Source organism: Gossypium hirsutum, chromosome A08 (genome assembly GCF_007990345.1).
Source record: "Gossypium hirsutum isolate 1008001.06 chromosome A08, Gossypium_hirsutum_v2.1, whole genome shotgun sequence".
In the NCBI taxonomy this organism is placed as follows: Eukaryota; Viridiplantae; Streptophyta; class Magnoliopsida; order Malvales; family Malvaceae; genus Gossypium; species Gossypium hirsutum.
The window spans coordinates 71,421,158-71,493,246 of NC_053431.1; the positions used below are offsets into that span (position 1 = coordinate 71,421,158).

General features: G+C 36.8%; 2 long non-coding RNA genes and 2 other non-coding genes across 4 annotated transcripts; 3 read left to right on the forward strand and 1 right to left on the reverse strand.

Moving 5' to 3' along the window:
• The first annotated feature begins 7,426 nt into the window (after positions 1–7,426).
• Positions 7,427–7,533, forward strand: LOC121205224 (small nucleolar RNA R71). Its single transcript, XR_005900309.1, has one exon. It is a non-coding gene; the product is annotated as a small nucleolar RNA R71 (small nucleolar RNA).
• Positions 7,534–33,819: 26,286 nt separating this feature from the next.
• On the forward strand, positions 33,820–34,442 carry LOC121204541 (uncharacterized). Its single transcript, XR_005899588.1, has 3 exons — positions 33,820–34,086; positions 34,216–34,294; positions 34,399–34,442. It is a non-coding gene; the product is annotated as an uncharacterized lncRNA (long non-coding RNA).
• A 4,179-nt stretch (positions 34,443–38,621) lies between these two features.
• Positions 38,622–39,932, forward strand: LOC121204542 (uncharacterized). The gene is made up of 3 exons (XR_005899589.1): positions 38,622–39,468; positions 39,598–39,676; positions 39,781–39,932. It is a non-coding gene; the product is annotated as an uncharacterized lncRNA (long non-coding RNA).
• A 29,252-nt stretch (positions 39,933–69,184) lies between these two features.
• On the reverse strand, positions 69,185–69,291 carry LOC121205530 (small nucleolar RNA R71). The gene has a single exon (XR_005900606.1). It is a non-coding gene; the product is annotated as a small nucleolar RNA R71 (small nucleolar RNA).
• Positions 69,292–72,089: the final 2,798 nt, after the last annotated feature.

Below are 72,089 nucleotides of genomic sequence, written 5' to 3' on the forward strand. Positions count from 1 at the left end.
CGTGATTGCTAGGCCGTGTTCGATCCGTTAATTTGCACACGACCATGTGGGTCAATGGCCAGGCCATGTGAATCGTGAAAGCCTTGGTCGATACCCTCGAAAGACACGGGTGTGTGAGCTGCCCATGTGGCAAGGCTTAGGCCATGTCATCTTCTCGATTTGGTCTGTTTCGTCCTTTTTTTGCTTGTTTTTGTGTCCTTTTGACTCTTGGTGCTCTCCTGAGTAAAAAACATGAAATAAACAGATTAAGAGCATCAAAATCCACAAAACTAGTAATAAACATCCATAAATATGCTAAGTATTTGGGGTGAAAATATGTATAATTTAGTGTTTATCAAATTGCATATGTTGCATTAAGTCCATCAATTTTGATAGCTCATCTCGAAGGTCTGGGCTAGGCGGTTGACGTCTAAACATTGAAGTTTCAGTATCAGGTTTAGCTTCTGGCTCCACTGATTCTACTTTATCAGGGACTTCAAATGATTGCATCGTGGTATCTTCTTCTTCATTAGGGTCCTCCGGATCCTCACTTACTTCAAGTCGTTTCTGTAAAACCGAGTCTCCAGCTACTCGGTAAAGGTTCCAATCCATGATTGTGCCTTGGCTATACCCTATCTTCCTTACATTCCCAAGAATTTCAACTTTCAAGCTTAAAATTGTTATTGTAAAGGGGAAGTGAGCAAGGCCAGAGCATTTAATGACAAAATTTCGTATTTCTCTCAAGATGATCTTCCCCACATCAATGGTCTTTCTAGTTAGGATCGAGTACAATAAGACCATTCGCTCTAATGAGATTGCAGTCCCATGTGAGCTAGGCATAAGGCTGAATAGGATGAAGTAAAACCATACCTTCGCGAGTGGCGTCAAATATTCTCTTCGACAAGTGTGGATTCCTTGTTTTGACCTAGTCCATGCAGAACCCTGAACTGTCAGTTCCTTGAGAATTTCTTGAAAATTTTAAGGCTTGATATTGCTCATCAATGTGGAATATTCGTCGTTTTTGAAATCTGGTAATTCAAAGAACTCATTAATAGCATTTGAATTTATAGGTACCTTAATTCTGTGAACTGAGACTTCTATCATCTCGCTTGAAGTTAAATTTGCATAGAACTCATGAACTAGCTCCTCATCCACACTAGGTCTCTTTTCACAAAATATCTCCCAATTAAGGGTTTTAGCAACTTGACGAATACTTGCCATAAAGTCTCTATAGCTGCTTTCCTTTAATGTAAAGCCTTTTTCTGGATGCATCTGTTGATTTTTGAAGATACTTTCATATCTTACTCTGGCTTCTTCACAGTGGAATTTGTTTTGTGTTTCATCAATTTCAGTGGAAGCACGAGTTCTCTTGCGAGGCATGTTTAACCTGATCATAAGATGGGAAAATTTATTTTCTCAAAAATTTAATTTATAAGAATTAATAATTCAACAAACTGAGAAATTAAATAACTGAATAAAATTAAAAGTTTGAGAGAAAAATTGGTCTCACCACATTTTTTTGTAAAAATATAAGAACTCTAAGAAATAATAATAAAAATGAAGGAAAAGATGGGAATTTATAAGGAGGGTTGGAGGGTTTGTTGGCTTAGGGTGGATGAATGAAGAATGTCGTACAAGCAGCTAGGGCGTACGGGTGTGGTGTGCGTAGGAGCAGTGATGTGTAGCAGGGCAAGAAGCAAGCAGTGACACGGACGTTTGGCAGCAGGTAGTACTTGGTCGCACGCAGGGCGCGCGGGATAAAGGCCTGGCACGAGCTGAGGCTGAAGCAGCACAAGGCAATGCACGCGTGGTGTGCGCGAGATGGGCGTGTGCTGGCCGACTGCTGGGTGCTGTTGTGGCTAGGGGCTTCGGCACTTTGGTGTTTTAGTGCTTTGGGTATTGAGTGTTAGATGAATGAGAAGATGGGTGGTATTTATAGAGGGAAAAACATGAATTAGAGTAGAATTCTTAAAACAATTTAATTAATAAAAATTCTAAGTTCTAATCCTATACAAAGATAACAACAATTAATAATTAGATATATGCATATTAAATTATTAATTGCTATTTAATTTATTTAAACAAAGATAAAATATGATTAAAACTAATCCTAATTTATGCTAAATTGATAAAGATTGATATATAAATTATAATAGATATATTTATATATTAAAGATTATCATCTTATTATTATTAAAAACTTATCAAAAATCCTAAAATTGATAATAATTAATATATATTATAATGGGTATAATTATATATTAATAATTATCATTTTTTTTACACTAAAAACATTTATTCTAGAAGCCTTTTGAAATATTTACAAAAAGAGGAATCTAGTTTTTATTATTTACGAAAAGAGCCACCAAATTTTAGAAATGATTCAATTAAGTCCTAGACTTAATGAAAATTTGAAATTGAGTTGCAATTTAAGACTTGGATCAAAATTGACCCTTTTATTTGAAAAATCAAAAATTGAAATTTCTATTTAGAGAATAATTTTTAGGAAAATTATGTTAAAATCAATTCCCAGGAAAGATTGGATGGGTCACAAGCAGTCCGCTTAAGTTCTAATCTCCTAGACAGAATTTATTTAAACATGCTAATCCCGAAAATATGCCCTAAATCATTTATTAAAAAAGAAGACAAGAAAATTTTAAACATCCGATAAAATGAACGAAATTTCATTCCGTTCAATCTTATCTCCCCAATAGTGTTTCAGGCGCTGAGCGTCAACTTGAAAATTACCTCCCTTACCTTGGAGCTCGACAACTCCGTATGGATAGACGCGATGAACCATAAATGGACTAGACCAATGTGATTTTAGCTTACCTGGAAAGAACTTTAGTCTGGAATTAAATAACAAAACTCTCTGACCTACTTCAAATTCTCGAACTCGAATGTGCTTGTCATGCCATTTCTTAAGTCTCTCCTTGAGTAATTTGGCATTTTCGTTGGAGAATAGTCGGAGTTCCTCTAGCTCATTGAGTTGGAGCATCCATTTCTCTTTAGCAAGCTTAAGATCCAAGTTGAGTTGTCGAAGATCCCAGTAAGCCTTGAACTCTAACTCTAAGGGTAGATGACATCCTTTCCCAAAGACCAACCTGTAAAGTGACATCCCTAAAGGCGTCTTGTATGCTGTTCTGTAAGCCCAAAAAGCATCGTCTAGCCTTTTGAACCAATCTCGTCTATTTGGGTAAACTACCTTCTCAAGTATGCCTTTAATTTCCTTATTTGCCAACTCAGCTTGCCCATTCGTCTGTGGATGGTAAGCTGTTGCAACCTTGTATTTCACTCATTGCTTGTCTAATAACCATTTTAACCACTTGTTCACAAAGTGGGACCCTTCATCACTAATGATGGCTCTTGGGGTTCCAAAACTTGTGAACACGTGTTTCTACAAGAACTTAATTACAACCCTAGCATCGTTTGTCAGATAAGCTTCAGGCTCGACCCACTTGGACACATAGTCTACTGCTGCCAATATATACTTGTGACCAAAAGACAAAGGGAAAGGACCAAGAAAGTCAATACCCCATGCATCGAACAATTCTATCTCAATGATGTTTGTTCGAGGCATCTCATTTCTTTTGGTGACATTTTCGACCCTTTGACATCAGTCACAGCTCTTTACATACGCTTATGCATCCTTGAATAGTGTTGGCCAAAAGAATTTGACTTGCAATACTTTGGCTGCCGTACGAGTACCTCCAAAGTGTCCCCTACTCGGAGTTGAGTGACAATGGTATAAAATCTTTTGTACTTCATCTTCTGCCACGCATCTCCTAATCATCTGATCTGCACACCTTTTAAATAAATATGGCTCTTCCCAGAAATAGTACTTTACATCGTGAAGAAACTTTCTCCTTTGTTGATAAGTCTTATAAATTGGCATCAAACCACAAGCTAAATAGTTAGCAATATCAGCAAACCAAGGGGTACTATGGACATGACTTACCTTCAGTATGTGTTCATCTGGAAACATTTCCTGAATTGGTATAATAGGAGAATTCCCTTCTTGTGGCTCCAATCTGGACAAGTATCTACTACTTGGTTTTTTACTCCCTTCTGATCTTGAATTTCTAGATCTAACTCTTGAAGTAGAAGCACCCATCGGATCAGTCTCGGCTTAGCATCTTTCTTGGCAAGTAAGTACTTAATTGCCGAGTGGTCCGTATAAACAGTTACTTTGGTACCTACAAGATAAGATCAAAATTTGTCAAAAGCAAATACAATAGCAAGTAACTCTTTTTCTGTTACCGTATAGTTCAGCTCACCTGTAAGAGTCCGGCTTGCATAGTAGATGGGATGGAAAACCTTGTTCCTTCGTTGGCCCATGACAGCTCCTATCGTGAAGTCGCTTGCATCAAACATTAATTCAAATGGAAAATCCCAGTCTGGTGTGATGATTATGGGTGCCGTAACTAATCAACTCTTCAAATTCTTGAAAGCTTTTAACATTCATCATCGAACTTGAACATCGTGTCCTTCTCCAATAGTTTGCATAAGGGTTTAGCAATTTTGGAGAAGTCCTTGATAAATCTTCGATAGGAACCGGCGTGGCCGAAAAAGCTCCTAACACCCTTTACAGATGTTGGAGGTGGGAGCTTCTCAATAACATCTACCTTTGCTTTGTCTACCTCGATTCCATGTCTCGTTATCCGATGCCCTAGAACAATTCCTTCTCGTACAATGAAATGACACTTTTCCCAATTAAGTACTAGGTTCATTTTTTCGCATTGCCTTAGTACTTTAGGTAGATTGGTTAAGCAATCATTGTAAGTATCTCCGAATACTGAAAAGTCATCCATAAAAGCTTCCAAGTACTTCTCAACCATGTCAGTAAAAATAGACATCATACATCTTTGAAATGTAACTGGTGCATTACATAAACCAAATTGCATGCGTCTAAAAGCAAATGTATCATACGGGCAGGTGAACGTTATCTTGTGTTGACCTTCTGGTGCTATTGTAATCTGATTATACCCCGAGTATCCATCGCAAAAATAGTAATAGTCTCTCCCCGCGAGTCTATCCAACATCTGATCTAAGAACGACTAAGGAAAGTGATCTTTCCTAGTCGCCTTGTTCAGCTTCCGGTAATCGATGCAAATCCTCCATCCCGTAACTATTCTAGTTGGTATTAACTCATTATTCTTGTTCTCTACGACTGTGATACCTCCCTTCTTTCGCATGTACTGGACCGGACTTACCCACGAACTGTCTGAGATGGGATAAATGATACCCGCATCTAACCACTTGATAATATCCTTTTTCACCACGTATTTCATGATGGAGTTTAGTCTTCGTTGTCCATCAATCGTCCCTTTTTTCGCCATCTTCTAGGACAATCTTGTGTATGCGTACAGATGGAATAATACCGCGGATGTCGGCTATGGTCCATCCGATAGCCTTCTTGAATTGTTTCAACACCGAGATGAGTTTCTCTTCTTGCTCAGTAGTTAATTCTGCTAAAACAATCACAAGCAGAGTAGAAGTGTTACCTAAATAAACGTATTTTAAATGTGAAGGAAATACCTTGAATTCTAATTTAAGTGGTTCCTCGATTGACGCTTTTGGTTGGGCATACTCTCTCTTCTCTAACTTCAAAGACTCAAAACGAGATTACGAATTAAATCCCCTTTGATTAGCTTCTAACAAAGCTAAGTATTCATCCTGCTCTTCATCATTTGGAGGATCTGATGTCAAAATTTGTTCCAACAGATCCTCAACATAGTTGAGCTCCTTTTCTACTATTAAATCCTCTAAATCAGATACTGCAGAACAATCATCAATTGTGTCAGGAAATCTCATAGACTTAAAAACATTAAATGTTACCTGATCATCCTAAACATGCATCATAAGCTCGCCCTTCTGTACATCAATAAGGGTCCTTCCGGTTGCTAAGAACGGTCTTCCTAGGATAGTTGACACTTCTCTTTGTCTGCTTCAAAGTCTAGGATAACAAAATCAGCAAGGAAGATAAATTTATCCACACGTACTAATACATCATCGATTTTTCCTTCTGGATGTGCTAAGGATCGATCTGCTAGTTGAAGTCTAACCGTAGTAGGTCTAACTTCCCCTATCCCCAACTTTCTAAATATTGACATAGGCATCAAGTTTATACTGGCACCTAAGTCACATAATGCGTTACCACAATATGTTGCTCCAATGTTGCAAGGTATGGTAAAACATCCAGGATCCTTCAGGTTTGGGGGTAGTTTGTCTTAAAGATATGCGTTGCATTCCTTCGTCAGAGCTACTGTCTCAAATTCTCCAAGTCTTCAATTTTTGGACAGGATATCCTTCATGAACTTGACGTAGTTCGGCATTTGTTCAAGTGCTTCAACCAACGGGATGTTGATGTGAAGTTGCTTGAGTATGTCTCGGAATTTCTTGAATTGAATTTCCTACTTCTTCTTCTGAAGTTTTTGAAGGTAGGGTGGTGGAGGTTTCTTTACTGAAACTAGTTGATTCGTTTTCTGCGGCAATTCTACATCTAACAATTTGTTAGTTGATCAAAATTAGCTAGTTCTAGAATTACCTTGTCTGGTTTTGCAGATTCTGGTTCTTATGAAAGTGGAATTTCAACACTCGGTTGAACTTCCTCTGAGTCTTGAGCATCAGCTAGCTCCGTTTCAGCTTTGATAGTGTTGGGCTTTATTGTCTTTCCACTCCTCAATGTTAACGCTTTGTAATGCTCTTTCCCCGGCTTTCTTGGATTCTCCGTATCACTAGGTAAAGCACCTTGTGGTCAATTTCTGAGTTCAGTAGCAAGCTGGCCCACTTGATTCTCCAAATTCCTTAGAGTGGCATTGTTTTTCACCATGTATGCCTTTAATAAATTCTAAAGCTATTGGATGATTCAGCCTAAGCTGGTTTCTGAGCTTGTTGGGAAAATCTAAGCGGCTGAGTCAGTCTAGGTTGAGCGTAGTTGTTACTGGTTCCAGCCCCTTGGTTACTCTAGGAAAAATTAGGGTGGTTTTGCCACGATGGGTTACAGAATTTGGATTGCAGTCATTGCCTTCCTCGATTTCGGTTTTGGTTACCCATGTAATATACAGATTCGAGGTTCGATGGACATTCTTCGAACAAATGTTTTTCCTCACAATAAACACAGGCTATACTCTCAAATTAGTGAGGTGGTTGGGCTGCAAAACTATTAGACCCATTAGTTGTAAGATTCTTAAGCATTGAAGAGATTGAAGACACCTGAGATGCAAGTGAAGTGAGAGCATCCACTTCATGTATTCCAGTGACTCGTCTTCCTGAAGCGGTTCGATTGGTTGGTCATTGATAATTGTTACTAGTGATCCTCTTGATGATCTCGTCAGCCTCATTATAAGACTTAGAAAGGAGAGCACCGTTGGCAGAAGCATCCACTACCATCCTCGTGTGAGCATTGAGACCATTATAAAATATCTCAAGTTGGATGCAATGTGGGATTGCATGGTAAGGGTATTTTCGTAATAGTTCTTTGTATCGTTCCCATGCCTCATACAAGGACTCATAATCCATTTGTTGGAAGGTAGTGATCACGTTCCTCAACTTAGCATTCTTGCTTAGCCGGAAATACTTCATGAGGAATCTTTCCGCTAACTCTTACTGTGTAGAAATTGAGTTTGGTGGCAATGAATTCAACCAGGCTCGAGCTCTATCCCTTAGTGAGTACAGGAACAGCTTCAATCATAATGCATATTCGGGAACTCCAGCTAATTTGAAAGAGTCGCTCACCTTCATAAATAGTCTTAGGTGAAGATGAGGATCTTCAGTAGGCATTCCACTGAATTGGCCCACTATCTGAAGCATTTGGAACATGACTGCCTTCAGCTCAAATTGTTGTGCCTCGATTTCAGGTCTCCTAATGCCTAAATTAAGATCGTTAAATACTGGCACAACATATTGTCTTAAGGCTCTATCCTTATCGTCAGCAATAAGGATAGGATTTTGAGCAAGGTTTGCTCCGTTTCCTTGATTCATATTCTCGAAATTCATTCCTTCAGTCCATTTCTGGTTCGCTTGTCTTCTTCACTGTCTATCTCAGGGTCTACAAGAAGTAAGTCAATAATCTGGTCAATACTCATAGACACTTGAAATTATCAAAGAAAAATTAATTAAGTTAAAAATTAAACAGAAAAATAAACCAAAATGTAAAACTAACAAATTCACAAATAATGACTTTTTTTTAAAATAATCCTTGGCAACAGCGCCAAAAATTTGGAACGACGAAAAAATGTGCAAGTGTACACAATCGCAACAAGTAATAAAGTGACAAGTAAATGTCGTGTAATCGTACCCACAGGGACTGTAAAAAGAATTAATTGTGAAATTAATTGTAAAACACTTTGGCGGGGTAAAAAAATTGATTTTAAAATGTGGTCAAAAACTATTTTAAAAAAATTAAGTAAATAATTAAAATAAAACAAAGGAGTTATAATGCACGATGTCAAATAAGATTTAATCAATGTAATATACTTGTGTTGGATTAATTATATTTCTTTAACTTAGAATTATTCAACTCATGTTTATATGGTTACGAATAAATTCATAGCAACCCGGTAATTTGCTAACTTATGAACAAACTTACAAACAAAAATCCATTCATCTCTTGACATATCCCTATGTCAATTCAACCGACTAAACAGATTCTAGTAAGCAAACATGTTATTGCACATACGTACTCATTAAACTAAACTAATCTCTTGCGTATTCCTATGTCAATTCAAACGATTAATTAAATCTAATAAGCATATAAAAGACTATGTGAAGTAACAAGGCATCCCTACCTTGAAACAGTTTAATCACAATAATCTTGCAAGTTATGCAAGGCAATAATATCACCAGATACATTGCTAATTTAACCTTCAGCTACCTTAGAAGAATAAACATGCATTGATCAAGTACTGTGTCAATTAATTACAATTGCAATACGTTTAAATAATTAATTCATTAGCTACCTCACAGTCGTAATGTAAGAATAACTTAGGTATGATTTTACTTAATCAAGCATATTACCAGGGCCTATAACAACATAAACACAATTTTAACAATTCAAGCAGGCAGAATATAATCAACCCAACACAAACTTAAGTTTAAGCTAAATTGATTAAAATAACCATTTCAATAGCATAAATATTCATAAACATGTTCGTGAAAACAACAACAAAATTTAAAGAGATAGGGAAAAGAAGCAAATCCAGTATTTCTCCGTGGCTTGACTAGTTGCTCCGTTCTTCGTTCTTCGTTGCCCTCGGCTATCAAGGTGGCTTATGAACATTTAATTGCTGCTCCAAAATTCCTGATGGGAGCCTCTTTCCCAAGAGAAGAAATTGGCACTTGAACAATAAGGGAAAGGGGATGGAAAATATGAGAGAAAGAATGAGAGAGGAGAAGAGAGAATGAGAGAATGTTGTGGAATGAGCGATGGATGAGGGATGCTTTGAATAATCAGCAAGGGGTGGATTTTATAGCTGAATATGGTAGATAAAAATAGCAAAAAGAATCAGCCTAAGAGACTTCCCCTAGCCAGCCGCACACATGGCAAAGTTGAGAGTTTCAACTTTGCTATTTTAAGCTTGGGGCAGTTTCATAAAGCCACAATTAAAGGAGGGGTTTGAATGCATTTTGATAGCTATTCAAGGGCCTTTTTGAAAGCATATTTAATCAGCTAAAATTTTGATTTGGGTGCCCAATTAGTGGCTGGTTCGATTCACTCAATATGGTTCAACCAGTGCGGTTCAACTGGACCTTTCTCCATAATTAATTAAAAATAATTAATTTAACCCAAATTAAATGGGGAATAAATTAAAATTAATTAAATTATGAATTAAAACACATTTCTGGACCACCTTAGGCTGGAAATTAATGTGCCTTGAAAAGTCAAATTGCTTCTTGATTTTGTGCTTTCAGCAGTGTCAACCGAGCCAATTTTCGCCCCTTGCGCAAATCTATTGAAAATAGTCAAAATTAATCAAAATTATGTATAAAATTAACTAAATTCACCATGTTTATATTTTTAACACAATTTAATTATTTTATAATATTTAATTATTTTTCGACAAGAATTTAACCAGATTTGCATGAATTTAAGTAAAAATGGGTATGACAAAGTGTATAAATTTTTGTGTTTCCAATGGCCACAATTAAAAGTTTCAGTCTCACCATTAATTTTCATAGTTAACTCATTATTTTCTAAATAAATGGTGGATCTAGAAGTGGCTAAAAATGGTTTTCCTAATAAGATCGATATCTCAAGATCTTCTTCAAAATCAAGTACCACAAAATCTGTGGGGATAATAAAACTTCATACTTTAATTAAAAAATCTTCCAATACTCCTTTTGGACATACCAAGGACCTATCAATGAACTGTAATGTTATTTGAGTAGTTTTTAGATCCCCTAACCTGAGTTTTTCAGAAATCGATAGAGGCATTAAATTAATACTAGCTCCTAGATCGCATAATGCTCTATTAAGATGAATGCTTCCTATCTCTATGGGAATAGTAAAGCTTCCCGAGTCTTTTAATTTTTGAGGTACCTATCTCGAAATAATCACACTACAGGAAGCATTTAAAGTAACTTGCTCACCTACCTTAATTTTCTTACATCTAGCCATCATCTCTTTTAAAAACTTAGCATACTTGAGAACCTTTTCAATTAACTCAATTAAAGGTAGGTTGACATTTAATGTCTTAAATAGGTTTAGGAAACTTACAAATTCATCCTCATCAAGATTTTGTTTTTCTTCTAGTCTTGAAGGGAATTGGATTTTTGTACCGGAAGACTCTTTAGTTAGTTCCTTCTCCATTTTCGCTGCCAGTGTGGTTACCTCTAATCTTAGCTCACCTTCTGCTTCTAGGGGTACTTTTTGAAAATTGTCTCCAGAGAAGTGGTTTTTAGGCTACTCAGTGCTTTGCCCTATCGAAGTGCATTTGCTTTCACATGCTTCTTACCTTCTCACTGTGGATTATTTTCCGTGTTGCTGGGAATACTTGTGCCAATTTTTCTTTTGATATAACCCATCACGCTCATCAATTGGCTCATTTGATCCTCGAGTTTAGTCAATTTTCTTGTTGAATTGGTGCACTCAGACTGCACGTGTTTGACATCAGTTCTCATTGACTACATTTCTCCTTCAATTCTGTCCAGTTGTTAACAATATGTAGCATGGTCACTAGGGTTGGCCCTATCCTGAGGTTTCAGCAAATAAAGAGGTTGGTAATCAGTATTTTTTACTTGATTTGAATTGTTACCTCCTCATTGGTTTCCTCTCCATGTCAGGTTTAGGTGATCCCTCTAGCCGGGATTGTATGTATCCGAAGATGGGTTTCCACCCCCATTCGCAATGTAGTTTATATATTTTGCAAGATTATTGATATAATGGAAGAATGACTTATCTCCTCCATGCATAGACAGTGTAGAAAAAGATTCAATATAGTTAAGTCTATGCACTATTTGTTAATACTTATCATCATCCTGGATAACTTTGACAATAGTAGGTTTCAAGCCATATGTGAAGCATTCAATTGACCATTGACAAGAGTTCAGTGCCATGTTCTTAATGATTTCATACGCATCCTTGTACGTTCTATTCATAAAGGCTCCTCTTGCTGCTCCATCTAATCTAGACCTGTAACACCCCTTACCCATACCCGAGGCTGGGATAGGATACGAGGAATTACCGAACACATACACAGTCATTCATGCAAAAATCATGCTATAAAATTTTTCTTTAAAACCTGTTCATTCATACATACACAATTTGTCTCTGATATGGGCCTACGAGGCCAAAAACAACCATTGGAAGGGATTCGGGACTAAATTGAAGACTTTAGAAAAGTTTGAGAAATTTTCACTAATACAGAGCCACATAGCTGTGTGAGAGAGCGGACACGCTCGTGTGCTCTCGACATGCCCATGTCCTCCAGCCGTGTAACTCTCTGACTATGATGTCAACATCAATTTAGGGACGCATGGCCATTCAACACGCCTGTGGGGCATACTGTGTGTCACACACGGTCTAGACACATACCCGTGTGTCTACCAGTGTGGACCATTTAAAGGCTATATTCCAAGCCAACTGTCACCCTCAATCATTCATACATTCAAACGTATTTCATAGCATGCAACATGACATATTTATACACTCAAATATTCAACACCATGGTACTCTCACATCTTCATAATGTCATCCTATTGCACATTCATTTTGTTACACCATTTAGAAGCATTCCACACCAATTTCATGCATTATTAAACTTGTTACCATAACTTCAAATTATGCATTCACGACTATAGTCATTTTAAGCCATTAAGTCATCCCTTATTGTTTAGCATCTAATCCATACCTTATCATACATTCACCAAGCAATAACAATCACATCATCAAGGCACTAACACATGCATGCATGGGTAATTAGATTACAACCCAATGATCAAATATAAGGCATATCACATGGACATTACAAAATGAATCATCAACATCATAGGCCTTCACAATTTGGCCAAATAGCATGACACATATCACAAAATAACCAAGTCCCCTACACATGCCATACTCAAAATAACAATTTCACTATACCCAATAATCTTTTCATGGTGTGATCGAATACTCCAACAGTTTTTAATCCCCGAGCTAGCTTGGCAGAACTACAAAGGATGGAAAGGAAAAGGGGTAAACATTAAAGCTTAGTAAGTCCACATGCAAATAATATGCAATGGTAGTAAGCAATCAACATGCATAGACATAGTAACATATACATAAAGATTTTTCGTCACTTAAACCTTTTGACTTACGTATCATATGTACACATATACTTTCTCATCACAAATCATTCTTTACCAAGGCATTATTCATAGGTTTAGCGTACATACTTATACTTATCATAGTATATCATATAACATACCTCTTTCACATGCCCTCCTCGGGACATTCATCACATCATTTGCTTTACCCATTGACCACTCGAAAAACTATTGGATACGCGAAAAACTTTTACATAAGTGCCACATATACATATGTGGCCAAAACTACCTCATAATATGTGATGCTTGCAATGGAGCTACTCACAGGCTTGCCTATAGAAGCTATCTGTCAAGGTGTAGCTACAAGGGCTGCTCACACAAGCTGTCAGGTATCCGACCTACTCAAGGATTACCTAGCCACCGGTAGGACACACAAGACCATTTCCCAGAACCCAATTACATGTATCGTATCCGTAATGAACATAGAAAAACTCAACGAGCTCGAATGCTCGCATCCATAATGAACTCGGACCAACTCAACGAGCTCAGATGCCTCATACATTTCACGAACCTAGACCAACTCAACGAGTTTGAATTTCTAAATTCTTAGTGACATTTCACTTGTATCCTAGACTATTCCTAAGGTTCAAATGGGATTTTCCTCACTTGCACAAGGCATACTTTGTCGTACTTATTCGTGATGTCGTATGTAATGACCAATTATCATTTATGCTTTCATAACAACCAATAAGTATATAGCTCATAATAACAAGAAAACATTTATCGCATAATATCAAAACATTAAAAACAAGCTACAACACCACATTATTTGCATATGCATTTACCTCGGTACAAAATGATGGGAATCAAGCCTATTCGTCGTATACTTTATTCTTTCCTCGATCAAGACCCGGTTCACGTTTTTCTTTATCTATAATGCCAAATTTAGCTTATTTATTAATTACATTATTCAAATCAATCCATAATTCATTATTTGGTAAAATTACCTTTTTACCCCTAACTTTTCACTTATTTACGATTTAGTCCCTAGGCTCGTAAAATGAAATATATGCATTTTCTTTGTTACCCAAGCCTAGCCGAACCAATACCATGCTTATATCAGCCCACATTTTCCTTTATTTCACATTATTACTACCCACTTTTATATTTTTACGAACAAGTCCCCTTTTTAGGTTTTTACACTAAAATCACCTAGTAAAAGAGTTTATCATGCATCAAACATTCATATTCCTTCATTAATCATCAAAATACATGCATATTACACATGGTTCAAATTTCATACATGAACCATAGCTCAAAATATAGCTAGAAATGGGCAGATCATGCTTCAAAGACTTCAAAAATACAAAGAACATTAAAAACGAGGTTAGGGAGCACTTACAATCAAGCTTGGAAATGTTGAACAAAACCCTAGCTATGGCTATTGAGAAATTCGGGTAGCACATGGAGAAGATGGACACATTTTTGCTTTGATTTTTCCTTTTTATTCTTTTAATTCCCAAATGACCACAATGCCTTTAGGGTCTTTCTTTCAAATTTTTCCTATGCATGTCCATTTTTGTCCAAAATTATAAAAATTGGTCAAATTCCTAATTAGGACCCTCTAATTCATAATCTAAAGAAACTTCATGCTTAAAGCTTCTAGAATGCAAGTTTTGCATTTTATTCAATTTGGTCCCTAAAATTCAATTAGACATTTTATGCATAGAATTTCTTCACGAAAATTTCACATAAGGATGCGTTCATATCATAGACCTCATAAAAATCATAAAATAATTATTTCTATCTTAGATTTTTGTCTCAAAACCACTATTCTAACTAGGCCCTAATTCGAGATGTCACAACTCTCCCCCTTTAAGGATTTTCGTCCCGAAAATCTTATCGGTGAAAAGGTTTGGGTATTGTTTCCTCATAACGTCCTCGGGCTCCCATGTAGTCTCTTTAACCCCATGTCTTTTCCATAAAACTTTCACAAGAGCACACTTTTTTTTCTCAATTACTTGACTTCCCGAGCCAAGATCTTCACCGATTCCTCACCATAAGTCATTTCCGGTCTGATTTCAACCTCTGTCGGTACAATCACATGAGAAGCATCAGATCTATATCGGTACAACATGGATAAATGAAACACATCATGAGTCTTTTCTAACTCAATCGGCAAGGCCAATCGATAAGCAACAGGCCCTATCCTTTCAGTTATCTCATGCGGTCTTATAAAATGAGGACTTAACTTGCCTTTTCTTCTGAATCTCAAAACCTTTTTCCATAGAGACACTTTCAAGAATACCTTATCTGTAACACCCCTAACCCGTATCCAACACTGGGACAGGGCTCGAGGCATTACCGAAACTTTACACTTTCAGTATACAAACTCGAGTTACAAAATTTCATTTAAATTTAAAACTTTTCAATCATGAACACCTTGTCCCTTGTATAGGCCTTCGAGACCTATAACATATCGAAAGGCAATACGGGATGAATACGGGCACGTTCGATTAACCTTGGGCTCCTCAGAAAATTTTCCTTAACATAAAGGGACACGCGCCCGTGTAGGCGGGCCGTGTGGACTCATACGCCCGTGTATCTTGGGGCACGCCCATGCCCTTCAACCGTGGGCAATACTAACTTATCAACACGGCAATGGAACACACTCGTGCTGCCTGCCTATTGACAAAACTATCATTTTAACACGGCCATGGCGAATGCCTGTGTGGCCTACCCGTGTACAACTTTGAGCTAAAATTTTAAGTGCAGGGGACACACAGCCATAACACTCGCCCATGGGAGGGAACCGTGTGTCACACACGGCCTTGACACACGCCCGTGTGTCCAACCATGTAGACTTTATTAGGCTATTTTCCAAGCCTTTAGTCACCCCTTTCTACTACTAGTGCCTAGTGGTTACCAAGTTTTAAAAAAAACAAAATTTTATGCTTGTAAATAATCTTAATGAAAATAGATGTATGGAAACCTCATATCATTGGTTTCATACATAAATGGTTATTCCCTATTTAGTGTCATGGGTTCCCATATTACATTAATCCATCTGAAATTGACTCATTCATGTGATTCATTGCCAATTGATAGCAACCTATCATTTGAAATTAAAACCATGCATAAAATCGTAGGTCATAGCCTACTTAAATTAAGCTAATTTTCATAGCCATATACAAAGAGATAAACATATTTTTACATGCCTTTACCAGGAAAATCAAATGACACTTATAACAAAATACTTAAAAATACTATACATGCCATTGAACAAAATAATCAGAGCCTTTATACCAAAGCTTGTTTAGTTGATAGTGTGTTGACTCTCCAATTATCCTCCAATCCTTATGAGTCCTCGAGCTCTGTAAAATAGGAAAAGAGAGAGGGGTAAGCATTTTCATGCTTAGTAAGCTTGAATAACCAAAGAGTAAACTTACCGAGTAATTAGCATACATCGATACTTAAATCATGAAATCATCCAATATGAAATGATTTCCTATCACATGCACTCAATGAGTTAGTCACATAATCATGTATCATGTAATTTAACTAGATGAGCTCATCATTCAACATTTCATTCATACATGTATCCTACGTTAATCTCGTTGAATTTCTAGGAAATCTCGACGGAGTACCCATTATCCATCAATTCATTCAAATAATCTTTCTATATATGTACTCCCACGAACCTCACATCATATGGCGGGGTGACCAGTCCAGGCTAAATCCCCCATTATATGAACTCATAAGGTGATGTCGGGATTGCCAGTCCAGGCTAAATCCCTTATAACGATAAGCACCCTTAATGAGCTCGGATCTGAGTTACCAGTCCAGGCTAAATTCAGAACCTAATCGGATTACCCGTCAGGGCTAAATCCACAACGCACTCATATTCTTTGGGACACTTGATCATCAAGGAACACCCGTCCGGGTTAGATTCCTTTCCATACTCGAGATCATGAATTATCCGTCTGGGCTAAATCCTTACTGCAACACATGCAGGATCTCCTTTCACATGTAAAACATGGTTTATCCATTGAGTTCCCTTTTAACCTCAACCGAGACGATTATCAACAAATCATTATCAAATACGCATTCATGCATTTTCATGCCATTAATAATGCAATCATCATGCATTCATAAATCATACAATCATGCATATTAGGGGTTTACTTTAAGTTATCCGAACTTACTTGGTAACAGTTTCAGAGTTATGTTTCAATTATTCCGAAACCTTGCGTTTACCTCGATCGGCCTCCGAAATTTGTTTCTTGGGGTCTATAAAAAAATTAGCTCATTAATACCCCAAATTATACATTTCAAGTTTAATATCTACCCCAGTCCAAATGACCATTTTGCCCCTAACCTTTGACATTTTTACGGTTTAGACCCTAGGCTCGTATAATGAAACACATGCAATTTCTATCTTACCCAAGCTTAACCAAACATTTTTTTCTCTTATGGCAACCCACATTTTTCATTATTTTCCTCATTTCTACCACACATTTACATTTTTTGCAAAATAGTCCCTATAAGGGTCTCTCATGAAAACCAACTTGGAAAAGATGTTTAACACACATTTATCTTTCATATTCCTCCATAATCCATCAAAATACTAATAAGTCATGCATGGGTAAATTTTTGAACATGAACCCTAGCATGAAATATGGGTAGAATTGGGGAGAGCAAGCTACCGGGATTTCAAAAATGCAAAGAACATGAAAAACGGGGCTTGGGAGCACTTACTATTGAGCTTGAAAATTGAAGAAACCCTAGCTATGGTGTCCTCCATATTTCGGCAACTATGGGAAGAAGATGAACATATTTTTGCCCTTATGCCCTTTCTTTAAAATTTCATCCATGCAAGCCCATTTTTGTCCAAAAATTTAGAATTTGGGCATATTGATCTCCAAGACCTTCTAATTCATAATATAAAGCAATTTCATACAAATTGCTTCTAGAATCCAAGTTTTGCAATTTATTCAATTTAGTCCCTAATTTCCAATTGGACATCTTATACTTAGAATTTCTTCATAAAATTTTAACACATGCATATACTCATATTCTAGGCCTCATAATAATCATAAAATAAATATTTTTGATGTCAAATTTGTGGTCCCGAAACCACTATTCCGACTAGGCCCTATTTCGGGATGTTACATTTCTCCCCCCTTAGGGACTTTCGTCCTTGAAAGTCTTACCAGAAAACAGATTTTGATATTGGCTTCTCATGGTTTCTTCTGGCTCCCATGTGGCTTCTTCTACACCATGTTGATGACATAAAACTTTTACAAGAGCCACATCTTTATTTCTCAACTGTTTAACTTCACGAGCCAATATCTTAACCGGTTCTTCTCCATAGGTCATGTCCGGTCGAATTTCAATCTCAGTCTGTGAAATTACATGAGAGGGATCTGACCAGTATCTCCTTAACATGGATACATGGAACACATCATGAATCTTTTCCAGTTCGGGTGGCTGCACCAAACGATAGGCTAATAGTCCAACTCTTTTGGTGATCTCGTACGGTCCGATAAATCGTGGACTCAATTTACCTTTCCGACCAAATCTCAATACCTTTTTCCATGGAGATACTTTCAAGAATGCTCTTTCTCCAACTTGAAACTCAATTTCTTTTCTTTCCAGATCAGCATAAGACTTTTGTCTATCTGATGCCACTTTTAAATAATCCCATATCACTTTAACTTTTTTTTCAGTTTCTTTAATCAGATCAACTTCATGAATCTGATTTTCCTTGAGTTCTGTCCAGTACAATGGAGTTCGACATTTCCTACCATACAAGGCCTCATAAGGCACCATCTTCAAACTTGTTTGGTAACTATTGTTGTACGCAAATTCTACCAATGGTAGATATTTTTCCCAACTACCCTAAAATTCAAGGATGCAACAATGCAACATGTCCTCGAGAATCTGAATCATCCGCTCAGACAGACCATTGGTCTGAGGGTGAAAAGCTGTGCTAAAGCTCAACTTTGTACCCAAGGCTTCTTGTAACCTCTTCCAGAATCTTGAAGTGAACCTCGAGTCCATGTCCGAAATAATCGACAGTAGTACTTCGTGTAATCTTACTATCTCAGAAATGTACAAATCGGCCAATCTATCAAGGGAATAATCCATCCTTACCGGTATAAAAATCCATGGTAACTTTGTCCCACTTCCATTTGGGGACCATTGCAGGCTATAATAGACCTGAAGGCCCTTGATATTCAACTTTAACTTGCTGACATACCAGGCATTTCGATACAAATTCAGAAACATCGCTTTTCATGCCGTTCCACCAGTACATTTTCTTTAAATCAATGTACATCTTGGTACTTCCCGGGTGAACTGACAAACGACTGTTATGTGCTTCTTGTAAAATCTTCCGAATAAGTTCATTGTCTTTGGGTACACAAACCCTATCTTTGAACATCAAACATCCATCAGGACAAATTTAGAAATCCGTCTCAATACCAGACTCACATCGAGCCCTTTTTGCTTGCAAGTCATCATCATTAAACTGAGCATCATAAATTTCCTGCAGAAATGTCGGCCTAGCCTCCAGCTCGGCCAGAACTGAACCATCATCAAGCAATGTCAAACGAGTATCCATGGCTCTCAAGGCATATAGGGATTTTCTACTCAATGCATCGGTGACCACATGGGGCTATTTCTAGATCATGCGTACGATAGTTTTTCTCATGGGGCTTCAGTTGCCTCGAAGCATAACCTACTACCTTTCCTTGTTGCATAAGCACACAACCTAGTCCACTCAAATTCTTTCCCTCATTCTAGTTGTACTAACACTGGTGCCTCAGTCAATAACATTTTCAACTTCTCGAAGCTCTACTCACATTTTTCTCACCATTCAAACTTGAAATCTTTATGAATTAGTCTCGTCATAGAAGTGGCTATCATAGAGAACCCTTTCACAAGCCGTCTGTAATAACTAGCTAAACCCAAAAAGCTCCTAACTTCAGTTACATTCCTTGGTGGCTTCCATTCGACAATAGCAGAAATCTTACTGGGGTTAACTTGTATAACATCTCCTGAAAAAATATGGCCAAGAACCCGATCTCTTGAAGCCAAAACTCGCTTTTACTAAACTTACCATACAACTGATTGTCTCTCAAAGTCTGCAAAATAGTTCTCAAGTGTTCGGCATACTCTGCCTCATCTCTAGAATAAATCAGAATATCACTGATAAACACCACCAAAAACTTATCCAAATATGGCCGAAAAATTCATTTCATTAAATCCATAAACACAACAGGAGATTCGTTAATTCAAATGGCATAACAAGAAACTCGTAGTGGCCATAACTCGTTCTAAAGGCAGTCTTAGGCACATCAGACTATTTAAGTCGTAACTGGTAATATCTAGACCTCAAGTTTATCTTAAAGAAGCATGTCGCTCCTTTCAGCTAGTCAAACAAGTTATCAATCCTTGGAAGAGGATACTTATTTTTTATTGTCACCTTATTGAGTTGTCGCTAGTCAATGCATAATCTCATAGAATCGTCCTTCTTTTTCACGAATAGTATGGGAGCACCCCATGGCAAAAAGCTTGGTCTCTCAAAACCTTTGTCAGTCAACTCTTGCAATTGTAACTTCAATTTTTTCAGCTCAGTCGGAGCCATCCTGTACAGAGCAATAGAAATAGGTGTTGTCCCCGGCATTAACTCAATACTGAATTCAACTTCTCTAATTGGAGGCAAACCTGGCAATTTCTATGGGAATACATCCGCATACTCACATACAATTGGCACTGATTCGATTTTCAATTTGGATTCCTTTGTATTCAATATGTATGCCAAATAAGCTTCATACCCTTTTCTCATACATTTTTGACCAGTCATCGAAGAAATTACATTTGGCAACTTATCCGCGTCATCTGATTCAACCTGAAGAACCTCACTTGTTTCACATTTTAGTTCAATAACTTTCTGTCTACAATTCACTATAGCATCATGTAGTGTCAACCAATCCATACCCAGTATGACATCAAAATCATCAAACGGTAACAACATTAAGTTGGCCGGAAAACAATGACCTCTAATCATCAAAGGGCATCTCTTACATACTTTATCAACTATCACATGATTTTCTAATGGATTTGACACTTTAATCATAAACTCGGTAGACGCAACAAGTATATTCACAGTAGATGCCAATTTCATACACCTATATGAATGAGTAGAGCCAAGGTCTATCAAAGCAATAACATTAGTATCATAGAGAGAAAAATTACCAGTGATCACATCAGGAAAAGTTGCATCTTCACGTGAGCGTATGGCATAGGCTCTAGTTGGAGCCCTAGCTTCAGATCTCACTACTGTATCTCCTGTCACATTCTTACTATCAGACCCATTCCTGACATTTCTCGAGGGTCTTCCCCCAGAAGCTGTGCCACTTGGCCTCGAGTTCTGAAATCTTTCTTTCTCTACCATCTCAGGGCAATCCTTAATATAGTGGTCTTGGGAACCACACTTGAAACAAGATCCCTCACTAACCCTACAGGTGCCAAAATGACATCTACCACATTGTTGGTACTCAAGCTCGGAAGGTTTAGCGTTACCTACACTTGCCATGGCTGTAGCCTGAGATCTAAAACCTGAATTCTCCTTTCTACGGTTCCCGTATAAATGTTTAGCTGGCACATGTGAACGAGAGTACACCTCTCTAGATTTCTTAGACTGAGATGGAAATGACTTAATGATATATCTCTTTCTTGTATTTCTTGCCTCAGACTCGGCTTTCCTCTTTTCTTTGATCAACTCCTCTGCTTTACAAGCCCGTTCAATGAGTACCACAAATTCTTTCAACTCAAGAATACCCACTAATGTCTTAATATCCTCATTAAGTCCATCTTCAAATCTTCTACACATCTTAGCTTTGAAGGATATACAATCCCGGGCGTATTTACTGAGCTTGACAAATTCTCTCTCATATTCATTAACTATCATACGACCCTACTTCAAATCTAGAAATTCCTTATGCTTCTGACCAATGAACCATTCGCTAATGTATTTCTTTTGGAATTCCTATTGAAAGAATTCCCAAGTAACCCTCTCCGGTGGTACCATAGATACCAGCGTTCTCCACCAGTGATACATCGCATCTCTCAACAAATATATGGCACATTTTAGGCACTCCTTGGGTGTACAAGATAATTCATCAAATACCCATATCGAGATCTCTAATCAGAACTCTACTTTCTCAGGGTCATCATTGGCATTTGCCCTAAATTCCTCAGCACCTTGTTTTAAAATTTTATCAATAGGTGTTCTAGCAAATCTCTTGAAATCCATGCATTGAGGCATCACAGGTGTGGGTTGAGGATTTAGGGGAGGTTGAGCATTCGGGTTCGTTTGAACGAACTCCGTATACCATGCATTCATCATATGGAGAAAGGACTCTTTACCTCCTTCTCCTCTACTAACAGTTTCGGGAAAGGACTCTCTACCTCCTTCTCCTCTACTAACAGTTTCGGGTCTACTCTCAGCTAGCACCGCCCCTTAGCGAGAGCAGGCGAGCTGCTTTCTACATCATCCGCCACTGCTCTGTCGGGATCCATTTGCTATATGAAAACACATTTTAAAATTTGTCAGGAGTCGTCGCACTATCATAACATATGTATGGCATGTATAGCTAGACTTAAACACATGCTACATAGTCCGAGAATTGACTAAACTATAGCTCTGATACCACTAAATTTAACACCCCTTACCCTTACCCGAGGTTGGGATAGGATACGAGGCATTACTGAACCCATACACAATCATTCATGCAAAAACTGGACTATACAATTTTTCTTTAAAACAACTTCATTCATACATCACAATTTGTCCCTGATATGGGCCTACGAGACCCAAAACAACCATCGAAAGGGATTCAGGACTAAACCAAAGACTTTAGAAAAGTTTGAGAAATTTTCCCTAATACAGAGCCATACGCCCGTGTGCTCTCGACACCCCATGTTCGCCAGCCGTGTAACTCTCTGACTATGACGTCAGCATCAATTTAGGGTCACACGGCCGCATCACATGCCCATGTGGTCAATTAAAAGTAAATGAATTTTTCATTAAAAGGTGCAGACTTCGCTCTGCAGAGTACATGCCCACGTGGGTAGGCCGTGTCTTTCACACGGCCAAGACACATGCCCATGTCTTAGCCCGTGTGTTTACTACTGGGCATACTGACTTGCAAAAATTAAAGTGCAAGGGACACAAATCCATTCAACACGCCCGTGGGGCAGATTGTGTGTCACACACGGTCTAGACACATGCCAGTGTGTCTACCCGTGTGGACCATTTAAAGGTTATTTTCCAAGCCAATTGTCACCGTCAATCATTTATACATTCAAACATATTTCATAGCATGCAACATGACATATTTATACACTCAAATATTCAACATCATGGCACCCTCACATCTTCATAATGTCATTCTATTGCACATTCATTTTGTTACACCATTTAGAAGCATTCCACACCAATTTCATGCATTATTAAACTTGTTACCATAACTTCAAATTATGCATTCATAACCATAGTTATTTTAAGCCATTAAGTCATCCCTAATCTTTTAGCATCTAATCCATACTTTATCATACATTCACCAAGCAATAACATATCACATCATCAAGGCACTAAGACATGCATGCATGGGTAATTAGATTACAACCCAGTGACAAAAAATAAGCCTTATCACATGAAAATTGCAAAATAAATCATCAACATCAAGGGCTTCACAATTTGGCCAAATAGCATGACATAAATCACAAAATAACCAAGTCCCCTATACATGTCATACTCAAAATAACAATTTCACTATACCCAATAATCTTTTGATAGTGTGACAGAATACTCCGACAGGTTTCGATCCCCGAGCTACTTTGGCAGAACTACAAAGGATGGAAAGGAAAGGGGGTAAGCATTAAAGCTTAGTAAGTCCACATGCAAATAATATGCAATGGTAGTAACCAATCAACATGCAAAGACATAGTAACATATACATAAAGATTATTCATCACTTAAACCTTTTGACTTACTTATCATATGTACACATATACTTTCTCATCACAAATCATTCTTTACCAAGGCATTATTCATAGGTTTAGCGTACATACCTATACTCATTGTAGTATATAATATAACCATACCTCTTTTTAACATGCCCTCCTCGGGACCTTCATCACATCATTTGCATTACCCGTTTAACACTCGAAATACTATTGGATATACGAAAAACTTGCACATAAGTGCCACATATACATATGTAGCCAAAGCTACCTCGTAACATGTAATTCTCACAATGGACCTACTCACGAGCTTGCTCATAAAAGCTATCAGTCAAAGTGTAGCTACACGGGCTGCTCACACAAGCTCTCAAGTATCTAACCAACTCAAGGATTACCTAGCCACTGTTAGGACACACAAGACCATTGCTCGGAACCCAATTACATGTATCATATCCATAATGAACACGGACCAACTCAACAAGCTCAAATGCTTGCATCCATAATGAACTCAAACCAACTCAACGAGCTCAGATGCCTTATACATATCACGAACCCAGACCAACTCAACGAGTTTAGATTTCTAAATTCCTAGTGACATGTCACTTGTATCCTAGACTATTCCTAAGGTTCAAACGGGATTTTCCTCACTTGCACAAGGCATACTTTGTCGTACTTGTTCGTGATGTCGTATGTAACGACCAATTATCATTTATGCTTTCATAACAACCAATAAGTATATAACTCATAATAACAAGAAAACATTTATCATAATATCAAAACATTAAAAGCATGCTACAACACCACATTATTTGCATATGCACTTATCTCGGTGTAAAATGATGGTAATCAAGCCTATTCGTTGTCCTCGATCAAGACCCAGTTCACTTTTTTCTTGATCTATAATGCCAAATTTAACTTGTTTATTAATCACATTATTCAAATCAATCCATAATTCATGCTTTGGTAAAATTAACTTTTTACCCCTAACTTTTCACTTATTTACGATTTAGTCCCTAGGCTCGTAAAATGAAATGTATGCATTTTCTTTGTCACCCAAGCCTAGCTGAACCAATACCATGCTCATATCAGCCCACATTTTCCTTTATTTCACATTATTACTTCCCACTTTTACACTTTTAAAAACAAGTCCCCTTTTTAGGTGTTTTCACTAAAATCACCTAATAAAAGAGTTTATCATGCATCAAACATTCATATTCCTCCATTAATCATCAAAATACATGCATGTTACACATGGTTCAAATTTCATACATGAACCTTAGCTCAAAATATAGCTAGAAATGGGTAGATCATGCTTCAAAGACTTCAAAAATACAAAAAAACATTAAAAATGGGGCTAGGGAGCACTTACAATCAAGCTTGGAATTGTTGAACAAAACCCTAGCTATGGCTATTGAGAAATTAGGGTAGCACATGGAGAATATGGACACATTTTTTCTTTGATTTTCCCTTTTTTATTCTTTTAATTATCAAATGACCAAAATGCCCTTAGGGTCTTTCTTTCAAATCTTTCCTATGCATGTCCATTTTTGTCCAAAATTATAAAAATTTATCAAATTGCTAATTAGGACCCCCTAATCCATAATCTAAAGCAATTTCATGCTTAAAGATTCTAGAATTCAAGTTTTTCATTTTATTCAATTTGGTCCCTAAAATTCAATTAGACATTTTATGCATAAAATTTCTTCACGAAACTTTCACATAATGAGGCATGCATATCATAGACCTCATAAAAATCATAAAATAATTATTTCTATCTTGAATATGTGGTCTCAAAACCACTATTACAGCTAGGCCCTAATTCGGGATGTCAAAAGATCGTGCATTTGCATCCAACCAATTACAATATACCTATATTCGTATCCATTCAGGAAATCTATGGCACGGGTATTTTTGAATCAGCTTTTTGAAACATCCCAATGCCTCATATAAACTTTCTCCCTCTATTTGTTACATCAATCTCTCTTCTTAGTTGAACTACTTTGCTGATTGGGAAAAACTTTTGTAAGAACTTTTCGATGAGTTTATCCCATGTTCTAATAGACCCTAGTGCCTGCGAGTCTAATAAAAAAGCATTATCAAACAAGTATAAGAGGAATAGTTGAAGACAAATAGCGTCATCAGTGACCCCATTATATTTAAAAGTATCATAGAGTTAGATTAATCGTTTTAAATGTTAATTAGGGTCATCTGTCATTGTGGCCCTAAACTGTATATTGTTCTGGTTCATCTGAATTTTAGCCAGTTTTATCCCAAAATTATTAGTTGTAATTGTTGGCTTTACTATACTTTCTTGAACCATATCCAGGCTTGTTAAGGCATAATCCCTTAGGGTTCTCTCATTTTGAGCCATATGTACATTTGTTAGTAACTGTGGTGCTGGTGGATTTCCTTGGATGTTCTTGTCAACGTCGTCAAACAGTGAATTTTCATGTGGTATGTTACCTGTAGCAGGCGGTGGATCTTGCATTTGTTGTTATTACTGAAGGCGATTTCTTCAGGTCATTCTTTCTAGATCGGTGGCTGCTACAATAGGTGTGCCCCTATTGCGAGTCATACACTAACTCAGAGAGAAAAGATTAGTAACAATTAATAAAATTGTATATATAAATTAAAAATTTCCTAATTATTCTAATTATGTGCGAAAATGAAGATTAACCAAGTGATGTTGCCTCCCTGGCAACGATGCTAACAACTTGATTGCTTTCGAACGTACTAATGTCTAGAGTATGGATACTACAATAAAAATATAGAAAGACAAGGCGGTATCCGCAAGCATACAAGTTGAGTTGTAATATATTTTTACAATGAAGTAGGTGAGTACTCCGAGGATCATACCCAAATGAGGGAAGTGCTAGATCAATTTTAACCTAAACACTAAAAGATCTAATTAGTACTTTTAATTTAGTTGTAGTACGAAGAATATAAAATAAATTATTTTCGGGGTTTTTATAATAATAGTAATAAAGAAAAAATAACATAAAAATATAAAATTCAACAATTAAAAAGGAAGAATAAATCAAATTTGATTATGGGTGATTAGCTCACTTTAGTAATCTCCATCAACTGTCGTTTTCGGTTTCCTTGTCAGTCAACTATTTGCTACCCTAGCAATGTCTTCTGATCCTTCACTAACATAACGAGTCACTAAGAGCTATTTATCTTTCGACCTCACAATCCAGACTGGTTTGGGGTTAAGGTGCTCACGGATGGGCAATACCAATTATGGGTTAATTCCTACCTTGATGACTTCCTATGGTTGTCAGGCCTAAGGTTTGTTTCACGTTCTCCTTTTCCCAAACAACTATGTCATTGAGTAACCCTACAAAATAGTTAATAGATTTGACCTCAACTCACTAATCCCTCATAGAAGGATTAGTTCCTCATGGCGTTCATAAACAATAAATAATCGATGTAAAGAGAAAGCATGCTAGTTAAATCAACAAGATACAATAAATGAAAGAGCATGATTGTATTAAGATTAAGTGCTAACCAACAGAGTTGAATGATTCCATAGTTCAGATCTCTTGAAATCGACAAGAATAACTAAATAAAACTAAAACCTAAAAATGACAAAATAAAATAAGCTAAACTTTGCACAGAGAATCTTAGCTAAAGGAATAATGTCTCTAATAGGTGAAAAATGTGCCTATTTATATCCTTCAAATGACTATCGTCCTTAACCCTAGGTTAGCTGACATTCCTGAACTTGAAAGTTTGATTTTGCATACCAAAACACTTGTGCTTCGTGTTTAGTTTCTGTTACAGAGTTGATGCCACGACACACCATGACCTATGTCGCGATATAGCAACCAGCATGCTCCTCTACAGCCATCTTTAGGGGTATGTCATGACACCCTCAGTCTATGTCACGACATTGAAGGAAGGCTTGAGTTTTCTTAATTCTTCTCCCTATGTTGCGACATCGAGTCATCTGTGTTACGACATAACAACCAATATTAATTTAGTGTGCCTTCTAATGGTCTCCTGCACACTCACAAAGTACGTGAGCTTTAGTCCTCATTCAACCTTAAAGATCAATAAAAGACTCAATTCACACGTTTTATTAGATATAAGTAAAATTAAAGAATCTTAATTAAAATATAACATAAATGCTTGTATTCAGGCTCCTTAAGTGTGAAAACTAGTTTAATCTAATACACCAAATGACAATAAATTAGTTATGTACTTATGCATGATGAAAACGTGATAGCTTATGCCTCTTGTTAGTTGACTCATGCAAAAGAAATTATCCGACACATGACCTTGAGTTAGCTTCTATCATTTTTGCTTCGAAGATTTGGTGACATTACCTATAAGTGAAAAATGTCATATTTTCACTAATCATAAAAGCATGAAATACTTAATAACTTAGGAGGAACTAAATCTGAGACATCAGAGGTGGCTCGAATTACTGAAAGACCATGACTTAATCATTAATCATCATCATGGTAAAGGAAACATTGTTGTTGGTGCTTTAAGCTAGAAATCTTTATTTGCCCTAAAAGCATTGAATACCTAATTGACTCTGGAACATGATGCTTTTATTTTGGTTGAGTTGAGAGTTAGACCAATAATTTTGCAGTAAGTAAGAGAATTAAAGAAAAATGATTCGGTATTGCAATTGAAATGAGAATTGATTGAAAATGGTCAAACTACTAGACTACTGAGTTCAATGTTGGTGAAGATAACAATTTGTATTTTAGAAATCATTTATGTGTGCTAGATAATTCATCTTTGAAACGAGACATTTTGTATGAAAATTATAGTAATACTTATTCAATTCACCATGGTAGTATGAAAATGTATAATAATTTGAAGATGTACTAGATGTATAATTATTTGAGACGGGATAATTTTTAACCATTAGTTCAGTTTGCTTATAACATCAACTATCAAACGAGTATTAAAATGGCACCATATAAGGCTTTATACAAATGTAAATGTAAAGCTCCATTATATTGGTCTGAATTAAGTGAGAGAAAAATCCCCAGTACTAATCTGATTTGTGAAACAGAAGATAAAGTTAAGGTTATTCATGATTGTTTAAAAGCTTCCTCTAATCAGAAGAAATTATATGCCTATTTGAAACGAAAATATATTGAATTTTAGATTGAGGATAATGTTTTTCTGAAAGTCTCACCATAAAAGAAGGTGTTGCGATTCAAAAGAAAAGGGAAACTCAACTCGAGATTTATAGGACCATATGAAATTCTGAAGAGAATCGGACCTATAGCATACAATTTGGCTTTGCCACCAAAGTTGGAAAAGGTACATAATGTTTACCATGTATCTATGTTGTGCCGTTACTATTCAGATCCTTCACATGTGATAACTTCTGAAAAGGTTGAGTTACAACCGAATTTATCATATAGTGAAGAACCGGTGAGAATTTTAGCTTGAGAAGTAAAAGAACTTCATAATAAAAGAGTATTGTTAGTGAAAGTTTTGTGGCATCGACATGGTATCGAGGAGGCTATGCAGGAAACAGAAGAATCTATAAGATTCCAATACCCTAATCTATTTACTAGTAAGAATTTCGTGGATGAAATTCTTTAGAGGGAGAGTTGTAATAGCCCATTTTTAGTGGTACCAAAAACAACAATTTTGGAACCCCGTATTTTGATAATCAAGTCAATAAGTATTAAATATTAATATTTTTGAGTATATTATAGTAGTATATTGAGTGTTGGCCCAAAAATGTTAGTGAATGATTATTAATTGAAGAAAAAAGACTACATTGTAAAAATTGTAAAAAAAACTTGATTTTTATGGAGTTTTAGTTGATCAAGGGGTTAATTAAGTTCGATAAAGACTTTTAAGTGATAATTAACCACTTTTTAAGAAAATGAGAAAGTTGGTATTGGTTTAAGATGATATATGTGTTCAATTAATTAAATAAAAAGTTATAATATTATATTTTAAACATTAAAACATTTTGTCATCTTCCCCACCCCCTTGCTTTCACTATTCAAAGTAAGAAAGAATAGAAGAAGCCATAGCCGAATTACTTCAAGCTTTCAAGCTATGCATGTAAGCTAATTCTAAATCAGTTTTTGACAATATTTATGCTTTTGAGATCGCTGTAGCTTAATCTAACTAGACCAGGGACTATTTCATAAATTATTAAAGGTTTTAAAAATTAACATTGAAAGATTATTGAAGTTTTTGGTGTTAATGGCTAGCATGTTAAGCTTAATTGTTAGTAGGACCTAAAATGCAAGTGAAACATAAATAGTTTTGTCATTAAGGACTAAAATGTAAAATTTACAAATAGTGCGGGTGAAATTTATATGTTATATGCTTCTGGTATGTTAATTAAGGATTTTTTTGAGATTGGTTTCGAAATCAAAGCTCAATTTGAAAGAATTTTTGTATAGATGAAATTAAGCTGCTATTTAACTTCAATATACTATTAGATGATATTCAAAATAGATGATTAAGTTGAATTATGGTTTAGATAAAGAATTATAACAACTTGAGGATTTACGTGAAAAAGGGAAAATTGTCGAATAGTCCCTGTTATCAAAGCGTCACCATTTTTTCAAGTAAGTTCATACAATATAACTAAGTCAAAATTGTTGTTGTTTTATGTACAAATGTGTAATTATGTTTTATTGATAGTTTGAATTGTTTATGAATTGTTACATAAATTGAGGGTTGAATTTAATTGAAATGGATTGATATGGAATAAAAATGTCGAGGTTAAATCCTAATGAACTTAGTAAAAGTCTCGTATAGGAGGTTATGAGTTGATGCCGGATGGTATCGAGCTCCAAAATTTTTTGCAGACTCAAAAATACACGTGATGTAGTTTTAGCCTAGACTAGTAACATTACATGTATATTAAGCCTTGGCCAGACTATTTGTCGTGTAGGTTTAACTCGAACGGGGTAACCAGACACTATTGTTTATGAATAGCTTAGATGAGAAATTTTCATTTGTTGTGTAGGTTTAACCCAAATAGGTAACCATACACTATTATTTATGATTATCTTGGACGAGCAGTTGATATTATTTTCACCTAGGTACAGAGTTATATTACGATGTTTCATCAGGTATAAATAAGATATGGAAATGTGAATATATGAACTTGGTGTTGGAAAATGAATAAACTTGATATAGATATGGGATGGAAATTGAATTGTGGTGGAGATATGAACATTTCAGGTTATACGATTGGTTTTAAATTTAAAACCTTACTTATTTGATGATGTTGTATTATCCCTTGATAAGGTTAATTATTTTGCTTAATGAATGGTATATAATAATCAATTGAGGGAAGTAGACATTTATATTGTATGAATTTACTAAGTATTTATAATACTTACCCGTGTTACTATGTTTTCTTTAAATATTGGATGTTCAGAATAAGTCGATTGGATTATTGAGAAGCACACACCTTTCATCTCTAGATTTGGTAGAATTTTGATGTTTCGAGCTTGGTTATTTTTGGCATGTACATAGGATGATTAAGCTTTTGCAAGTTAATAAGTGTGTTTTGTTATAGCTTTTCTTGTATATAAGTATATATGGTAACTTGCTAAATGATGGATGATTTGTGGCAAAGTTTGAATGATGTTTTAAGTATGAACTAGTATGTGCTTTTGTTTTAGCATTGTTGAGCTTGGATATATATATAAACATGTGTATGTGGTGTATCCGGGTTAAATCCCGCAGGTTCCGTGCTGGTATTATATCCAGGTTAAATCGCGTAGGCTTCGTGCTGGTATTATATCCGGGTTAAATCCCGCAAGCTTCATGCTGGTATTATATCCGGGTTAAATCCTGCAGGCTTCGTGCTGGTATTATATCCGGGTTAAATCTCACAGGCTTAGTGCTGGTATTATATTCGAGCTTAAAGTCCCGCAGGTTTTGTGCTGGTGACTAGATTCGGGTTCTAAACCTAGCAGGCTTAACACTGGTGATTCAAGTAAGCTTATGAATTCGAAAGTTCGAGGTAAACTACTATTGATTATGTATGATACATTATGATATTCAGGTACGTATTATGTTCTCGCATGTGAATTATTAGTATCAAAGAGCGATATATGTGATTTTCGTGTAAGACCACGTCTAGGACGTTAGCAGCGATATACGTGATTTCGTGTAAGACCGCATCTGGGATATTGGCATCAATTAGTGATTTTCGTGTAAGACCACGTTTGGGACGTTGGCAACGATATACGTGATTTCGTGTAAGACCGAGTCTGGGATATTGGCATCGATTAGTGATTTACGCGTAAGACCATGTTTGGGACAGTGGCATCGATATTTGATTACACGTAAGACCATGTCTGGGACGTTGGCATTGTACGAGCTTCCAGAGATATCCGAGTATCCTTTTTGTTTCCGAATGGTTCAACTGGTAATCTAAGAAGTAAATGAATATATAAATGTGCATCTGATTCAGGTATGTTGCAATGTTTATGAAATTGTGTAATGAAAGTGAATATGATTATGATCTATGGATATATAATTCAGGTACGTGTGTTTCGATTATGAAATTCAGAAATGAAAAGTGATTATGTTTCAAGTGATAATATGTGAAATATATGACATCAAATGATGTGAATGTATAAATAAATGGTGTGATACATATATGTTTGTTATACGAATTGTGGTCCTATGTTTTGAGCATGGGAATTATGAAATGAGAAACATGGTTTTTGTAACGCCCCAAAAATTGGGCCTAGAAGAGTTGGGCTTTGAGTCTGGGATTCGGATAGAAGAAAACCTGAATATTGAAAAGTTTTGAATATTACTAGTGTTTAAAAATATATATATTGATAAAATATTTATGTTAGTACTAATATTTTAATTTTTATGAAAATTATTATCATTATTATTAGATACAAATATATTTATAAAATTATTGTTTTTAATTTAGTGTTTAAATTAACATATTATTAGAAAATTTTACAGTATCTATTTTTATTGATTTATGGAAAATATAATTATTATTATTAGGAAAAATATATATATTATCGTATTTGAAATTTTCATTATTATGGTTATTATTATTATTATTTTAGTTTTTAAATAAAATATGAATGGCTTATAGTATGGGAAAAAGTCCAGGCTCGGCCCATAGCTTTAGCGAAATTTTCAAATTTTGCCTCTTAAGAGAATCTAGGCAGTAGGCCTTATTAATAATTTGGGCTGAGTTTTAGCATAAAGGAGCACCTGGCCTAGTGGCTAAGCATGCTAGGTAGTAGGAAGGAGAGTTGGGGTTCGACTCCCAACATGTGCAAAAGAGTTTTATTTTTTCTTTATATCAGGGAACGACGTAGGGAAGTGTTATATAAATTTGGGGTTAAAAGGTAACACAAAAGGGAAGCTCGGCCCGGTAGCAGAGGCGCTAGGAGTGTGGTATAGTGCCTAGGTTCGAGGGTTGGCACACGCAAAGGCTTGTTTTTATTTTAATAAGCCAGATCGCACTAAAGTAAGGTTTAAGAAAAATTGCGACCGAGCTATGTCACAAGAAGCCCCTGTGGCTCAGTGGCTGTAGCGTGCTGGGCATATAGAGAGGGCGCAGGTTCGAGTCTGTATGCAGGAGAATTCTGTTTAATTTTTAAAGTGGGTCAGAACTGAAACAGGTAAGGTTTATAATTAATTGTGACCATATAATAGCAAGGGAGAAAGCATGGTGCAGTGGCCAGTAGCACGGGTGTGGGTGCAAGGCGGACGGAGGCCTGGGGTTTGAGCTGCAGTTCGGGCACGCAAGGTTTGTATATTTTGCTGCATGCGTGGGGAGGAATTGGGGTTTGACCAGGACTCTTGGCAGCATGCAGAAGCGGTGCAAGCAGGTGGATAAGGCTGCTGATCGGTTGGGGAGTTTGAATGAAATTCAAACTTCAAATTTGGCCAAAAATCAAGGAGCAAATTAGGGAATTGAAATTTAAAAAGAATTCCTATGCCGAAATGCACTCATTCGGCCATAGCTAAAGAGTGACGAATATTTTAGGCCTTTAGGATTTATTTTTTTCCTTCTTCTATTTTCTATTCTTTTCTATCCTTCTCTCATCTCTTCCCCTTTTCTCTCTTCTTTCTCCTCTTGCCGATTCTCATCCTATCTTTTTGCCGAACCTAAATCATTCATATTCTTCTTCTTCTTTTCTCTCATAAATCCTCAAAAAAACTGGTTAGCCGAATTTCCATTGAAGCCAAACCTCGTATCTTTTCTTCCAAAATCGAAATCTTACTACTTTGAGGTACTGCAAAAGCCGAACCCTTGGTTGAGTATTTTCCCTTCTTGTGCGGTAGTTGGATCTACAATCGATTAGGAGTAGTGTCATAACGATATAGGTAAACGCTCGAATCTTTCTTTTGTTATTCATGAATTAAGGTAAAAGCCGAAAAACCCCTATATGCAAAGGGTGCCTGTTGGTTGTACTCAAAGGGTTTAGTGGTGACATCTGATTTGTTTTCCTATAGTGTGGATTAAAGGCTACTAATCGAGGGCTTGGATATTTGGAACGACCAGAGTTAGATCTAGTCCATTTTTTCGGCAAAGGTAAGAACACTAGTGCCTAAAGTGTTAATGGTCGATTTTTAGTAAGGAGTTTTGCAGATAAGTTGCTATAGATTCATAGTTAACGTATTAGTAATTGATTGTAGGCAGTTCGTGTGTGGAACTCGTCAGCGTTTCGTCACAAACAGGTGTGTAAACGACACCCACTCATAGACTAGATCGGTAAAAGCCGAAAAGCCGAAAAGTCGGCATTTATGAACTTGCGAGCGTGCAAGCGCTTGTGAGGTGGTTTGGTTGTTAATTTTGATAATCACAAGCAGTATGATTGCAGAGTGCGTAATTTCGTGCACTTCGGTATATTTGGGCTTAATGGGCCGAAAACGGGTTAGTGGGCCAACGGGCCCAATTCGGTAAAAACGCTCGGTAAGTGCTTCTGTTAATGTGTTAATGGTTATAATATGTATGTAAACTCTAGAATAGTAAATTTTACTAAAACACCCCTAAGTATTAAAATTACCATTTTACCCCTAGGGTTAATTTTGACTGAAATACATGATATTCTGATTCTGTTTGTTATATGCCATGACATGTATATCTGTTGCATGGGGTTGGTTTTTGTTATGGAGGAAGAACCCGTTCTGGTGGCTGTGCCACATATTCCGATATAAGCAGCTTTGCTGCAGATTATAGTTAGTGCCGCAACCGGTGCTAACACTGTAAGTGTAGGGATGGTGTGGGTGATTTATTCCCCACAGGAAGTGTAGGGATGGACGGAGGGAAGTGCAGGGTTGGATGGGGTTATCATGCATTAATCATATGAGACTGTTTTGTTATGGGCCAACTGTATTGAAGTGGGCCCAACTATGTTACTATGGGCAAGGCCCAATATATCTTGACTTGTAATAGGGCTACGGCCCAGATTGATACTGATATGGGCTAGGCCCAATATACTCTGATACTGTAAGGGGCTATGGCCCAGATTAATATTGATATGGGCTAAGGCCCAGTTAACACTGATTTCTGAATAGGGCTTAGGCCCAGTAAGGCTTGAACTGATTTGGGCTCTGGTTGGGATACTTTACACATTGAGTTTTTCAAACTCACCCCCTTTCTCTTCCATCCTTGCAGGTGAGCCCTAGTTGGTGGACTTGGAGCTGGGCGGGATTCAGAGTGGCCACGAAGATTAAGTTTCTGTTTTCTTTAAAATAAGTTTCGCATTTATTATTTTGATTATTTTCTGGTTTAAGTTGTAATAAGGCCGCTCTTTTTATTATTTTTAATATTTTGGGTTATTAAATTGGTTAGCTCTAGGGCGCGTTTTATAAAAGTTACTTATTTTCAAAATATCACAATTACCGAGAAAAGCTTCCGCAACGTAAATGTTTTCAAAGGAAATAAATATTTTAAATAGACTTAAACTTAATTTGTTGTTCGTGGACAAGCAATATGCTTTAAGTGTGGAAATGGATGTGTGCATGTCTAGGATTGGATCCATGAAGAGCTTGGTACTTAAGTAGTCCAATAGACTCACCACCTCTTTTCTGGCTTCCTACCTGGTGCACAGCTTCCATTCACTTTAAGCCATAACAAAGAAGGTTTGATTTCTCGATACTTAACTGTTTTTAAAATAACATGTTTCTGCCACTACAAAGGTTTATAAGTTTTCAAAGTTTCCCATAAGATTTTACAAGGTTGTTAACAATGTTTTGATTATTACAATGAATCACGTTTTGGAAAAAAATAAGGCTAAAGTTTTATACAAGTTTAAACGGTAAAAGTTTCTAAACATCAAGAAGGGTTTTCAATGAAAACATGGTTTTCGAAAAACACTTCAATGTGACACGCCGGATTCGGTCGTAACTTCTGGGCCGGGTTTGGGGTGTTACATTTAGTGGTATCAGAGCCCGGTTGTAACAACTCGGCTGTGGATATGGTCCAAAAGTTTTTATAAAATTTTGAAATCTAGTTCTATGGAAAAACACTAAAATCGATTTTGTGAAAATGTTAGAAAATTCTTTTAAATTTTATTTTCAAAATGTACAAAGAATAAATTTGAATTGCTGATTTTTGAAGAAGTGGCCTACTGAATCCCCGGCACCAAGTCTGTAAGTACCTTTTCTAAACTTTACTAAGTATCTGTTATATTACTGAGACTCTGCTATGACATTGTAGTTAAAGCTATATTGAGACTATAAGATTGAGACTGTAGCTAGGCTGAGAATTGTGAAAGCGAACTCTGAAACTCTATCTGTGCATAAAACTCTTAATACAGACAATTCGATAGATACAATGAGCACACGTGGTACTCGTGGACGGGGTACTAGGGGCCGTGGTAGAGGCCGTAGAGGGGCTCGAGCTGAGTCCCTTGCCTCTGATACTATACGTATGGTGGACGCTAGTGAGACTCCAGCATCGCCTACGACAGATAGTGGGACAAGACCGTATGATCGTACGGCTAGGGATGACGCACTGTCCCAAGCCATGCTTCGTATTCTGGAGAGGGTCGCTAGACCCAACACTGGTACCGGAAGCCGTGGGTCAGTTTCGGAACGTCTCCGATCGAATGGAGCAGAAGTTTTTAAGGGCATTTCTGGAGTAGCCCCGAATGTGGCTGAGTACTGGCTGGAAGCCACGGAGAGAATAATGGATGACCTAGATTGCACGGCTGAACAAAAGCTGAAAGGGGCGATATCACTACTTAGGGAGGAAGCTTACCAGTGGTGGTTGACTGTGAAAGAGGGTACCCAACTCGAGCGGATTACCTGGGAATTCTTTAAATTCGCATTTCAAGGGAAGTATGTTGGGGCAAGCTATGTAGATGCCCGGAGGAGGAATTCTTAAACTTAACTCAAGGGGATCGGTCTGTGGCTGAGTATGAGGCAGAGTTTTTGCGACTTAGCCGATATGCCCGTGGAATAATAGCAACAGAGTACGAACGTTGTGTTCGGTTCGAGGATGGCCTCCGGGATAGTCTACGGGTATTAATAGCTCCACAGAGGGAGCGAGATTTTGCGGCATTAGTAGAGAAAGCTAAAATAGCTGAGGATGTGAAGCGCGCTGAGCGCCAGAGCTGGGAAAAGAAAAGGAGTATAAACAAAATGGATTTAAAGCCTTCCAATTCTGATCAAAGGCACAGGAAAGGTGCCAAGGTAGATGGGCCGGTCCGAGCTGAAGCCCCTGTTGCTGCTGTTAGATTACAACCTTGTGTTGATTGCGGGAAAAGCCATTATGGTGAATGCTGGAAAAGGATTGGAGCCTGTTTAAGATGCGGATCGATGGAGCATCGTTTCAAAGAGTGTCCTCGGAGACCAGATTATGGACAAACTACTAGTACGGGTAATATACAGCCCCCGAGGGGTGGTCAGCAGCCAGCAAGAGGCCGTAGCAATGGAATGGGCCGTGGTCGTGGAGCACCAGATAGGGGTATGGGACATGCTGAGGCGAGACAGCTAGCTTTGGTCTATGCAGCATGTCGCCGTGAGAATGGAGACGCTCCGGAAGCGGATGCTGGTACGTACTTCTCTCATGGTGTATTAATTACTAAATTTACAATTAGAGCTAGAGTGCGCAGCAGAAGCATAGTGGTTTGACTTGAGTAATACAGTTAGTTGATAGTTGGAAATTTCGAGGACGAAATTTTTTTTAGGGGGAAAGAGTTGTAACGCACCAAAAATTGGGACTAGAAGAGTTGGGCTTTGAGTCTGGGATTCGGATAGAAGAAAACCTGAATATTGAGAAGTTTTGAATATTACTAGTGTTTAAAAATATATATATTGATAAAATATTTATGTTAGTACTAATATTTTAATTTTTATGAAAATTATTATCATTATTATTATTAGATAAAAATATATTTATAAAATTATTGTTGTTAATTTAGTGTTTAAATTAACATATTATTAGAAAATTTTACAGTATCTATTTTTATTGATTTATGGAAAATATAATTATTATTATTAGGAAAAATATATATATTATCGTATTTGAAATTTTCATTATTATGGTTATTATTATTATTATTTTAGTTTTTAAATAAAATATGAATAGCTTATAGTATGGGAAAAAGTCCAGGCTCGGCCCATAGCTTTAGCGAAATTTTCAAATTTTGCCTCTTAAGAGAATCTGGGCAGTAGGCCTTACTAATAACTTGGGCTTGGTTTTAGCATAAAGGAGCACCTGGCCTAGTGGCTAAGCATGCTAGGTAGTGGGAAGGAGAGTTGGGGTTCGACTCCCAACATGTACAAAAGAGTTTTATTTTTTCTTTATATCAGGGAACGACGCAGGAAAGTGTTATATAAAGTTGGGGTTAAAAGGTAACACAAAAGGGAAGCTCGGCCCAGTGGCAGAGGCTTTAGGATTGTGGTATAGTGCCTAGGTTCGAGGGTTGGCACACGCAAAGGCTTGTTTTTATTTTAATAAGCCAGATCGCACTAAAGTAAGGTTTAAGAAAAATTGCGACCGAGCTATGTCACAAGAAGCCCCTGTGGCTCAGTGGCTGTAGCGTGCTGGGCATATAGAGAGGGCGCAGGTTCGAGTCTGTATGCAGGAGAATTCTGTTTAATTTTTAAAGTGGGTCAGAACTGAAACAGGTAAGGTTTATAATTAATTGTGACCATATAATAGCAAGGGAGAAAGCATGGTGCAGTGGCCAGTAGCACGGGTGTGGGTGCAAGGCGGACGGAGGCCTGGGGTTCGAGCTGCAGTTCGGGCACGCAAGGTTTGGATTTTTTGCTGCATGCGTGGGGAGGAATTGGGGTTTGACCAGGACTCTTGGGCAGAAGCGGTGCAAGCAGGTGGATAAGGCTGCTGATCGGTTGGGGAGTTTGAATGAAATGCACTCATTCGGCCATAGCTAAAGAGTGCCGAATATTTTAGGCCTTTAGGATTTATTTTTTTTCTTCTTCTATTTTCTATTCTTTTCTATCCTTCTCTCATCTCTTCCCCTCTTCTCTCTTCTTTCTCCTCTTGCCGATTCTCATCCTATCTTTTTGCCGAACCTAAATCATTCATATTCTTCTTCTTCTTTTCTCTTATAAATCCTCAAAAAAACTGGTTAGCCGAATTTCCATTGAAGCCAAACCTCGTATCTTTTCTTCCAAAATCGAAATCTTACTACTTTGAGGTACTGCAAAAGCCGAACCCTTGGTTGAGTATTTTCCCTTCTTGTGCGGTAGTTGGATCGACAATCGATTAGGAGTAGTGTCATAACGATATAGGTAAACGCTCGAATCTTTCTTTTGTTATTCATGAATTAAGGTAAAAGCCGAAAAACCCCTATATGCAAAGGGTGCCTGTTGGTTGTACTCAAAGGGCTTAGTGGTGACATCTGATTTGTTTTCCTATAGTGTGGATTAAAGGCTACTAATCGAGGGCTTGGATATTTGGAACGACCAGAGTTAGATCTAGTCCATTTTTTCGGCAAAGGTAAGAACACTAGTGCCTAAAGTGTTAATGGTCGATTTTTAGTAAGGAGTTTTGCAGATAAGTTGCTATAGATTCATAGTTAACGTATTAGTAATTGATTGTAGGCAGTTTGTGTGTGGAACTCGTCAGCGTTTCGTCACAAACAGGTGTGTAAACGACACCCACTCATAGACTAGATCGGTAAAAGCCGAAAAGCCGAAAAGTCGGCATTTATGAACTTGCGAGCGTGCAAGCGCTTGTGAGGTGGTTTGGTTGTTAATTTTGATAATCACAAGCAGTATGATTGCAGAGTGCGTAATTTCGTGCACTTCGGTATATTTGGGCTTAATGGGCCGAAAACGGGTTAGTGGGCCAACGGGCCCAATTCGGTAAAAACGCTCGGTAAGTGCTTCTGTTAATGTGTTAATGGTTATAATATGTATGTAAACTCTAGAATAGTAAATTTTACTAAAACACCCCTAAGTATAAAAATTACCATTTTACCCCTAGGGTTAATTTTGACTGAAATACATGATATTCTGATTCTGTTTGTTATATGCCATGACATGTATATCTGTTGCATGGGGTTGGGTTTTGTTATGGAGGAAGAACCCGTTCTGGTGGCTGTGCCACATATTCCGATATAAGCAGCTTTGCTGCGAATTGTAGTTAGTGCCGCAACCGATGCTAACACTGTAAGTGTAGGGATGGCGTGGGTGATTTATTCCCCACAGGAAGTGTAGGGATGGACGGAGGGAAGTGCAGGGTTGGATGGGGTTATCATGCATTAATCATATGAGACTGTTTTGTTATGGCCAACTGTATTGAAGTGGGCCCAACTATGTTACTATGGGCAAGGCCCAATATATCTTGACTTGTAATAGGGCTACGGCCCAGATTGATACTAATATGGGCTAGGCCCAAGATACTCTGATACTGTAAGGGGCTATGGCCCAGATTAATATTGATATGGGCTAAGGCCCAGTTAACACTGATTTCTGAATAGGGCTTAGGCCCAGTAAGGCTTGAACTGATTTGGGCTCTGGTTGGGATACTTTACACATTGAGTTTTTCAAACTCACCCCCTTTCTCTTCCATCCTTGCAGGTGAGCCCTAGTTGGTGGACTTGGAGCTGGGCGGGATTCAGAGTGGCCACGAAGATTAAGTTTTTGTTTTCTTTAAAATAAGTTTCGCATTTATTATTTTGATTATTTTCTGGTTTAAGTTGTAATAAGGCCGATCTTTTTATTATTTTTAATATTTTGGGTTATTAAATTGGTTAGCTCTAGGGCGCGTTTTATAAAAGTTACTTATTTTCAAAATATCACGATTACCGAGCAAAGCTTCCACAACGTAAATGTTTTCAAAGGAAATAAATATTTTAAATAGACTTAAACTTAATTTGTTGTTCGTGGACAAGCAATATGCTTTAAGTGTGGCAATGGATGTGGGCATGTCTAGGATTGGATCCATGAAGAGCTTGGTACTTAAGTAGTCCAATAGACTCACCACCTCTTTTCTGGCTTCCTACCTGGTGCACAGCTTCCATTCACTTTAAGCCATAACAAAGAAGGTTTAATTTCTCGATACTTAACTGTTTTTAAAATAACATGTTTCTGCCACTACAAAGGTTTATAAGTTTTCAAAGTTTCCGATAAGATTTTACAAGGTTGTTAACAATGTTTTGATTATTACAATGAATCACGTTTTGGAAAAAAATAAGGCTAAAGTTTTATACAAGTTTAAACGATAAAAGTTTCTAAACATCAAGAAGGGTTTTCAATGAAAACATGGTTTTCGAAAAACACTTCAATGTGACACGCCGGATTCGGTCGTAACTTCTGGGCCGGGTTTAGGGTGTTACAGTTTTGGGAAATGGAAAGTAATATATATGTGTAAGATAATATGTGATTTATAAGAAAATGAAATGTGAATAAGTGCTCTATATATAGATGAAATGAAATGTAGCCAAATGAATAAGTTATATATAAAATGGTTAGTGAACCATTAGATATTTTGATTATTCATGTAATGATTATGTGCAAACTTGATTTATATGATTGAGTTAACGGTTGTCTTTCGAATGTGAAAACGTGATATATATATTCATTGATAAATAAGATAAGAGAAGCTACTTAATGTGGTTATAAGAATTTACGAGTACAAGATTGTATAAGTGATTGATGTTTGTTAAATTTGGTTTAATGATAATGATTTGTAAATATCATTGAAAGGATTTATTTTCTTATGACTTACTAAGCTTTTTAAGCTTACTCTGTATGTTTTTCCTATATTCATAGAGTTTCGGAGACTTGCTCGGGTTGGAAGTCGTTGTAGACCACATCACACTATCTAGTTATCACTTCGGTAATTAAAAGCTTTAAGTTTTTGGTTATGTGGCATGTATAGGCTAAATTCAATGTGGTTCATTTTGATTTGTATATGTAGCCATGCGAGAATGGCTTGTTAATGATGTTAATGTTTATGTATATTCAGGCATGGTATAAGCTTATTTTTGAGAAATATGTCTTCATGGTATGAATGAATGTGTGAAAATTTTAAATTTGTATGCAAGATTTATCTTTTGAATGTGAATGAATATTAAAATATAAGTCCGGTAATGTCTCGTACCTTATTTCTGCTTCGGATACGGGTAAGGGGTGTTACATTACAAATAGAAACTCTTTATTTTATTCGGTTGTAACTCCCAACCCTTATCTGTCGCCAGAACAGGGTTAAAGAGCATTGCTAGACTTTTCAGATCAAATACGAACATGTACATAATCATTTAACATACACATCATAATTTAATCATATTGTCCCTCAAAATATATGTTAGAAACAAATCGGGACTAAATCGGGTACTTTCGGAATTTTTCGTGAAATTTCAAAATTTTTCCTCGGTGCAGGGGTTACACACCCGTGTGGTCAAGGGACACGCCCCTGTGGCCATTAAACATGCCCGTGCCTTAGTCCATGTCCGACCCTGTGTAACTCTCTGACTTAGGTCACACGACCAGCCACACGCCCATGTGCTAGGCTGTGTGCCTCACACGGCTGAGGCACATGCCCTTGTCTCTGCCCGTGTGAAATTACCTGGGCATTCTATTTTGAAATTTTAAAGTTGCAGGAGACACACAGCTAAACCACTTGCCCATGTGTTAGCCATGTGTCCCACACGGTCTAGTCACACGCCAGTGTGTCTGGCTGTGTGGACTCAAAATGAACCTTAAACATCAACATTTCCATACCCTGCAATCTTGAACATCAAGTAACTCAAAAACCATTTATTCAACCAATCCAAAATACATTCAAATTCATCTAGAACATGTCAAAACAATCAACCCAATGACCTAATCAATTTGCCCTCATAAGTACTTCATTATAATATGCAAATCAATCTAAATAAACACCATTCAAATGAACTCTAAATTCATGTCAATTTCAACCTAAATTTGCCTATAACATACTCACTTATGCATCAAATCAAACATTTCATATTAAACCTCAACATAACTCATATATTCTTGTATATAAGCAACCATTATCATCTTATAATATCATTTACATTCATTTTCCAAAATGACAAACATAAGACATCTTAGGTATATGCCGACACAAAAAGAAACGTACGTCACCACGTTTTGATTTCGAAATTGTTGTGGATGCCGAATTGATGATCAACTTTAACACCTAACCTGTAACACCCCGAACCCGAGACCGACACCGGAGTCGGACACGAGATGTTAACAAACTTTGAAAAATTTTTCCAGACACTGCCCAGTCTGAGTACTAGTCGCTTCAAAAATCATATCTTGAGTTTCACAACTCGAAAATCATTTTTGTGATTTTTCCCTGAAACTAGACTCATGTCCCCACCTATGTATTTTTTTCTAGAATTTTTGGTCGGGCCAATTAGTACAGTTTATTAGTCAAAGTCTCCCATGTTACAGGGGTCGACTACACTGACCTTTTCTCATTACGACTTGGATATCTCTCTGCACAGAGCTTCAATACTGATGACGTTTGTTTCTATGGAAACTAGACTCAGAGAGGAATCCATAAATATATGGTATGACTCCTAATTATCTCTGGTCAATTTATAGTGAATTTCCAAAGTCGGAACAGGGAATCCAGAAACTGTTCTGGCCCTGTTCCACAAGAACCTGAATATCTCTTACTGTACTGTTCATATGATTGTTTTGTTACTTTCATATGAAAGTAGATTCATCAAGGTTCGATTACATAATTTATTCACTATTTAATTCCACTCCTACGAATTCTTGTGATTTTTCCAATCCACACCACTGCTGCTGTCAGCCTCTGTTTTCAAAGTAAACCTTACCTATTTTCGGGGTTTCATGGACCAACTAGGGCCTTGTCATACATATGCCCACATATGATCATACTTAGCCATTCCTGTGACAGCCCAAAATTGACCCTAGTCGGGAAGTGGTTTCGGGACCACAAAACCGAGTCTTATAAATAATTAAAGATTATATTCTGTGTTTATGATGTGCGTAAATGCTTGTGTGATAGTTCCATACTTTAATTTGGTCAGTGTATGTGGAATTTATTAGTAGGGACTTATGTGAGACAATTTAGAAATATGCTAGGCAAGTGTTCAAGTGGCCCATTAACATATGTGGGAAAGTGTTTGTCCTTGCATGTCAAATTAGCCAAATTAAAGCATAGTGGCTGGCCATGCTATGGGTGGAAACATGTCACCAACATGTTATGCTAGTGATGTATGCTAAGAAAAATAAAATAAAGAGCATGGTAATTAAACAATGAAAAGGAAGGGTGATGAAAAAAATGGTCTCATCCATACCCCCCCTTGTTGCCGTGAGTTGAGGAAAGAAAACAAAAAAAAAATGTGTTCATTCTTGAACACCTTTGGCCGAATAGAGGAAAGAAAGGAAGGGGTAGAGCTTGAGAAAATTGGCTATGGTGGTTTGCTAGACTAAGGTATGTTTGATGTTGTTCTTGAGATGCATGCATGTTTTAGTAGTTGACTTGAGTTCTAAAAACCCATGGTTCAATTTTGTGGATTGATGATGATTTTGTGTTTTGCCATTGATGAGTGCTTGAGCTTTTTGATAGTTGTTGATGAAAAGTGAAAGATATGTTAAAGATTAATATGTTAAATTAAGGCTTGGTAAGCTAGCTATTAAGGTGAAATGCTAATGTTAGTATTTGATTTGGTAATAATCTGTTTGGGGACAGCAGCAGTAAGGTGATTTTGGAAAATCGCCATAATTTGTAGGAGTTGAATTAGAAGCTGAGTGAATTATGCCATTAAAGCTTGAAGAGTCTATTTTCTTACAAAAGAAACTATAAAAACAAAAGAGTTACCGATCTTGAGATATTTGAAGTATTGTGGGGCTGAGTCAAAATGACTACTAGATTCCCTATTCTGTTTTTAGGAAATCATTATAAATTGTACAAAAATGATTATAAGATAAAATTTATATGCTTAGACTCCTTAATGAGTCTAGTTTCAAATAAGATCAAATACAACACATTTTGAATTCTGTAAAATGAGAAATTTGATTCATAGTGAAGAGTGGTCAGAATAGTCAAACAGTGAAACAGGGGAAACTTTAAGAAAAATCTGGTATTGATTGGCCAAGCCAAAAATTCTGAAAATTTTATGGATGGAAGATATACGAGTCTATATTCAGGGAAAATTAACGGGTAGTGATTTGGAGTTTTGTAGCTCCAGTTATAAACAATTTAGCGACTACTGCTCAGGAAAACAGCTCGTAGTGAATATGTGATTTTGTTGTAAACATTAATGAAAATTTGCCAATGAGTTATTTATTGACTATTATAAAGCTTACTATAATCTATGTGTGTGAAGGTCAAATCAATATATATTATTCTGAAAGTAATACTTGAATAGTCGATTAATGACTATTTTAAATTTTGTTGAACTTAAGCTCAAGAGCAAAAGGGAACTAGATCCGATAAAGGCAAAGAAAAGATCACTGAGTAGTCGAGTTGGAACCGTCTTACCCAACACAAGGTAAGTCATTAAGCATGTAGTTGGTATTATTTCAAATGGTCATAATGTTTATGTATTGATGCTGAATGGAATGAATAAATATACATATATATATATATGCATGTACGTATGTGATGATGAAATTGTTGAATGAAAGGAAAAGAGGTAAGATGTACTGAGTTGTTGATCTCGGCACTAAACGTGCGGGTATAACCATTTATGACCATGAGATTGGCGCTAAGTGCGCGGGATTAAATTGTACAGCACTAAGTGTGCGATTTGACTATGTTGCACTAAGTGTGCGAAATGAATATGATGCACTAAGTGTGCGAATTGACCATGCGGCACTAAGTGTGCGAGTTTGACTATGTAGCACTAAGTGTGCGATTTGATTACGTAGCACTAAGTGTGCGAGTTGATTATATAGCACTGAGTGTGCGGACTCGATATGCATTCGTGAATCATTATGGACACTATGTGTGCGACACTATTGAGTCGATCGCGGACAGCGGATCGGGTAAGTGTCTTGAGTACATGGCTAATAGGTGCTATGCTTATACTTGGTGTTGAGCTCGGTAAGTTTGAACCTATGTGACAACTATACTTGAAGTCACGTACATAAAATTTATCGTAGGATGGGTGAAAGGCCGTTTAGTCGTTTGATTGTAACGAAAATAAATTGATTTATGAAAATGCTTCAATGTCCTATTGATGAGTATATGGAATGTGAATGCATGAATTGATATGAAATTGAATCGATAGGTTGGAGGAACTATGGTATGGTTCGGAATGGATGGAGTAATTAGCCTCGTTCCATTTTGTTTTCTCTTGTGATAATGTTATTGATGGATGGTAGTGCATAGCTTATGACTTACTGAGTTATAAACTCACTCGGTGTTTCCTTGTCACCTATTCTAGGTTTCTTGGACACATCTCTTTTTGCGTGATCGGGCCGTCATCGAAGTCATCACACCGGATAGCAAGTTTTGGTACTTTCTTCTTAGTTGGCTTAGAAGAACATTTTGGCATGTATAAGCTATTACGTTGTGTTTGAACTTTGGCATGTAAACTTTAAGCCATGCGAAAATGGCACGAATGTTCGATTGAGTTGGATCAAGGGTAGGCATGAAATGGACCTAGTTACTTTCGTAACAGATGCTGGCAGCAGCAGTGTCATGAGATTGAAAAATCACTAAAAATAGTAGGAGTGGAATTAATTGATGAATAAATTATGTAATCGAAGCTCGATGAGTCTGTTTTCATGAGGAAGTAATGAAAAGATCATATGGGCAGTATATTAAGAGATAATCAGATTTTTGTGGGACAGGGCCAGAACGGTTTCTGGATTCCCTGCTCCGACTTTGGAAATTCATTATAAATTAACCAGAGATAATTAGGGGTCGTACCATATATGTATAGATTCCTCTCTGAGTCTAGTTTTCATAGAAACAAACGGCATCAGTATTGAAGCCCCGTGCAGGGAGATATCCAAGTCGTAATAGGCAAAGGTCAGTGTAGTCGACCCCTGCAACATGGGAGACTTTGACTAATAAACTGTACTAATTGGCCCGGCCAAAAATTCTAGAAAAAAATACATAGATGGGCACATGAGTCTAGTTTCTGGGAAAAATTACGAAACTGATTTTCGAGTTACGAAACTCAAGATATGATTTTTAAAACGACTAGTACACAGATTGGGCAGTGTCTGGAAAATAAATTTTATAAGGGGTTAAAGTCAGTTAACACCTCGTGTTCGACTCCGGTGTCGGTTTCGGGTTCGGGGTGTTACAATTCCAATGGCTGATCATTTGCTCAACACTTCCATTCCAACTATAGTTACATCATGAAACCATCTATACATTCATAAACACGAATGGTCTAATGCCATACTCCACTTCTACAAGCCATTTTCGCATGGCTGTACACTTATACATTTCATAAAGTACTCGAAAAACCACAATGGATAGTCCTATACATGCCATATCAAAATTCAACCAAAATAGTACCCAAAAGAGCCTTTGATAGTGTGGGCGACTTCGACTTCAAGATCCCGAGTCCGATAGCTGGAGAACCAAAAAAATCTATAAAACAGAGGAGCAGTGTAACGAGTAAGCAATTTATGCTTAGTAAGTTTTGAGCAAGGAATTCCAGCATAAACAAAGAATAACACACATTTAGCTAAACGGAATATTTCACAATACGCAATTTACCGATATCAAACTTGCTTCACAACATTAACAACCCTTATGTACATACACAATAGACTAACTTAGCCGAAGGCCGGTAGCTCGTTTATCAACTGAGCGAACATTTATTTGTAAGGGCTCGATTAAATTCAACACATACGTAACATATCCCCATATTGGGATGTTTTTCGAGTATTCGCTGGAATTTTACAGCAAGCTCATTCATTACCAAATCACGTACCTTCGGGATTTAACCGGATATAGCTCCTCGTTCAAATGCCTTCGGGACATAGCCCGGTTTTAGTAACTCACACAATGCCTTCGGGACATAACCCGGATTTAATAACTCGCACGAATGCCTTCGGGACTTAACCCGGATTTAGTATCTCGCACAAAGGCCTTCGGGGCTTAACCCGGAATTTGTATCTCGCACAAATGCCTTCGGATCTTAGTCCGGATATATTCACTTAGCACAAAGCCTTCGGGACTTAGCCCGGACAGCATTCAATTAATCATGCACATCTAACAATAATTCATGGCACATTCATATTTCATTTTCATTTGCGAAACTCAAACACAAGGCACATATCGTCCTTGCACATTCGGCTCAATAGCCACACATAGAGCATGATTTAATCACATCGTAATTTAAGCTCTCTTACTCAAGAACTTACCTCGGGTGTTGTCGAACGATTCCGCTAACTATTCGACCACTTTTTCCTTCCCTTTATCGGATTTATTTCCCCTTTGCTCTTGAGCTTAATTAAACAAATAAATTGATTTCATCATTTAGGCATCAAAAAGATGAACACAAGGCACTTAGCCCATATTTATACATTAGACATTAAAGTCTCATACATGCAAAAATCATGCACCAACACAACATATTAGCTAATTTCTTTCCCCTTGGCCGAATATGCATGTCTATTTTTGGGGTCGATTTCAACACTTAATACACACATATACACACTAGTAAAGCATCCTCCCCCTTTTCATCAATTTAACACATGCATTGCTCATTAACATGCAAAGTTACATTCGGCCTTAGCACACATCTTGCTAGCCGATTCTTCTCCATTTAGCAACCAATGCACATATGTGCTCACACAAAAATGCTAAAAAGGAGGTTCAAGAATCATCAAGCCATCATCACATGCATCATTAACAAGCTTCATATTTTGCATGCAATGGCATTAACATGACCTCCACCTAGGCCGAATCTTAACTCATCCTCATGCCTCATCACCACAACATCAAACATCAACCAAGAATGATGCATCCATGGTCAAGTGCCATTTCCATCACATAGCAAGATTTAGACCATGGGCTAGGTAGAACTCAAGCTAACAACTAAAACATGCATGCATCTCATGGAACATCATCAAACATACCTTAGCCTAGCTACATGCATGGCCGAATCTCTTCACCTTTCTTCTTCTTTCCTCCATAAAATTTTTGGCCAAGGATGAACCAAAGGATGAGAAAATTTTTCTTTGTTTTTCTTTCTAATTTAGGCTAAATGAAGGTGAGAAAAGGATGAACAAAGATCTTCTCCTCTCTTTTCTTTAGCTCACGGCAATTGGGGGGGGAAAAGAATCAACTATTCACTTTTTTTTTTTTTGTGTAATCATCATACTCCTTTTCATTATTTAATTTCCATGCCTAATATTTTATTTTTTTTTCCACCCATGATGCACCAACAAAACATGTCTATGACATGTCTTGGCCATCAAACTTGGTCTACCATGCTTGTCATGGCCGGCCACTACTAGTAGGGGGGGAATTTGACATGCAAGTCCCCCCTTTGTCCACATGCACTAATAGGTCCTCACACATTGACCTATCACATTTTAGAATTTTCTCACATAAGTCCTATTGACTAAATTCACATGAAATCAACCAAATTGAAGCTTGAAATTTTCACACATTCATAATTACATATTCTAGACAATAAGTATCACATTCAAACATTTCGGTGACTCGGTTTAGCGGTCCCGAAACTACTTCCCGACTAGGGTCAACTTTGGGCTGTCACAACTCTCCCCCACTTAAGAAATTTTCGTCCCCAAAAATCTTACCGGTAAATAGGTTTGGGTATCGTTCTTTCATCGAGCTCTCGGTCTCCCAAGTAGCTTCCTCGATCCCGTGTTTGAGCCATAACACCTTTACTAGCAGAACTCTTTTGTTTCGCAACTCCTTCACTTCACGAGCTAGGATACGCATCGGTTCTTCTTCATAGCTCATGTCGACTTGAATTTCAACCTCTGATGGGCTAATTATATGCGATGGATCAGATCGATAGCGTCGAAGCATCGAAACATGAAAGACGTCATGAATCTTTTCAAGCTCCGGGGGCAAAATCAATCTATACGCAACCGGACCAAGTCGTTCGGAGATTTCGTACGGCCCAATGAATCTTGGGCTCAACTTGCCCTTACGGCCGAACCTGAGTATCTTTTTCCAAGGTGAAACCTTATGGAACACTTTGTCTCCCACCTGATACTCGATGTCTTTTCGTTTCAAATCTGCGTACGACTTCTGACGATCCGTGGCTACCTTCAGACTTTCACGGATTACCTTTACTTTCTGTTCAGCATCTTTAATCAAATCAACTCCGAAAATTTTACCTTCACCGAGCTCGGTCCAAAACAATGGTGTACGGCATTTACGACCGTACAAAGCCTCGTAAGGTGCCATCTTAATACTTGATTGAAAACTATTGTTGTAAGCGAATTCAATCAAAGGTAAATACCGTTCCCATGAACTACTGAACTCGAGGATGCAACATCTCAACATATCCTCAAGTATCTGAATTATCCGCTCGGATTGACCATCGGTTTGGGGGTGAAAAGCAGTGCTAAAATGCAGCTTGGTACCCAGAGCTTCTTGCAATTTCTTCCAAAATCGTGAGGTGAATCTCGGATCTCTATCCGACACGATAGAAACAGGTACCCCGTGTAATCTCACAATTTGATAAACGTACAATTCAGCTAGTTTATCCAATGAAAAATCCGTACGTACAGGGATGAAATGAGCCGACTTAGTCAGTCTATCAACAACAACCCATATTGCATCCTTCTTACTTGCTGACAAGGGCAGTCCGGACACAAAGTCCATTGTGACTCGATCCCATTTCCACTCGGGTATCATGATCGGCTGGAGTAATCCTGAAGGCACTTGATGTTCCGCTTTCACTTGTTGACATATTAAACATCTCGAAACAAAGTCGGAGATGTCCCGTTTCATACCATGCCACCAAAATTGACGTTTCAAATCGTTGTACATTTTCGTACTCCCCGGGTGAATTGACATTCGGCTACAATGGGCTTCGTTCAGAATCATCGAAATGAGTTCCGAATTCCTTGGAACACACAAACGATTTCTAAACCTCAAACAGTCATCATCATCAATTTGAAACTCCGATTCCTCGTTCGGAAAACACTTAGCCCGTTTTGCAACCAATTCATCATCGACTTTCTGAGCTTCACGAATTTGGTGAGTCAATAATGGTTTAGCTTTTAATTCAGCTACTAACACATTGTCTGGTAGAACAGACAAATGCACGTTCATCGCTCGTAAAGCAAACAATGACTTCCGGCTTAAGGCGTCCGCAACCACGTTAGCCTTTCCCGGGTGGTAATCAATGACAAGCTCGTAATCTTTCAACAACTCAAGCCAACGTCTTTGTCGCAGATTCAAGTCTCGTTGAGTCATCAAATATTTGAGACTTTTGTGATCTGAAAATACATGGCACTTCTCACCAAACAGATAATGTCGCCATATTTTTAAAGCAAACACGATGGCAGCTAGTTCGAGATCATGGGTCGGATAATTCCTCTCGTGTGGCTTCAATTGTCTCGACGCATAGGCCACGACTCGACCTTCTTGCATCAATACGCAACCCAACTCAAGTAGGGATGCGTCACTATAAATGACAAACTCTTTACCTGATTCGGGTTGCACCAAAATTGGAGTTTTAGTCAAATGAGTTTTCAGTTGGTCGAAACTTTTCTGACATTTCTCCGTCCACTCGAACTTAACATCCTTTTGAAGTAGCTTCGTCATTGGCGTGGCTATCATCGAGAAACCTTTCATAAATCGTCGGTAATAACCGGCGAGCCCCAAAAAGCTCCGATCTCAAATCTATTTTTAAGAACACTGAGGCTCCCTTCAGTTGGTCGAACAAATCATCGATGCGCGGCAACGGATATTTGTTCTTTATCGTCACTTTATTCAGCTGACGATAGTCAATGCACAACCTCATGGTTCCGTCCTTCTTTTTCACGAACAATACTGGTGCACCCCAAGGTGAGAAACTTGGTCGAGCGAAACCTCTATCCGTCAGTTCTTGCAACTGAGCTTTCAACTCCTTTAACTCGGTTGGTGCCATACGATACGGAGCTATCGAAATCGGCGTAGTCCCAGGTACAAGCTCAATACCAAACTCTACCTCCCGAACAGGTGGTAAACCCGGTAATTCTTCCGGAAAAACATCCGGGTATTCACAAACCACCGGCACAGATTCGGGTTTCTTGTCTAACTCTTTGTCATCCAGTACATACGCAAGGTATGCTTCGCACCCTTTTCTTACATATTTCTGGGCCAACATTGTTGATATTACAGCTGGCATCCCCTCCAAGTCCGTAGACTCAACTCGGATTACTTCGTTATTTGCGCACCTCGAATTTCTAGGGGACATTACTTACACACTTTGTCGACAAGCACGTAACGACCCAAGGGATTTGACACCCGAATTACAAACTCAGTAGACTCAATAGGTAAAGTCTTACTGGATGCTAAGGTTTCACATATGTAAGAATGAGTAGAACCGGGGTCAATCAAAGCAATTACATTAGTATCAAAGAGAGTGAATGTACCGGTAATAACATCAGGCGAAGAAGCATCCTCGCGGGCACGTATAGCATAAGCTCTAGCAGGCGCACGAGCTTCGGATCTAGTTATATCATCTCTAGATCCTCTCTGACCACCACTAGCATTGCCCGTAATTCCAAATGGTCTACCTCGAGCAGTGGTAGCACCCGGTTTCCCACTCTGATTTTCATTCTGTTCAAACAACCTCGGGCAATCTTTAATGAAGTGGTCAACTGATCCGCACTTGTAACAGGAGCGGTCAGGGAATCTACAACTCCCCGAATGCCATTTACCGCAATATCGACACTTCGTTCTATCTCGACGTTCATTCCCAACACTGGCGACCGAAGTGCCTCGTGTACCCACAGGGGGTCGATCACGATCTCGTCTAAAAAGGCCCGAAGTGCCTCTAAACTGGCCCGCATCATCTCGAAATCTCTTCGATGTCTGTTGAAGAGACCTTCCCGAGGATCTTTTACGAAACTCTCCAGTTCCCTCATCAACTCTTTGCTTTTCTTTTCTAAGCTCTTCGGCTTTACAAGCTCGTTCAACAAGTACCACGAACTCTCGTATTTCAAGAACGCCAACGAACATTTTTATATCTTCATTCAGCCCATCCTCGAAGCGTTTACACATAATAGCTTCGGACGAAACACATTCCCGAGCGTATTTGCTAAGTCTAACAAATTTTCGCTCGTAATCAGTAACCGACATGGAGCCTTGCTTAAGCTCAAGAAATTCCTTCCGTTTTTGATCAACAAATCTCTGACTGATATACTTTTTCCGAAACTCAGTTTGGAAAAACTCCCAAGTTACTTGCTCTCGGGGCACAACAGAAGTCAGAGTACTCCACCAATAGTAGGCAGAATCACGTAGCAAGGAGATGGCACACTTTAGGCATTCATCGGATGTACAAGATAGCTCATCGAGTACCCGGATAGTGTTGTCCAGCCAAAATTCAGCTTGCTCGGCATCATCGCTATCCATAGCCTTAAATTCAGTAGCCCCATGTTTTCGGATTCTATCAACTGGGGGCTTATTTGACCTTATTTGGTCCGTTACCGGCGGTATTGTAGGTGCGGGGGTAGTATTTGTCGGGAATGGAGGTTGTGGAACAGCCATATTAGTTCGAATGTATTGGTTGAACCAATCATTCATCACGCTATAGAATGCTTGTCTAGCTCCATCATTCGAATTACTAGCATTAGGTTGAGAGTCTGCCGGCACTGTCCCTTGTGCAGGAGCAGGCGCTACACTCTCAAGATCATCAGCTACCTCTCGGTCACGATCGGGATCCATTACTATAAACACATTTACAATTTTCAGAAGTCACCACACTATCAAGTAATCACATAAAATGGCATGTATAGCTAGACCCAACACATTACGGTAGTCCTAGAATCGACTAAACCGTAGCTCTGATACCAATTTAATGTAACACCCCGAACCCGAGACCGACACCGGAGTCGGACACGAGATGTTAACAAACTTTGAAAAATTTTTCCAGACACTGCCCAGTCTGAGTACTAGTCGCTTCAAAAATCATATCTTGAGTTTCACAACTCGAAAATCAGTTTTGTGATTTTTTCCTGAAACTAGACTCATGTCCCCACCTATGTATTTTTTTCTAGAATTTTTGGTTGGGCCAATTAGTACAGTTTATTAGTCAAAGTCTCCCATGTTACAGGGGTCGACTACACTGACCTTTTCCCATTACGACTTGGATATCTCTCTGCACAGAGCTTCAATACTGATGCCGTTTGTTTATATGAAAACTAGACTCATAGAGGAATCCATACATATATGGTATGACTCCTAATTATCTCTGGTCAATTTATAGTGAATTTCCAAAGTCGGAACAGGGAATCCAGAAACTGTTCTGGCCCTGTTCCACAAGAACCTGAATATCTCTTACTGTACTGTTCATATGATTGTTTTGTTACTTTCATATGAAAGTAGATTCATCAAGGTTCGATTACATAATTTATTCACTATTTAATTCCACTCCTACGAATTCTTGTGATTTTTCCAATCCACACCACTGCTGCTGTCAGCCTCTGTTTTCAAAGTAAACCTTACCTATTTTCGGGGTTTCATGGACCAACTAGGGCCTTGTCATACATATGCCCACATATGATCATACTTAGCCGTTCCAATGGCTGATCATTTGCTCAACACTTCCATTCCAACTATAGTTACATCATGAAACCATCTATACATTCATAAACACGAATGGTCTAATGCCATACTCCACTTCTACAAGCCATTTTCGCATGGCTGTACACTTATACATTTCATAAAGTACTCGAAAAACCACAATGGGTAGTCCTATACATGCCATATCAAAATTCAACCAAAATAGTACCCAAAAGAGCCTTTGATAGTGTGGGCGACTTCGACTTCAAGATCCCGAGTCCGATAGCTGGAGAACCAAAAAAATCTATAAAACAGAGGAGCAGTGTAACGAGTAAGCAATTTATGCTTAGTAAGTTTTGAGCAAGGAATTCCAGCATAAACAAAGAATAACACACATTTAGCTAAACGGAATATTTCACAATACGCAATTTACCGATATCAAACTTGCTTCACAACATTAACAACCCTTATGTACATACACAATAGACTAACTTAGCCGAAGGCCGGTAGCTCGTTTATCAACTGAGCGAACATTTATTTGTAAGGGCTCGATTAAATTCAACACATACGTAACATATCCCCATATTGGGATGTTTTTCGAGTATTCGCTGGAATTTTACAGCAAGCTCATTCATTACCAAATCACGTACCTTCGGGATTTAACCGGATATAGCTCCTCGTTCAAATGCCTTCGGGACATAGCCCGGTTTTAGTAACTCACACAATGCCTTCGGGACATAACCCGGATTTAATAACTCGCACGAATGCCTTCGGGACTTAACCCGAATTTAGTATCTCGCACAAAGGCCTTCGGGGCTTAACCCGGAATTTGTATCTCGCACAAATGCCTTCGGATCTTAGTCCGGATATATTCACTTAGCACAAAGCCTTCGGGACTTAGCCCGGACAGCATTCAATTAATCATGCACATCTAACAATAATTCATGGCACATTCATATTTCATTTTCATTTGCGAAACTCAAACACAAGGCACATATCGTCCTTGCACATTCGGCTCAATAGCCACACATAGAGCATGATTTAATCACATCGTAATTTAAGCTCTCTTACTCAAGAACTTACCTCGGGTGTTGTCGAACGATTCCGCTAACTATTCGACCACTTTTTCCTTCCCTTTATCGGATTTATTTCCCCTTTGCTCTTGAGCTTAATTAAACAAATAAATTGATTTCATCATTTAGGCATCAAAAAGATGAACACAAGGCACTTAGCCCATATTTATACATTAGACATTAAAGTCTCATACATGCAAAAATCATGCACCAACACAACATATTAGCTAATTTCTTTCCCCTTGGCCGAATATGCATGTCTATTTTTGGGGTCGATTTCAACACTTAATACACACATATACACACTAGTAAAGCATCCTCCCCCTTTTCATCAATTTAACACATGCATTGCTCATTAACATGCAAAGTTACATTCGGCCTTAGCACACATCTTGCTAGCCGATTCTTCTCCATTTAGCAACCAATGCACATATGTGCTCACACAAAAATGCTAAAAAGGAGGTTCAAGAATCATCAAGCCATCATCACATGCATCATTAACAAGCTTCATATTTTGCATGCAATGGCATTAACATGACCTCCACCTAGGCCGAATCTTAACTCATCCTCATGCCTCATCACCACAACATCAAACATCAACCAAGAATGATGCATCCATGGTCAAGTGCCATTTCCATCACATAGCAAGATTTAGACCATGGGCTAGGTAGAACTCAAGCTAACAACTAAAACATGCATGCATCTCATGGAACATCATCAAACATACCTTAGCCTAGCTACATGCATGGCCGAATCTCTTCACCTTTCTTCTTCTTTCCTCCATAAAATTTTTGGCCAAGGATGAACCAAAGGATGAGAAAATTTTTCTTTGTTTTTCTTTCTAATTTAGGCTAAATGAAGGTGAGAAAAGGATGAACAAAGATCTTCTCCTCTCTTTTCTTTAGCTCACGGCAATGGGGGGGAAAAGAATCAACTACTCACTTTTTTTTTTTTTTCTAATCATCATACTCCTTTTCATTATTTAATTTCCATGCCTAATATTTTATTTTTTTTTCCACCCATGATGCACCAACAAAACATGTCTATGACATGTCTTGGCCATCAAACTTGGTCTACCATGCTTGTCATGGCCGGCCACCACTAGTAGGGGGGAATTTGACATGCAAGTCCCCCCTTTGTCCACATGCACTAATAGGTCCTCACACATTGACCTATCACATTTTAGAATTTTCTCACATAAGTCCTATTGACTAAATTCACATGAAATCAACCAAATTGAAGCTTGAAATTTTCACACATTCATAATTACATATTCTAGACAATAAGTATCACATTCAAACATTTCGGTGACTCGGTTTAGCGGTCCCGAAACTACTTCCCGACTAGGGTCAACTTTGGGCTGTCACATAACCTACGCACGGAAAACAAACCATACGCTGAGTATGAACTCAGTGGTATTTCTATAATCTGAATGCTTAAAGGTAAATTAATATAACATATACATTAAATCATATAATAACCGTAGTTATACAATTAATCAATTCATAAAGAGGCATTTATAACACATTCAATTCTTATCATTTGCTATCCTAAATAGCTTTCCACAATGTAAACTCAATTCATTTGAACAACAATGTTGTTCATTTGTAGCCAATTCATAATTCACAATTCTTATATTTCTTTCCATATTTCAATTCATCATTCAATATCAATCATGTCATAGTTTAATTCAACTACCCTTATTAACAAGACTCGGACTCAAACAGATACACGGATCCAACCAAAACACACCAGTTTGGCACCAAATGCCTCATTGGATAATTCAAAGTAACAAGTTGACACCCATTGTCTCAACGGCCTTGCCGAAGTAAATTGGTACCTAGTACCTTATCGAATCTATCTGAACTAATAATGTGACACCCAGTGTCTCATCGACTCGAAGTTGAAGTAATCCCTGAACACCTCCAATCCTATGGCATGCCATCTATATCCGACTCAGCCCGATACAGTTAATAAAGTTTCAAATCACTTTTCAATTTCAATTAATATTCATATCAATTCAAGTAATCACATATATTCATGAGATCAATTCAATTCAAATCAATATCAAAATATCATATACTCAACTCAACTACTTACCATGAACATTAAATCAAAATACAACAATTTAATAGTTAAATTCAAATTATAGAAATACAAACCGTAATTTCCGAGCTACTCCTTGTTGATTTTTTCCTTTCCCTTCTTAGCCGAAGTTTCCAGCACAACGTTAGCTACAGAATTGAAACAATTGAAAATCGTCAATACAACAAAACATCAATACAACACAATTTCACATTGAATATTTCAATTTATATTTAACTTTTTCCTAAATTCAAATTTAGTCCCTAAACCGAGACTAACTTTATTTCTCCAAACTAATTCCATATTTTCATTCAATTTCCACTTTACACTAATTTCAACTCTCTAATTTCACTTAAATCCCTAAATTATGAATTTTTCACAATTTAGTCCCTATTATTCAGAACTTCTAATTTATTTTAAAATTCAATCCCTTTTTCATTTCTAACCTAAAATTCTATAAATTTAGTCCAAAAATACTTAAATTATTCAATATGAACATTATCTAAAAACTCAATATTTTCTAAAATTTCAACGTAGATTAAGTAGTATTTAATATTAGGATTCTAAAAACATAAAATTTACAATAAAATGGACTAAATTGACTTACCAATTGAGCTTTGAACCTCAAAACCCTAATTTTTTTTTCTCTTCTTCCTTCTTTCTTTTTCCTCTGTTTCGTTTCTTGCTTTTGTTCTTTTTATTCTTTTTCTTTCATTTATTTTATGTTTTAATAATAATAATATAATAATATAATATATTTACTTAAATAATAAGTATTTCATATATTATTATATACATATGATTATTATTTTTACATATGTATTAATCCACACCATCCACTTGTCAATTTATGGTTTAATTACTTTTTTAGTCCCTTCACTTTTCTCTAACCTATAATTCAACTTTCTCCCTATATTCAATTTAATCCTTACACGTAGTTGCCTTTAATTCAAGCTAATTCACCTAGCCGAAACCTAATTAATCATACAACTAACTTCGTTAATATTTTTAATAAATATTTACGAATCCGTTTTACAAAAACAGAGATCGAAAGTACACTTTTCGATACGTGTGACTATCGGGTCGTTACATCGGTACTGAAACAAACCAATATTAATGGAATATTTAGTAGTACAAAATTAGTTTAAAGCTTTAGAAGGGCTAATATATCAATATCTGAATGAATAAAATTTGTGATGGTTAATGATAAAGATTCACTGTAATGGATTGCATATTGAAATTGTGAATGAGAAAAAAAATATATATTTGATATGTGAAAGATTCAATTATTAAATTATATCTTGCATAATCCATCAATGCTTAAAGATTTAATATGCATGTTCGAATGATAATTGTGAAAATTTTTATATGAGAAATTCAATTGAATGTGATTATTTGACTTTTTTTCTCATAATCCCCATGAAGAGCTAAAATCATAATATTAGACCATGTAATATCCACTTGAGTTGTGGAATAATTTTAAGAGAATGTGTTAAACTAAGCTTTATTTGATAAAATAACAAATTGAAGTGGTTTTGAATAAAAGTTAAAAATGAACAAAATTTATAAAATGATTTTTCAAATTGAAGTCTAAGAGATAAAATTTTGAATATCTGCTTTGAACTCTTAGAAATTTTTTGAAACAACTTTAAAATCAAGTTAAAATAATTTTAACCAAGTTCAAAGTCTTTTAATAAATTAAACTACTTTTCAAACAAGTCAGAATTGCTCCAGGCCAAATAGTATCAATACCTTTTTGGTCAAGTATCAATATTTTTGAAATATTGATACCCTTTAAGAAACCGATACCAAATTGAAATTTTGTTTCTCAGAAAATCAATTAAGTATCAATCCGATATTGATAAACTTGTTATGGTACTGATATTTAAACTTCAACAGACACTGAATTTAGCATTTATTGCAAAAAATATTGATACCTTTTTATCTGATATCGACACTTATTATTGTAGGTATATTAAATGCTCTAGTTTTCACATCCCCAATGGTTCTATTAATTACCACAACAACCTCATGGTTGGAAATCAATTAGCGGGTGTAAATACCAGCTTCTAAACATCCTACAACAACAAGAAAGCATATTCAATCAAAAATATCAATCAAACAACCTTTGTACTTAATACTTTCGAACACTGCGTTTTCCAAACCCCTTTCTTCAATAGTGACGCCCCTAAATAGTTCCACACCATTAGACCTGAGTCGTTCAGTTACCAACCATTGACACCCAGATCCAGAATAAGGCCTAACGACCCTATCCAACACCCTCAACATGGGTTGGGACGATGCGTTGTCGCTAGCTATCTGAGTTTGAAACCCGGTATCAAAAGTAGGCATACTTGACATTTCGCTTGTATCCATATTGAGCATACTGCCAGTGAAGACGACTCAACTTGAGACCCTCTTCAGCCCCAGCTACACCCATGGGTACCGTGTAACACCCCTAACCCGTATCTAATACTGGGACAGGGCTCGAGGCATTACCGGAACTTTACACCTTTAGTATACTAACTCGGGTCACAAAATTGCATTTGAATTTAAAACTTTTCAATCATGAACATCTCGTCCCTTGTATAGGCCTTTGAGACCTATAACATATCGGAAGGCAATGCGGGAGAAATACGGACACGTTCGATTAGCCTTTGGCTCCTCAGAAAATTTTCCTTAACTAAAAGGGACACACGCCCGTGTAAGTGGATCGTGTGGACTCACACGCCTGTGTATCTTGGGGCACGCCCATGCCCTTCAACCGTGGGCAACACTGACTTATCAACATAGCTATGGAACACACCCGTGCTACCTGCCCGTGGACAAAACTGTCATTTTAACACGGCCATGGCGCACGCCCATGTGGCCTACCCGTGTACAACTTTGAGCTAAGCTTTTAAGTGCAGGGGACACACGACCATAGCACACGCCCATGGGAGGGAACCATGTGTCACACACGGCCTAGACACACGCCCGTGTGATCAACCATGTGGACTTTATTAGGCTATTTTCCAAGCCTTTAGTCACCCCTTTATACTACTTGTGCCTAATGGTTACCAAGTTTGAGAGGAAGCATGATTATATACTTGTAAATAATCTTAATGAAAATAGTTGTATGGAAACCTCAAATCATTGGTTTCATACATAAATGGTTATTTCCTATTTAGTGTCATGGGTTCCCATATTACTTTAATTCATCTGAAATTGGCTCATTCAAGTGATTCATTGCCAATTGATAGCAGCCCATCCTTCGTAATTAAAACCATGCATAAAATAGTACGTCATAGCCTACTTAAATTAAGCCAATTTTCATGGCCTTATACAAAGAGATAAACACATTTTTACATGCCTTTACTGGGAAAATCAAATGACACATATAACAAAATAATCAAAAATACTATACATGCCATTGAACAAAATAAACTGAGTCTTTATACCAAAGCTTGTTTAGTTGATAGTGTGTTCATTCCCCAATTGTCTTCCAATCCTTATGAGTCATTGAGCTCTGTGAGACAGGGAAAAAGGGAGGGGCAAGCATTTTCATGCTTAGTAAGCTCGAATAACCGGAAAGTAAACTTACCGAGTAATTAGCAAACATCCATACTTATTTCATGAAATCATCCATTATGAAATGATTTCCTATCACATGCACTCAATCAATGAGTTAGTCATATAATCATGTATTATGTAATTTAACTAGATGAGCTCATCATTCAACATTTCATTCATATATGTATATCCCATGTTAATCTCGTTGAGTTCATAGGAAACCTCGATGGAATACCCAATATTCGTCAATTCATACGAATGATTATTCCATCTGTGCACTCCTGCAAACCTCACATTGGCAGGATTACTAGTCCAGGCTAAATCCCCCATTATATGAACTCATAAGGTGACGTTGGGATTACCAGTCCAGGCTAAATCCCTTATAGCAACAAACACCCTTAATGAGCTTGGATCTGAATTACCAATCCAAGCTAAATTCAAACCCTAATCGGATTAACCGTCTGGGCTGAATCCATCATGCACACATATTCTTCGAGAGGCTTGATCATTCAAGGAACACCCGTCCGGGCTAGATTCCTTTTTATACTTGAGATCTCGGATTACCCGTCTGGGCTAAATCCTTACTACAACACATACAGGATCTCAGTTTACCTTTTCAATGAGGGTTTATCCATCGAATTCCCTTTGTCAACCTCAACCGAGATATTTTTCACATGTTATCATCAATATGCATTTCTATGATATTTCATACCAATAACAAATACAATCATCAAACATTCATAATTCATACAATTATGCATATTAAGGGTTTACTTTAAGTTATCCGAACTTACCTGGTACTCTTTTCAGAGTTGTGTTTCGGTTATTTTGAAACCTTGCATTTACCACAATTGACCTCCGGAATTTCTTCCTCGGGGTCTATAACAGCAAAATTAATTCATTAATACCCCACATTATATATTTTAAATTTAATACCTACCCTCAGTCCAAATGACCGTTTTGCCCCTAACCTTTCACATCTTTACGATTTAGTCCCTAGGCTTGTATAATGAAACACATGCAATTTCTATCTTACCCAAGCCTAACCGAACATTTTTCTTTCTTATGGCAACCTACATTTTTCATTATTTTTCTCATTTCTAGCACACATTTACATCTTTTGCAAAATAGTCCTTATAAGGGTTTCTCATGAAAACCAACTTGGAAAAGATGTTTAACACACATTTATCTTTCATATTCTTCCATAATCCATCAAAATACCAATAACTCATGCATGGAAAATTTTTGACCGTGAACCCTAGCATGAAATATGGGTAGAAATGGAGAGACCAAATTACCGAGATTTCAAAAATACAAAGAACATGAAAAACGGGGCTTGGGAGCACTTACTATTGAGCTTGAAAATTGAAGAAACCCTAGCTATGGTGTCCTCCAAATTTCGATAGCTATGGGAAGAAGATGAGCATATTTTTGCTTTATTTTTCCCTTTTTATTTCATTAAAATGCTTAATGACCCAAATACCCTCATGCCCTTTCTTTAAAATTTCATCCATGCAAGCCCATTTTTGTCCAAAAATTTAGAACTTAGGCAAATTGATCTCCAAGACCTTCTAATTCATAATCTATAGCAATTTTATACAAATTGCTTCTAGAATCCAAGTTTTGCAATTTATTCAATTTAGTCCCTAATTTCCAATTGGACATCTTATACTTAGAATTTCTTCATGAAACTTTAACACATGCATATACTCATATTATAGGCCTCATAATAATCATAAAATAAATATTTTGATGTCATATTTGTGGTCTCGAAACCACTATACTGACTAGGCCCTATTTCGGGATGTTACATACCGCATCCACATGTTCCATATTCGCTCATTATGTTATCTACATTACAGAGTTTTATGTATCAGTTTTGATGTTTCTTAACAAATACTTATGCTCAAAAAATTATCAGAAGAGTTTACAGAATTTTGTTACAGTCTAACTATTTCTGAGTAGTTTTAATCATTTTTGAGTTTTCTAAACTAAGAGTTTAACTAAATTAGAAGTACTTACAGGATCAGCGTCGAAGGCTCGATATTCCATAGACTTATTTTTAGATTAAAGCATAAATGAGTTTTGTTTGAAAAACAATTTTCACAAAAATTTTGAACCCAAAATTTTACAGCTTGAGTTTTGAAACATGGATCTAATACCATCAAATTTAACACCCCAAACCCAACCTAGAAGTTATGACTAGACCTGGAGATGTTATTGTAAATTGATTGACAATCTTGAACTCATTTTTGTTTGAAAAAATATAGTCGTAACTCCTACTGCACAAAAATCTGGTTATTTGGAAACATATTATACTTAACTGATTTATTGAAACTGTTGTTTGTTTCACTTTCAAAAATGTACAATTTTGCAGTGGAAGTTTTTAGAACGTTAAATTTTGGAAAGAACAGTTTAATGTTTAGAAATCCGTTGTTTTGTAGGAAAACGAATGTTGTCGATAAAATTGTTTAAACATTTTTACGTAGAAAACAATAGTAAAATCTGAAACCAAAACAATCCAAAATTTACAAAGCATTTAAACCTAAATTTAAGTAAATTAAAAGAACGTAAATATTATTGTAACTGAGCTCTCGTCGCACTGACCCTCCTAAGTCTGAGAGTTACCTAAAAGTGACAAGCAATTAGAGAGTGAGTTTTTGAAACTCAGTGTGTAACAAATAATTTTAACAAAAATTAATTCCACATAAATATCAGAAGTAGAACATATTAGAACAGTACAGATGTAGAAATATAGTTCTACCCCCATCCGCTACACACCAACTCTGACCATCCCAACACACCATATGGGTATGAAACACCCATCTAGCCCTACACACCACTTAGTGTCAGTACGACACTTTTCAGAATATTTGCAGCTTAGCTGCCAAATCCATAGGCAAATTATCGTAGTGTACAGAAATAGGTGTAGTTGTGCCACTAGTCATGGCAGTTAATCAAATTACCCACACTTCCTCCAATACATAAATCCCATTCCAAATTCAAATGCATAACTAATAACAGATATTAGATATGTCTACGATGTACATGTTTATCGTGACTAATACAAAATATACAACATATTTTAGATTTTAGTCATATTATTTCATTTCAGACATGCTACAAATATATAATTTTACACTAATAGATGATTAGAATTCATGCTTTAATGCTTAATTAACAACATACTGACCCTTTAGAAGGTATACGTTTGATCCAAACGATGTCTACGGCTCTAGGAAAAGTCCAGAATTTTGGGCCCACACGACCTAAATGGCCAAGCCGTGTGGCATCGACTGTGCAGTTTTTCAGCTTTCGGCTTTCGCTGTTTTTCATTACACACCTGGTTCTATTTCGATACCAAAGCAACCACCAAACCCTCAAAATCTAAAAACAGGATTCAATTGATTACTTAGCAACGATTCATGAAATTAAATCAAAGAAAAGTATTGAACATAAAGTCCTTAATCGACCCCCTACACATAATCGAACTCTTACCAAAGTATGAACAACAACCACTCGATCCTTAAGTTGCTAGAGGGACTCCAACTACCTCTTGATCTCCTCCTAAATCACATAAATGTCATTAGAACTAAGAAAACCACCCCTAACTCCACAATTTCCAACAAAAAATCAACAATGCACAAAATAACTAATAGTAAAGCGATATATAATTAATCTCAAAATTGACAGTAACTGGAAAACCCAGTAAATTACAACCAAGGGTACTTACCACGCAAAATAAAGAATAGGATAGCCTAATAATTAGTCACGCAAGGTACCAACCAAAAGAAATAAGAAAGATTGAAGTTGAAAAATTAAAAAAGAAAGAAACAAAGGCTAGCAATTCTTTTTTTTTCTTGAACAACGTGAAGCAATTGAGTAGTAAAAAAATGAGAAGAAGAAAAAACTAAAAACGTGCCAAAAATTGTAGAGCAATTTAGGGGTTTTGTTATTATATAGTTTTTTTAAAATAAAATAAAATCCATAACCAACCTAACCTCTTGATTTTTATCAGATTAACTAAAGGCAAAATTTGAGTGAAACACAACCACCACATGAGTGACTCAAACAAAAATAGGAAAAATTTTCCATTTCACTCACGCAAGGATTCAAACATAGGACCTTTAGGCAAGTTGAAGTCTTACCACTGAACCAACAAGCTCATTCTTTCACAATTTGAATGGAAATAATATTTAAGCCTAACAAACAACGATAGGCTTAAGAATAAAAATAATAGAATTTTTCCAAAATATGATATTTGAACCCATGACCCCAAAGACCCAATTAAGACATTTAACCACCAAAGAAGGTGCTGGTTAATGACAAAATTCAACAAATCAGAAGTTTGAGATTTTTGGGCATTACACTAGGTTATTTGAAATCTGAGTCGTTTATCAAATTTGGGCATTCTTGAGTTATGTAACAAACGTTTGGAGTTATTCCAAAAAATTTGGAACGTTTTATCATCAGTTTGAGTTGGTTTTGGGTTTGAATTGGAACATGATTTGATTGGTAGTTTGTTAGATATTTAATTCAGTATGGGAGTCCGTCGGATGTAAATGTTAAATATTGTTCAAAGAGGAAATTCGTAAAAAGTGGGCTTTGTATAAATATCCTTTTGAGAGGTACCTTCGTTGTTCTAAGAGAAAAGAATATATGGATAATGTCTAGTAAGATCTAGAGTTAGAAAAGTAATAAAGTGAGAGTTCCTCCGTTAAGTATGATAGTTGGCGTATAAGTATGTATATTTATATTATGAATGTATTCGGCAAGGTTAGAATGGCAATGAAATATCTCCAGGATGAAGAATTCATTTAGAAAAGGGTTCAACGTATTTTGTATTAAAACTCACTAAGTTCGCATGAACTTAAAAATGTTTTGTTATTCTTTATGTGTTGTAGGAATGAATTCGCTAGGAGAGACCAAGCCAAGAACACACCAGGAAAACGACGAGTTGGGTTATTATCAGAGGACATTTTAGGAATATGGCGTATAGTTCCCTATGCCAAGGAGAGTCTTTCTTTAACAAACTTCTGTATTGTAAAGTATTATATTAGTTTTAAGAGTTTGTTGTAGTTTTGAATTGTTTTTCTTTTTTCTTTTGTTCAGAATCCTTTATTATAATAAAGTGAAATATGCTTTTTAGGAGTATAAGGAATTTGATTAAAATTTATGCTAATTATGTTTATGTGGTAACATCCGATATCCAGTCTCGGTGATTCAATTCGGCTTGAGGGTGTTACAATTTTCATCCTAAAATACTTGAGAAATGACCAAATTACGCTTTTATGGAAAAACTACATCTGTGACCTTTCTCTCAGAAAATTTGAGAAATTTATAATTTAATCCCTCTACTTCCTAGTCTTTCCAATTTAGCCAAAAAATTATGTTTACCACACTAACATATAATTCCATTTTTCTCATGCAAAATAATCAATAATAATTAAATTATCGCATTTTTGTCAAGTTTGCACTTTAGTCCCTAAAGTTTTCAAATTTTGTAATTTAGTCCTTTTTGAATTTTTTTATATTTTCATTTAAAAAATTCTTTCCATAAATTCCCATATCCAAAATCAACTTTATTTTCACAATAATAATTTTTCTAACTTGTTTTTCCAAATTATCTTATAAATTCACTTGTTCAACACCGATGTAGCGCCACACGTCAAATTAGAACTTTTAGGGGTATTTGATAAATGATAAAACTAACATATTTTAACCCCATTCTTAATGCATTTTTGGATGATTATTTATGAAAATTAGTGAATTTGATGCTTATAATCCTTTTAATTCATGTTCTTATACTTAGGTGAGTATTTGGGAGCAAAATGAGAGAAATTTGGTGAAAAATAGCAGATTTTAAGAGCCACGCAAGTTAGGCACACGCCTATGTGCCAACCCTTGTCAATTTCACACATTGTTTCCCAAAAACATTAAAAAACTCAACTTTTAGGCTTTCTGAGCATTCTAGAGTCTATAAATATGAAATAGAATAGGAGATAAGGGAGCCAACAAAGAAGATCGAAGAAAACACTCAAGGAACACCATTGAAGCCACTTCCGAAGCAAATTTCCATCAAAATCAAAGACCTCCTTTTAATTTATTTAGAAGTTTTTATAAGTTTCTTTGTTTCTTGTGGCTTTTTTGACTTTGAGATGTTTTATTTTAGAATTATGAACTAATTCCCTAGATACCTAGGGAGGATGAAACCTGTGACGAATTCTATTATTTAATTTTTGTTTTATATGATAAATACTTGATTCTTGTTCTCAATTATGTGTGCTTATTTCTTTTTTAATATTTCCAGGACATTAATTAATGTTTAATGTGCTTAACTCAGTGGAGCAAAAGTCCCTGCTTAAGAGTAGATCTATCATAATTGAGTGGAGTTGCATGCAGTCTTAGAAATAGGACGACATAAATCTACTGGATTAGAGTCAAATCTAATAGGGGAATCCATATACCTAGTTAATGCGACAATAGGGGTTTTAATTAGAAAGATATTTCAATTAATTCACCTAGAGTCAGTTGTTCTTACTCTCGAAAGAAATATTAGCATAATTTAGAGATTTTTGCAGATCAAGACATCAAGTGAGTAAATTGTTTAAATCAGATTAAAAATTATAGAAGGAGTCTAGGTGGATTCTTTCCTAGGTATTGTCCCTCATTGGTTATCTTTCGATTATTTTCCTGATTCGTTCTCTGTTGCGTTCTTAGCTAAATTAGTTTAGCAATTTTTAGTTTTGAAACATATCACACCAATTTGTCGGCTAAATAATAAAAAATGGTAATTACTAATACTTTTAGTCCTTGTGGATACGATATGTCTACTCACCGTAGCTATACTATTATTCAATAGGTGCACTTGCCTTTGTCATAAATTTTAGTTAGTATAGAAAACATCCATCAAGTTTTTGGTACTGTTGCCGGGGACTAAAATATTAGGAACATTTTATTTGTATTAATTTAGAAATTTTTATTTTATTTTTTATATTTTTGTTTTTAGTTTAATTTTTTCATTCTAATTTTTCTTTTCTTTGCTTCTGGTAGGTTCCTTTAGTTTATGACTAGAAGAAGCCTAGCAGGACCATTGTTATTTAACAGTGAAATTGAAAGTACAACTCACAGAAAACATAGAAAAGCAAGACAGAGTCGACAAAATTTAGTAGACAAACAAGTGCACATTATTATTACTGAGGAGATGGACGAAAATCTGAATATTCAGTTACCTCCTACTGCAGCTTCAGTTCCTCGTACTATGTATGATTATGCCAAGCCCACTTTGATTGGGGCTGAATGGAGTATTGTGTGACCCACCATTGCTGCAAATAATTTTGAATTCAATCCGAACACTATAGATGGTACAACAGTTTTTTTAGTTTGACGGTTTGTAAGATGAAGATCCAAATACTCATTTGGCCAATTTACTAGAAATCTGTAATACTTTCAAGATTAATGGCGCCACTGACAACACCATTCGCTTACGGTCATTTCCTTTCTCGTTAAGGAACAAAGCTAAAAAGTGGTTAAACTCTTTACCACGAGGTTCCATCTCTACATGGGCTCAAATGACCGAGAATTTCCTTCTAAAGTACTTCCTATGGCAAAAACAACAAAGTTGAGGAATGATATCTCTTCCTTTACCCAGATCGATTTAGAAACCTTATATGATGCATGAGAGAGATACAAGGATTTATTGAAAAAGTTCCCTTGTCATGGGTTACCCTTATGGTTACAGGTTTAGACCTTCTACAACGGTTTGAATCCCTTAACTAGGCAGTTAATCAACGCAACAACCGGTGGAACACTTAACAATAAAACACTCAAATTGGCTTATGAATTTATTGAGGAGATGACACTGAATAATTATTAGTGGCAAGTTATGAGGACAAAACCAATGAAAGCAGCTGGTGTTTTTAACTTAGATGCAGTCACTATGTTATCAAACTAGGTAGATTTGCTTTATAAGAAATTTGATAGTTTATATCTTTCTATGCAGGTACATTCAATGATGCAATTCGATACAAATGGAGGTGAAATGAACAATCCAAAATGTTTACCCTTCTGTCCTAGTGTAACACCCCTTACTCGTGTCTGACGCCGGGATAGGATACGAGACATTACCGGACTTAAACATACACATACATGTAAAACTGGACCATAAAATTTTAAACAATTCAAAAACATTAAAACATATGCATATCATCCCTTATACGAGTCTACGAGACCCAAACATACATTGAAGGTAGTTCGGGACTAAACTGAGAACTTCTAAAAATTTTACAACACTTAGCGAGAAATTTTCCATGTTTAGAGAGTCACACGCCCGTGTGGATTAGACTGTGTGGTCATACATGCCCGTGTGGCTTGGGACACGCCCGTGTCCTCAGCCCGTGTAACTCTCTATTTATGATGTTTGCAATGAAATAGAGTCACACGGCCAAGACACACGCCCGTGTACTAAGGCCGTATCCCCAACACGGCTGAGACACATGATCGTATCTCTGCCCGTGTGGCCAACACTTAGGCCATTTTCCAAGCCTTGGTCAACCATAAAACCTCACACATTTATACAACATCCAGGACATATAACATGGCATCCATTTAATGATTAAACTTCTTCAATTAGGCCATAAACATAGCATTTGCATGTCATCATACTTGAATTTCTCGACTTAATCATCTAGCACTCATAGTCATGTCTAATTCATACCCTTAATGTTACAAATCACACACTCACATTAGCATGTTTCTTTAAGGCATTCCACACCAATTTCATTCTTCATCAACATCATGAACTTACTCTAAATTTATACTTTTATACTAAGAATATGGTCACATCTATTGATCAAAGTTCATCCATCAAACATACATACAATATCATACATCCATCGATATCAAGCCATCACAACATGCACATCATCAAGACATTAGAACAGTTAAGAAAAATCAATTAGGTTTACAACCCAATGATCAAATATAAGCCATATCTCATGGCTCTATACAAATGAATCATTATAAGCCAACTTAATTGACCAAATCAGGAAACACATATCATAAAGTACTAAGTCTCTATACATTCCACTCACTTGAAAATACTTAAGATTTATTAATACCCCTGCTTGATAATTTGATAGTGTGATGCTGCCTCCGACGATCTCCAACCTCGAGGTAACCTGAAATACTAAAAGAAATGGAAAGGAGAGGGGTAAGCTTTATAGCTTAGTAAGCCCATACAAAAATAATAATAAGCAATTTATTAACGTGTTTTTATCAAATTCTTACAACATGTTCTCATGGTAACACAATCGAAATTACACATAATTCCATTATTTGCTCATATTCTAGTCAAGTAGTCTACTCGAGTCATAGTTACTAAATTATTTATAACTTGAGCTACAGAACTCTAAATTAAGATCCGCTAATTTTACATGAAACTAAACTCACATGTCTTCTTACCATAAAATTTTAAAAATTTACGAATTAGCCAATAAGTACAGTTTATTCTTTAAAGTTACCCTTGCTTTGTTGTTTGACAGCTTCAAACTTTCTTTACTAAAAGTTAATTATCTCATAGTACGGAATTTGGATAATGTTTTAGTCTATTTCTATTGAAATTAGACTCATTAAGGATTTAGTCATATGAATTATAATCCATAATTATTCTTGACAGGGGAGCCCAAAATCACTTTGACCCTGTCTCTCAAAAATTCAAATATCTCATAATATGAAATTCTTTTGCTTACACCGTTTCTTTTATATGAAACTAGGCTCAATAAGCTTTGATCTTATATCTTATTCAGTTTCTAATTAAATTTCCAAAATTTTTGGTGGATTTTCAAATTCACACAATCGCTGCTGTCCAAAACTGTTTTAGTGCTATCATATGATGACGTAATAAACATAATCATAAACATAAACATAAGTTTATTCATCATTCAAAACCTTTGACTTACTTATCACCCACATACCTCTTTATCATGAAACATCATATATCAAGGCATTACTCGTGAGTTTAGTGTACATACCTATCCTAACTCATAATATAGCATATAATCATAACTTCCTTAACATATTCTCCTTAGGACTTTTGTCACATCATCTATTACATTACCCATTGAACACTCAGAATACGATTGTATACGTGAAAAACTTGCTCATAAGTGCCACATATACATACGTAGCTAGAGCTACCTAATATCATGTAACGCTTGCAATGGAGCTACTCATGGGCCTACTCATAAAAGATATCGGTCAAGGTGTAACTACACGAGCTGCTCACAAAAGCTGTCAGGTATCCGGCCACTCAAGGATTACCTAGTCACCGGTAGGACACACAAGACCATTGCCCGAAACTTAATCACATGTATCGCATCCATTATGAACTCGAACAGTTCAATGAGCTCGGATGCCACATATATCATGAACCTGAACCACTCAACGAGCTCGGATGCCACATATATCATGAACCCGGACCACTCAACAAGTTTGGACTTCTTAATTCCTAGTAACATGTCACT